We start from the raw sequence: 72,089 nt of genomic DNA, 5'->3' as shown, positions 1-72,089 counted from the left end.
TGTGGCTCAGTAGTAGAGTGTTTGCTTAGGTTCAATTCTCAGCACCACATATAAATGAATAAATACAGGTCCAATGACAACTAAAAAAAGTTTAAAATAAAAGCCCCCTGGGGCTGGGATTGTGGCTCAGCGGTAGAGTGTTCGCCTAGCATGTGCGAGGCCCTGGGTTCGATCCTCAGGACCATATAAAAATAAATAAAATAAAGGTATTGTGTCCAACTACAACTAAACAATAAATATTAAAAAAATAAAAATAAAAGCCCCTAAATTTCTAAAGCCTTTACTATTGAAATTAAAATGAAGAAATCAAGAAAGTAATACCTCGAAGTTGGTCTCTCAGCCAGTTGTGGTGGCATATGCCTATAATCCTTGCAGTTTGGGAGGCTGAGGCAAGAGGATTGCAAGTTCAATGCCTGCCTCAGCAATTTAGTGAAGCCCTAAGCAACTCAGTGAAACCATGACTCGAGAAATTTTTTTTTAATATTTATTTTTTAGTTTTTGGCGGACACAACATCTTTGTTTGTATGTGGTGCTGAGGATCGAACCCGGGCCGCACGCATGCCAGGCGAGCACACTACTGTTTAAGCCACATCCCCAGCCCTAAATAAAAATTTTAAACAAAGGACTGGGGATGTGGCTCAGTGGTTAAGTGCCGCTGGGTTCAATGCCTGGTACCAAAAAAAAAAAAAAAAAAAAAAAAAAAGACAGAAAAGTAGGTCTCTTCTAATTGAATTCTCTCCACAAAGACCCTGCTTGTATCATTATAATGACAGGATAATTATGAATGTGTGAGTCCAACCAATCGGTTGGAAAACAATGCTGGAAATCATGAGAAAATAGATGATGCATACTACAGCAGAACACACTAAAACAGCAAGTTAAAACTATTTTTATTATATTGCCATTTCATGTTTAAATAATTTTATAGTAAACAGAAGTTTTCAGATGTATTTTCTAATTAGAAAAAAAAACTTAGTATCTGATAGGAAATGGAGAGCACTGTTAGATTATTTTAAAATATAAATCCACTTTTCTTTTTTAAAGCTATGACAAACTTTACAAACACTAAAAACAGCAAGATAAGCATAGGTATTACAACTTTTGGGAAGTACCTAATATTTTGTTTCTTTGTAGTTTTGAAATAACGTGGATATTTAGTTGTGGAGCCAAAAATCTCTTTCAATCATTATTTATTTTATTCCATTCTTCTTCCTCATCCACAAATGCACGCACCCACCATGAATTTGTCAATTTTTTATATTTTTATACATATACATGTACTTCTAACCTAGTATACAATATTAATGTTGTTTTTATTCAAATTAAATACATCATTATATTATGTGCATCATCTGCCCCTTGATTTATTTTCATTCAACATCATGGTTTTGAGATCTTCCTCTATTAATATAATTTGTTGTAGCAAATTGTTCTAACATGTAAGAAGTTCCATTTAGCATTTCCTTAATGATAGGCATTTCTGGCTTCAAGAAATCATACTGAAAAGAACATCTTGTTATATTTCTAGCTGTATATCAGAATTTTTCTAAGGCATAATAATAAAAAAGGAAACTGTTGGGTTTATTTTAAGGTAAACTTCTTTATCCAAGACTTTTAAGTCATTTTCCTGAGGTTTTAGATTTTGCTTTCCAAATCAAAATGTTTAATGTTTTGTTTGATCTTTTTTCCTTTTTTGGTGATATAGGGATTGAGCCCAAGGCCTTGCACATGCTAGGACAGCACTCTACCATTGAAGTACATCCCTGGCCCTCCCTTTTAAAAAAATTCTATTTTTGAGACAGTGTTTCACTTGATCCTCCTGCTTCAGCTTCTTGAGTAGATGAGATTATAGGTATGCACCACTGTGCTCAGTCCATCTTTGATTTTTTTCGAATGTAGGTTATAATGCAAGAATTTCTATTTCTCTGTAGGGAGCATCAATTACTGTATAAAACACTTGTTTAGTTTGGTCATAATTCTTCATGATTAGATATCTAGTTTTTATATTCCATTCCACTAATCTAATGCCAATTAATGCATAATAGAGGTATTTTTTTAGTTGTCAATGGAATTTATTTATTTATATGTGGTTCTGAAAATCGAACCCAGTGCCTCACACACGCTAGGCAAGTGCTCTACCACTGTGTCACAACCCCAGCCCACATAATAGAAGTTTAATAATCCTAGTTGTATATTCAGATATTTTTGAGACAGGAGTCTATATTGCCTAGTCTAGCATTAAAAAATCTTACATTTGTAGGATTTCTGTCCAGAATGAGCAATATGATGTACTGCTTCTGGCCGAAGCAGTACATATTAAATTTCTCCTGCCTTAACCTCCTGAGCTGCTGAGATTACAGATATGTATGACTGCACTCAGCCAGCTCTATATCCAATAATAGTATTATCTGCTCAGCAATAAAAGAGAATAAAATCATGGCATTTGCAGGTAAATGGATGGTGTTGGAGAAGATAATGCTAAGTGAAGTTAGCCAATCCTTAAAAAACAAATGCTGAATGTTTTCTCTAAGGAGGCTGACTCATAGTGGGGTAGGGAGGGGGAGCATGGGAGGAATAGATGAATCTAGGTAGGGAAGAGGGTTGGGAGGGAAAGGGAGGAGGCAGGAGATTAGCAAGGATGGTGGAATGTAATGGACATCATTATCCAAAGTACATGTATGAAGACACGAATTGGGTATCAACCTACTTTATATACAAACAAAGATATGAAAAATTGTGGTATATGTATGTAATAAGAATTTTAATGCAAAAAACACCCAAAGTACATGTATGAAGACATGAATTGGTGTGAACATACTTTATATACAAAGATATGAAAAACTGTGCTCTTTATGTGTAATAAGAATTGTAATGCATTCTGCTGTGGTGCAGTTAAAAAAATCAATAAAAAATAATAATGTTATCTGAAAATATTTATTGTTTTCCAAGCCATTTATCTCTTCATTTATGGCATTGGCTTTTCTTTTCATCTATGGCATAATCCTAATTTTCTAGGATTATGCTAATGTGTAATGGTGCATTTCTGACTTTAAGATTCTACACCATGATGTTTACTGAAAAATCCTGCTGAACACAGGTTTTTCATTATATTAACATTTCTCTGTTTTCTTAAGACTTCTGCTTAAAGGCTTTTGTACCTTCCTAATGTTTTGCCCAAGAATGAATTATCTAATGTTCAGGAGTTCTAAATTCCTACTGAAGCCTTTGGTGCATTCAAGGAATTTATATTACCTTGAATAAATATGAGCTTTCTGATAACTAATATGGTATGACTCTTGGATGAATGCTTTCCCACATTCTCTACACTGATAAGGCTTTTCACCTTTATGTGTTCTGTCACGTGAAGCGAGAGTTCAGAACTGAGAGAAAGCTTTCCCACACTGATTACATCCATAGGGTTTCTCACCTGTATGGCTTCTCAATAATTATTGAGATGAGCTTTGAGAGAAGGCTTTTCTACATTCCTTATATTCATAAGGCTTATCACCTGTATGGATTCTCAAATGTACAATAAGTGAGGTGATCTGAGAGAAGAATTTTCCATATTTATTACATTTAAAGGGCTTCTCTCCAGTATGAAGGGTGTGATGTTCTATGAGGTACTGCTTCTGGGTAAAGGCTGTTCCACATTCATTACATTTAAAGGGCTTCTCTTCAATGTGAATTTTCTCATGTTTTGTGAGATTTGATTTGTTGATGAAGGTTTTCCCACATCATTTACATTTATGGCACTTTTCTCCCATATGTTTTTTCTGGTGTTTAATGAAGCTTGACTTCTGAATAAATGTTTTCTCACAGTCATTACATTCAAACAGTTTCTTTCTAGTATGAATTTCATGATAGGTAAGAAGGTTTTCCTTTTGGCTGAATTATTTTCCACATTCCTTACATTTGTAGGATCTCTGTCCAGAATAAGTAATAATGAAGTACTGCTGCTGGCTGAAGCAGAGCATATTTCAGTTTCTGGTTGAAAGCTTTTCCACATTTATTACACTCAAAAGAGTTTTTGCCCTACATGGGTTTTTTCATGGTTAATGCTATTTGATTTGTGACTAAAGGCTTTCCCACATTTCTTACATGCACAATATATCTTTCCAATATGAATTTTCTGGTGTCTTGGGAAGTTTGACACCTGAATGAAAGCTTTTTCACAATCATAAGGTTTAAATTTACTCAAGTTCCATGAAGTTTTGCTTTTGGTAAAAGAATTTTCCAAATCTGTTACATTCATTGGATTTCTCCACAGCTAGAATTTTCTTATGCTCAATTAGTTTGAATAACTGGATGAAGGTTTTTTTCAATATTCTTTAGATGTAGGGTTCCTCTGCTGTAAAACAGGTATGCGACAACTGACAAAGTTCATAGGCTTTCTCTCCACTGTGCATTCTCAGGTAGGATGAGATTTAATTCTGAATTCCTTTTTATATGAATTTCATTTAACAGGGCTATTATAAATAGGATGAGCTATAAATCTACTTATATTCATAGCACAGCTTCCTTCATAATATATTAATTCTGTAATATTTCTCTTTCCAAGTAAGTCACATTGATACAAGACTTGTCTTGTAGAAACAGTATGTGAATTTTAGAGTACATCTTTCCAATTTACTCATATTCACTACCTTTTTCTTTGGTCAGTATTTTCTTGGAGATAGATCCATCTTGACCTATAAGTCTTTCAGTTGCCTCTCTGCTTTTTAACTTCCAAAATTTCTTCTAAAACAGGGTACAAAGAATAATCATTAAAAAGTTAATATGTGAAATTTGTTTAATCAGTTTAGCATATAGTAAATATGTGAAAATTATTACTATAATCATCATCTATTAAATTTTTCCACTATTATATTATTAATAAAGTTTCATTGGCAGGGTAGAATCTTTAGCTTCAGTTCAAACAAATCTACCAAAATGAAAGAAGTCCCAAGTGCTAACACCACTCTCCCCTAATTTTGAGAAGGAAATTTACAGAGGAACTTTGCATAGAATAATAACATTTGACTATTATGTATACCTTTGAGTGCTGTAAAAAAAGATTTAATTTATTCTAATTACTTTATTCTTTCATGGTATTGGAGATTAAACCAAGGGCCTCACACATGGTAGGTAGCAGTCTACCACTGAGTTGCATTCCCATTTTTTTAAAATTTTTTTACTATTTATTTTTCAGTTTTCGGTGGACACAACATCTTTATTTTATTTTTTTTAAGAGAGAGTGAGAGAGGAGAGTGAGAGAGAGAGAGAGAGAATTTTTAATATTTATTTTTTAGTTCTCGGCGGACACAACATCTTTGTTGGTATGTGGTGCTGAGGATCGAACCCGGGCCGCACGCATGCCAGGCGAGTGCGCTACCACTTGAGCCACATCCCCAGCCCCTTTATTTTATTTTATGTGGTGCTGAGGATGGAACCCAGCGCCCCATGCATGCCAGGCGAGCGCGTTACTGCTTGAGCCACATCCCCAGCCCCCCTATCCCATTTAAAAAAAAAAAATATTTTGAGTCCGGCTGATAAGCTGGCTCACATGGTTCACTATAAAAACCCTAACTATATATGTATCTCATCATAATATCTACATGTCTTATGTTTTTATAGAGAGAGAGCTATTATATATATAGATAGATTATAATCACCTTTTTAGTACATAATTAATAAACATACTGCTACTAATCAACAGATATTTAGGGGAAACTATAATGTGAAAGGCAGATGAAAACCTCTAAAGAAATGGATATAATGTTAGGAACACACATTAAACCAAAACAAAACACTCAACAATAGCACATAGGTATTATAGCAAGGAAGCAGCAGATATGATAAAAACTGCTACTGGAAATGAAAAATAAGATACATATTTAAGAAAAAGATTTTTTGGAGACAGGGTCTAGCTATGTTGTCCAGGTTGGTTTTGAATTCCTGGGCTCAAGCCATCCCCCTACCTCAGCCTCCTAAATAGCGGGGACTACAGGGACATGCTTGTAACTGGCTTACTTTAAAGTTAAGGCCTGTCTTGGTGTGCATGCCTATATACAAGCTACTTGGGAGGCTAAGGCAGGTGGATCACAAATTAGAGAACAGCCAGGGCAATTTAGTAAAACCCTAGCTTAAAAAGAAAAGGCAGATATAGAAAAAAAAAGATAAAAAATGAGGAAACTAGCAGAGAAAATGAGGAATGTTAACATCCAGCTGAAAGGAGTTCCAGAAAAAAAGGGGAGAAAAGTGAATGGGAGAAAAATTCAGTGAACAATATGAGATTTCAAGAGAAATACAATTCATGATTCTTCAAAATAAAGGGATCCACTGAGCACCCTGTACAAAAAGGATTAAAAAGACCCACACCAAAACATACCTCTATTAAATTTTAGAAAAATAGGTCTGAAGTGATGATCCTACATGCTTCCAGGGAGAAAGAACAACAAAATATCCATCAAACTGTCATGGCAAGCTTGAAGACAATAATACAGAATTCTCTCAAAATTCTAATGGAAAACTCTATCTAACTTAAAATTCCAAATCTAGATAAACAATCATCCAAAGAGTTAGAATAAAGACATTTCAGACTTGTAAAGGTTCTCAAATTTTACCTCAAATTAACCTATCTTTTGTGATTGTTTTTTGTGATGTTAGGGGTTGAACCCAGGGCCTGATGCAAGTTAGGCAAGTGCTCTACCATTGAGTCAATTTCCGACTTTCTAAATTAACATATCCTAAGGTGCTACAGGAGGATCCCCCCCACTTCCCCCAAAAAGCTAAACAAGGGGAAAAAAGCTACAGAAACCAATGACCCAAGATAAGAAATAGTTAAAGGAAATTCCCAAGATGATCAGGTGCCAGTTATGTATTTATCATCTTTCAGTCCCTCTAGAACTTACTTTATGTGAGAACTCTGTAATGCTAGGACTGGGAGTCTACAAACATCATTTCTCAGGCTCTTTATTTATTTACTGATGAACTTAACATACTCATTTATTAACTCCATAGTGGAGAAGTCTCACAGAAGCCTTACTTTAAGAAATATTAACATCACTAGTAATGGAACACATTGATATGTGTCTCCTGAGAGGAAAAAGAACATCACTTATGTGATGTTTCTCCTAAAAATGTATAAACCCAAGTTGAAGAACATTATACAAAAGAAATATACAAGATGAAGAACATTATACAAAATGAATATACTTTGGACATTTCAGAATCATGAACAGGTGAAGCCCAGAGTGGTGGCTCAGGCCTGTAATCCCTGCTACTAGGGAGGCTGAGGCAGGAGAATGGCAAGTTCAAGACCAGCCTCAGCAACTTGGCCAGACCCTAAGCAACTTGGCAAGACTCTGTATCAAAATAAAAGCTCTAAAGGACTGGAGATGTAGTTCAGTGGTACAGAAAACACTAAGATAGTATATTTAAACCTACATAATTTAAGTAATTCAGTGACTATACAGAGAAGACTATGTGCCTGTACTTGGGGTCTTTAACACGACAAAATCAAGCATCTCATGACATTCTGAAGTCTTATGTCTTGCTTTAAAAGGTATGTTGCTTTTGCATTCTAATCCATAATAAATATGCCTATTTTAACATAAAAGTCAGTTTATGTACTTTATCAGATAACAATTATTTTTTTTCCTTTTTATTATCAATGTACAAATGCCTAACTTGAGGTAGATTTTTATCTGATGTAAAGATACAATCCCGGTGTCAGAAACAGACGACCCACATTCACACCCAGTCACACACAACCAACGTCTTAGGACTCTCAACCCTGCCCTGCTTCTCACCTGAGCGCGTGCGCTTGTACGTACGTTTGTGTACACACACAACACACACACACACACCCAAAACCTTGAATCCTGAGCAGTCGCTTCTTCAACCCTATCAGGACGGGACTGTCAAGTCTCAGTTCACCCTGACCCTCGGCAAACCGAGGCCTGGACTTACGGACGGACGAAGAGAAACCCGTCGGGCCGGCTTTCGACCCCTTCTGCATTCTGCGGGCGAGCCAGCACCTCCGGACGTCTCTTCGGGCGCTGCCAGTGAGGTTACCTAGCCCTAGAGTAGGCTCCGGGCGCAGAGGGATCCCGCGACTCTCCTTCCCGCGGCGCTGGCTGTGTCTGAGGCCGGGGACTACAAGTCCCAGAGGCCCTGAGGCTCGGAGCTGCTTCCGCCGCGAGCCGGCGTTGGTCGTCCTGAGGTCGTTGGACGGTCACCGCGCTGCGGGACGAGGAGCTCCCGTGCGCGCGCGCTCCGGCTCTGATTCACTTGGCGCCGGGGCGCCGGGGCCCCGCGGTTTTGTTTGGTGCGGAGACGCGGTAAATGAGAGCAAGCCCAGTTTCCGTCCTGAGAGGACTAGGGAGGCCTGCGGTAGGGCTCTGGACTACATTTCCCAGAGGCGCCCAAGTCGACAACAGGTACGGCAGGGCTTCAGGCTCCTCTTCGAGGCTTGGCGGAAACGTTGTCTCTGTTGTCAGCTGTTGAACGGCATTTGGAATCCAGTGAACTTGGCCAGTTTGTACGCGACCGGAACTACGGAAAGCCTAGGCTGAGGAGTCTGGCTCGGGTCCCTTCGTGTTTGGAGCGAGCTGAAGAGAGGAGAAAGAGAGGAGAGATTATGATTGTTACTGTGTCTTTCTGGTGTGTGATTGGGACTTTGTGTGGTGAAGATTCTGGGTTCCCAGAATGGGTATGTGATTGTGACTGCCTGAATGAGTTGCATTGTGCATGGGAATGTGCTGAGCTGGTGACTCTGTGGTTGGAACTGTGTAATTTTGTGTCTGTTTTCAACACCATGTGTGCAGGTGTTGGAAGGTCTGAGACTTTGGTGGGGTCCAAGTGGATGGGGTCAGTAGGTGGAGTCAGGATGCTATCCTTTAACAAGTTGGTTACCAGGAGGTGATTGTATAATGCTTATAATCTGGATCTCTAATATTCACGAACTGGAAGGAAGTGGAGAACTAGTCAAGGTGACTTAGCCCTTCTTTTGGGTAATAGAAAGTTACATCTATGTTTAAAATGAATGGTGATGGAACAAAAAATGATAATAATTAACTACAACAAACTTAAAAAGTATTATATAACATGGACTAAAAATATAGAGAATGCAAGATTGGAACTTCATCCAAAGAAGGAGCCAGAAACAAATATCTAGCAATGTGAATGTCCAAAGTACTTTTAAAAACAGGAGTGTTTTGTTTTCATGTTAAATTGCAGAGATGTGGTATTAGACTCTCGATTACTCTCCTAGACCTTGAGAGGAATTATACTAACAAAAAATCGTAGGAAATAGTCTTCAGTAAATACAGGAAAAGTAAAATTAAAAGCCTGTGGTAACCTGGGCTTACTGCCTTTCCAGACTCTTTCTATCTGTATTTTTTTTCACAGACATCATATATTATTGCATCTAATTAATTGTCATTTGAAGTTTAGTATGTTGAATCCTGCCTAACAATTCTGGTATTTGCTGTCCACCTGCTCTATTTGATCACCTTATCTTTCCTCTCGGACTGATGAGTAATTTGGTAAGTAAATGAAATACTGAGAGGAGAAAGGGGCCAAGGACTAGGCTGTGAAGCCTACTTCCAGTTAGAGGTCAGAAAAGGAGGGTGGTACATTGGGTTGACCAACAACCTTATTTGCCCAACAGTGGAGTTTTTTTGGACCCAAGACTTTTCAGTGCTAAAACCAGAATAGACTGAGGCAAACCAAGGTAGTTGGTCACCGTAAATTTTTTTTTTAAGTTCCCACGGGCACTTAACACTGAGCCACATCTCTAGCCCCTTTTAAAATATTTTTTATTTTGAGACAGGGTTTCACTAAGTTGCTTAGGTTCTTGCTTAGGCTGGCTTTGAATTTGCAGTCCTCATCCTCCCGTGTCACTGGGATTGTAGTGATGCACCACCTTGCCCAGCCCCAGATGGTATTTTAAAAGGTAACTGAGAAAGACTGGTAAAGTTGGCAAGTCAACTGTCAAATATTGTTAGCAGAATGGTAACTGACCACTAGATTTACCAAAAGAGGGTTGGGTCATATTAGAATGAATGATTTTTTTCAGTGGAGTTATAAAAGCAAAGTGGAAAAATTCTGAGAAATTTTACTTTTTGGGAATCTTCCTGTTCCCCCATCAAACAAAGCAAACAAACCAAATAGGAGAGCAACTAAGAGAACAAAATATAAATCCACAGGTAACATCTATATCAAAACTGGGGCTGGGGTTGGTGTTGTGGCTCAGTGGTGGAGTGCTTGCCTAGCATGTGTGGGGCACTGGGTTCTATCCTCAGCACCACATAAAAAGAAAAATAAAGGTATTATATCCATCTACAACTAAGAAAAAATATACATATATAAAAACTAACGGGTTGGGGATATAGCTCAGTTGGTAGAGTGCTTGCTTCGCACGCACAAGGCCCTGGGTTCAATTCCCAGCACCACCAAAAAACAAAAACAAAAAACTGAGTGACAAATTATCCCTCCATACCCTGTATGAAGGTTATGTACTAATAACAGCTTCAAGATACATGAAACAAAAATGACAGAAATGAAAGTAGAAACAGATTAACCCAATGTTAGTTGAAGACTTCAACATCCTTCTCTCAGTAATTGATAAAACTAATGGATGAAAAAATCAGCAAGTAAATGGAAGAACTAACACACACCATCATGTGACTGGATGTAACTGACTTTTACAGTACAATTTGCCTAACAATATTAGAATCCTAACTTTTTTCAAGTGTATGTGGAACATTCTTCAAGATAGATCATATCTTGGATCATAAAGCAAATCTTAAAAATGTAAAGAATTGATAATAATACATTATATGTTCTTTGGCCATAATGGGATTAAATTAGAAATCAGTAACAGAAGGATAAGATTAAAGCCTCCAAACATACAGAAGTTAAACAATACACTTCTGAGTAATGCATGAGTCAAGGAAAAAGATTTGGCAGCAAAAGACATGGACACTTCATCAGAGGATGGAAAATAAACATCAGTAGCTATTGGGGAAATGTAAATTAAAATCATGATAAAATACCATTAAAAAACTTATGAAGACATTTTTTTTTTTAAAAGAGAGTGAGAGACAGAGAGAATTTTTTTTAATATTTATTTTTTAGTTTTCGGCAGGCACAACATCTTTGTTTGTATGTGGTGCTGAGGATCGAACCCGGGCCACACGCATGCCAGGCGAGTGTGCTACCGCTTGAGCCACATCCCCAGCCCATGAAGACATATCGATTCAAGTAAAAGAGAAGGTCTCTCAAGTTAGTCAGACAGAGGAAAAGATTCAAGTAAAAGAGAAGATCTCTCAAGTTAGACAGAGGAAAAGATTCAAGTAAAAGAGAAGGTCTCTCGAGCTAGTCAGACAGAGGAAAAGATTGAAGTAAAAGAGAAGGTCTCTCGAACTAGTCAGACAGAGGAAGAAAGTTTAGAGCAGAAAAAGCCATCAGGGGAAAAGTTACAACAGGAGACTGCTACTAACACCTTTCTATCACTAGAGGGTGTAAGGGTTCAACCAACAGCGCCACCTCTACAGGAGACTGCTACTAACACCTTTCTATCACCAAAGGATGTAAATGTCCAACTAACAAGGCCACCTCCATATGCTGGGAGGCCCCCAACCCCCGCAGTTGATAGTTGGGATCCTGAGACAGGATCTCAAGTATTAACATGCCCTGTATTTGAGGTAGGAGGGCAGCGAATTTAAGTACCTATAGAATGGCTAAAATAAAATACTGCCAGTACCAAGTAATGGCAAGGATATTGAACTACTGGAACTCACACATTGCAAAATAGTACAACCACTTTAGTAGAGTTTTAAAATTTCTTTTGAATTTAAATACTCCGGGAAATAAAAAAAATTTCTCAGAACAACCTGTACATGGACACCTGTAGCAGCTCTGTTCAGGATTGTCCCAAACTAAAACAACCCAGATGTTCTTGTACAAGTGAATGAGATGGGATGTTATTCAGCAATAAAAAGGAATAAGGTATCAACACCTGAAGTGCCTTGCACACAAGGAAGTCATGTCTACAAATGGATCTGAAGAGCATTATGCTGAGGGAGATCAAATCTTTAAAGATTATATATTATATGATTCCATTTATATTACAATCTAGAAATTAAAAAAATTGTAATGATGGAGAAAATATTGTGTTTACCAGGGATTAGGAATAAGGAAAGGGAGTGACTATAAAGGGATAGCATGAAGGAGTTTTTGGGTGATGGAACTATTCTAAATAATTGTGGTTGTATCAATCTCTACATGGATCAAAATTCATACCATGGCATTGGAAAGCTTCATGTGTTATAAGGGGGAAACTTGGGATTGAACCCAGGGGCATTCTACCAGTGAGCTACATCCCTAGACTCTAAAAAAAAAAAAAAATTTGAGAACAAGGTGTCAGTAAGTTGCTCAGGGTGACCTTGACCTTGTGTTTCTTGCCTCAGCCTTTCATATGGCTATGATTATAGGCATGCCCCAATGATACTAGGCAGATTCCTGATAATTTTAAGTTAAACCAATAGAAAAAGATTATAATTGGACTTTGTACAAAATTATAAGGTTAAAGAGAATGAGAAATAAAATGACATTCCTATAACTAATGAACAGCACACAAGCAAGTCATAACTACAAACCATGTCATAATGTTTCAGAATAGCTAAAGGCCAGGCAATGTGGCAATATATTATAGCAAAATAGGAAGAAAAAGAGCAAGAGGACAACAGGTATTGTCAAATATGTTAGGATAAATATAATGATTAGAGAAAAAATTCTGAATTTGACTAAATGTGAAAAGATACATTCCAAAATAGAGAAATGATAAGATACATAAGAAGTGTGTGTGTGTGTGTGTGTGTGTGTGTATGTATGTGTGTATATATATATATATATATATATATATATATATACACATGCACATTCAACTGTTTATATATTGTAAATAAGAGTGAGAGAACTGAGGCCAAACACTCATTATTACCAAAATATACTGCTATGTATCTGTAACAGAAAATTTGTATCTTTTTTAAGCCTTAAAAATTAAACTATGGGTGATGGAAAGAAAGACTGTCCTCCTTTGGCTATATTTTGTAGATTCACGATGAGCTATATAAATATCTTATGCAATTACAAGACAAAATTAAATTTAGGAGTATCCCTAAAACCAAAAGAGAAATGCAGTGATTCAATCCAAATGTGTATCCAGTGGTTTATATATCCTTAAATTTATAAGAAATAACAGAAGGGCTGGGGATGTGGCTCAAGCGGTAGCATGCTCGCCTGGCATGCATGTGGCCTGGGTTCCATCCTCAGCACCACATACAAACAAAGATGTTGTGTCCCCCGAAAACTGAAAAATATTAAAAATTAAAAAAAAAGAAATAACAGAAAAACCCCTAACTATTTTATCATATTAGTGGCAGCAGTGCTATATTCTTATTCTGAGAATGTTGTGCATTAGTGTGGAATAAAAGAAATGAGCAATTTAGTTGGGTTCTTTTGGTTTCTGAGACTTAACTCTATTTTATCTTTCATTATATATTTTACAGATTAAAAGATATTTAAAGATATCATTTATCTCATATATAGGGCTCATCTGGATCTAAATTTAAATAAATGGAAAAATACATATTTATAATTATGCAATGGGGGAAACAGAAGGCTAACTGGTATTTGATTTTAAGTAATTACTGTTAATATTTAGATGTGATTTTTTTTTAATATTTTCATTTTATTTATTTATTTTCATGTGGTGCTGAGGCTCAAACCCAGTGCCTCATATGTATGAGACAAGTGCTCTGCCACTGAGCCACAATCCCAGCCCCTTTAGATGTGATTATTATTATACTTCTGCAAAAATTTCTTCATGCTGAAATATTTACAGATGAAATAATATACTGCCTGGAATTTGCTTCAGAATAATCTGTGGAGTTGGCTACTGTGAGTGGATGTTTACTAGGGATTAGGAATAATAAAATTTTCCTTAAATTGATAAATTGTTGAAGCTAACTAAGTGTTACAGTGGGGTTTTTCCTACTTTCTTGAGGTTTTCTATGATAAACTATTTTAAGACTAAAAAAATTACAAAGTTAGACAATGTATAAATGGCAAGGTAAGATAACTGGTATTAACATTACATAACCCTTATATTATGCTTCTAACCTATTATAATGCTTGGTGGGGAATGGGCATTTAATTTTCTAGGAAGTACACATTTGCCATGCGACCAGCACGCAAGCTTCATAAAAGAGGTTCAAAGCATAAAAATTAACTAGTGAGTTTTAAAATTAAAGAGACATATTCTCATTACCTTTAATGCCCAGCTCGGGAGATGGCTTCTCCTAGCTCCCGCCTCCAGCCACCTAATGCAGTGGCGAGGTTAACACAAGAGGCTATCAAGAGAGAACACACCAGGGAGTGAGCTTTAATGGGGAACAAAAAATTCAAGGGAAAATTCCATCCAATGAAGGTCGATGGGGGCAGCATTCCAAGGTTAGGGTCAGTGATTGGTCTTCGGGTCAGTGGCCAGGCACACCTCCACATGGACAAGCCCTCGAACCTGGGACAGGGTGGGGAAGGCTCTGACACAGTTGTCTAAGCGCCTCTCACCCAGCCAGGGAGGTAACTCAAATCACGTGCGAGAATGGCTTCCCACATACACATATAGTGATCTTAGAGTGGGCATGAGAAACAAAATAGATTGTATATCAAAAGGAAGGTTGAATAGTATTACAAATTCTCGAAAAGGCACCTCACTACAGTGGGGGGAAAGATAATTATGACTTTTTATAAATGGCAGTAAGCATTGATAGAGGTATATGGATGGATGGTTAGGTATCTATAAATTTTTTTCATGTGCTTTATTTTATTAAATAAAGCTTAGTTCAATCTATCTTTAGTTTTGATTTTTTTCTTTTATTTTTTTTTCGTCTCTAAGCGGTGAAGTAAAGAGCACACATTATCTTGTTAGTGATGTGGGAAAAATGAATCCAGCAATACATGGTCAGAACTATTATGTAATGTGAACACAAGTGATTACAATAAATCTTTTTACTATTTTACTTATTTTATTTTATGGTTTTGGGGATTGAACCCAGGTTCACTTAACCACTGAACCACACCCTCCTTTTTATTTTGCATTTTGAGACAGTACCTCACTAAGTTGCTTAGGTCCTTGATTAGTTGCTAAGGCTGGCTTTGAAATTGTGCTCCTCCTTGTTAAGCAAGATGTTAATTATTCTGTGTTCAGTGAAATAACCATTTTTCTTTTTTTGTGTGTGGTGCTGGAAATTAAACCCAGGGCCTCATGCATGCTACGCAAATCATTGTTCTTGCCCTTTAAGAGCTTTAACAGTTAAGAAAATAAAAGGTTGCATATGAATAAATAAATGATTGCATGATTTTCATTTACATATAATATGTATGTGTGTGTGTGTGTGTATATGTATGTGTATATATATATATATATATATATATATATATATATATATATATATAATTTTTTTTGGTACTAGGAATTGAACCCAGAGGTGATTCACCATTGAGTTACATTCCCAGTCCTTTTTATGTTTTATTTTAAGACAAAAGTTTTGCTTAATTGCTGAGGGTCTTGGTGAGTTGCTGAGGCTGGCCTTGAACTTGTGATCCTTGTGCCTTAGCCTCTCCATTGTGGGGATTGCAGTTGTATGCCAATATTCCTGGAGATTGTGTGATTATTTTTTGGGTGGCGGAGTGGGGTAGGGCGTTGAACTCAGGGGCACTTGACCACTGAGCCACATCCCCAGTCCTATATTGTATTTTATTTAGAGACAGGGTCTCTCTGAGTTGCCTAGCACCTCATTTTTGCTGAGGCAGGCTTCCCAAGCCACTGGAATTACAGGCATGCACCACTGAACCTGGCTTGATTGTGTGATATTTAAATCCAGAAAATTGCAATGAGAAAGAGAAAATACTTAGAGAATGAAGGGATGAACTGAGAGGGTTTGTCTAGCCCAGGCTTTCTGAGGAAATAACTTTTCATCTGAACTTATGAGATAAAACCAGCCATGCAAAGAACCTGGTGTAGAGAATTTCTAGCAAATTGAACAGTTGATAGAAAACTTTGAAAAAGGTAAAAGACTTGGCTTATTTCAGATGCTTGAAGAATATTTGGTCTATAATGAACAGTAGAGAAAGCAAGGCAAGAAAATGTTGGATAAATCTTTTTTTTTTAAAAGAGAGAGAGAATTTTTTTATTATTTGTTTTTTAGTTTTTGGTGGACATAACATCTTTATTTTTATTTTTATGTGGTGCTGAGGATCGAACCCAGTGCCCCACGCATGCCAGGTGAGCACGCTACCACTTGAGCCACATCCCCAGCCCCTGGATAAGACTTTGACTGAGATATGCTAAAAGAAAAGGTTATGGACAATCTCATAAATTATGGTAATGCATTTGGATTTTATTCTAAGTGCATAGAGTAACTAAATAGTCTGGTATTGCACATGACTCTTGCTAGTAAAACCTTAACTTAGTCCAACTGTCCCTATATATCCGGGTAGAACACCATATTGGTGACTTCTTTAGGAGACTCATTAGATACTGACATAGGACAAATTATTTGCTATTGTACTTATTTCTGCATTAATCTTTGACAATCTTGTATAACATTTATCGTTGTTGAGTCTACCCTCAGGTGGCTTCCCATCACTCCTTACAGCAGTAGGCAGGGCGAACTATTTATCCAATGTCCCCTCACTCCTTCTTCCTTATTGATATAGCCCCAATTTTAATTGGGATGTTGATGTTCCCTACTAGAGGACATTTCCTCACCTCTCTGAAGCTTCTCAAGTATATCTACATGACAGTGTGGCCAGTGAGAGGGAAACTGCCATGCTATGTGTGACTTCCAGAAAGATTCCTCAAAGTGAACTCTTTGCCCTGATCAACACCTGATCCGCTCCTGAAAGAAAGACATGAAAGCCAGAACTCCTTAGGCCATGAGGTAACCTCTGGAATAGAAGCTTCATAATAAGTGTGGTAGAATAGAAGGAATGGGGTCTCTGATGCTCACAGAGACAACAGCCCACTTTCAGGATTCTCACGTTCAGGAAGAACATGCCCTTGTATTTTAAGCTGTGCATGTCAGGAGGGTTTCTGTTGTCTGTAGCCATTTCTAACCTCTTGCATGCCCTGACCCTGTGCCTGGCCCTCTAGCAAACTCTGTATGGGGATCACTTTATATTCCTTGAGCATATTTCATAGAGTCTGGATTCTTATTAGCAAGTTTTATAAATGAGACCTCAACATGGGAAGTCTTCTGCCCAAGGCCATTCAACCAGATAGGGCAATGTTCTGACCTCTAAGTCAGTGATTCTCAGTTCTGGCTGCACATCAGAATTTCCCAGAGCTTTTGATAAATGTCCAGGCCATGCTAAAATTAGTTACTTGGAAGTGTGAAGAACAGGAAAATATATGCCTAGTCTCCGAGAAGATCCCCCAAGATACAAAGGGGAAAAAGAGGCTTTGCAGTGAAGTTGGGCAGACATCCCCTTAACCTAGAGCTCTGACCTGACACATAACTAAACCAGTCAGGATCACTCTGGGTGAACTGGGCTGGCACGAAATAATCACACAGAGAAATACCTTTGGGTTCTGTGATGGCTCCTCTGACCCAGCTCCTGCATAGGAGGCAAGACAGGCAAGAAACACGAAGAGCATGGTCTAACCCTGGTTTTATTGGGGAGAAGCCATTCAAATGAGGCAAGGGGTAGGATTACAAAGGAACAGGTGAGTGTAACTCAACCCCACTGGGTGACATCTGCTCCTGGAGCCACACCTCATTTGGTAAAGCCCAAGCTATTGCAGGGCATAATAATTGTTCAGTATCTCTTGCTCAGGACTTAAGGGCATGTATTTCCAGAGTGGCTCCTGACAGAGCTCCATATGACCACCAGTCCTGGGTGACAGGATGCTCTAAGAACATAGCTCTCTTGTACAAGTGTTCCTGTCAAATATGTAGGACCTGAGTCTACCTATGAGGAAACATTGGAAAAACAGATGAAAGTCATAGAATAGTCTTGAAATGCATCCTCATATGTATATAGAAAGAGATATTTCACACAGATGAAGAAAATATTGTCTTTTCAACACAATTTCTCAAGACAAACCACGGAGGCCACATAGAAGTGGCACAATTTTTAAGTACTGAAAGGGAAAACTTTCAATCCCAAATCCTATATCCAGCAAGAATATTCTTCCAGAATGAAGTAGACCAACACTATTTATTAGGGAAATGCAAATAAAAATCACAATGAATTACCACTTTACACCTATAAAAATGGCCTTAATCAAAATTTGCCATATGTGGTGGTGTATATCTGTAATCCCAGTGGCTCAGGATATCAAGGCAAGAGGATTGCAATTTCAAGGCCATTCTTAGCAACACAGTAAGACCCTGTCTCATAAACAAAACCAGAAAATAAGCGATGGTAAGGATGTGGAAATTTGAAACTTTGTGCATTGTGACTAAGGATCTAAGAAGCTGCTGTGGGAAATAGTATGGAGGTTACTAAATAAATCAAATGTGATCACCATATGATGCAGCTCCAGATAATATTATAAGACATCATTTCACAAATCTTCAAATCATTTAACAGAGGACATCTTAAAACTTAAAACTAGCTGGGCACTGTGCCACATGCCTGTTATCCAAGCAACAGGGAGGCTGAGGCAGGCAGGAGGATCTCAAGTTCAAAGCCAGCCTCAGCAACCTAGCAAAACCCTGTCTCAAAACAGAAAATTTTAAAAACAGTCTGGGGATCTAACTCAGTGGTTAAGGGCCCCTGGATTTAATCCCTGGTACAAAAACAACAAAAAGCAAAAAACAACAAAATAAAACCAAACAAAAAGACCATAAAAACTTAAAACTATGGACATATGAGCTGGGATCATAGCTCAGTGGTAGGGCACGTGCCTAGCATGTATGAGGCACTGGGTTTTATTCTTTGCACTGCATATAAATAAATAAATGTCTATCGACAATTAAAAAACATTTTAAAAAACTATGCATAAAAATGGAGGCATGTTCAATGATTGCTATAGAAATGCTTTTACAACTTGTTTATATAACCTATCCTGGGTGTTCTCTTAGAGAAGAAAACATCCTTGGTCATCTGTGAGCTCACAGTCCATTAGTACACCACACTTTCTAGTTCTTCACATTAAAGATCTATAAAATATGAGTATATGTGTACTATGTATAAAAATAAAATGGAGGGGCTGGGGCTTTAGCTCATTAGTAGATTACTTGCCTAGCACATGTGAGGCACTGGGTTTGATCCTCAGCACTGTAATATGAAATAAAGCCATTCTTGTCCATCTACAACTACAAAAAAAATAATTAAAATAAAATAAAATGGACAAGGGTAAGGATAGAAGGGTAGATGCACATGATCAATGCACCATGTATAAATGTATGGAAACATAACTGTAAACCCCATTAATTACAGTTAATGTTATCATAAAAATAAAATGGACATATGATACAATGTTCTACTGTAAAGAGAACATGGTTATTTCATGATATAATCAGTGAGTGAGGAGGCAGGGTGGTACATACAAGGATGCCATGAATACTTTTATATTTCTGTGGCAGCTTGAAATGTTTGGGAAAGCAGAAACAAGGGTGAGCAGACTATCCAAGAGAATGAAACTCAATATTCCCAAGACCCTTGGTGGACTGAGGGTAGAATATTCATTAGACCATCCTCTCCATTTGCTACTCACCTAGGAAACCAAGGCGGGCTTGCATCACTGCTTGAGAGCACAATTCTTTTGTTAGTTACCATTGTTACCATATAACAGTATTTATTAACCTACAAACAGACTTACTTCAGATGAGATAATCCCTAGGTCCTCATGGGTCAGAACAGAAGTTCTATAACCTTACCTACCTGTTCCAGTTATTTCACTCTCATGTTTATCCTGAATGTACTCTAAACTAACCAAACAAAAAGCAAAGAAACTAAGCATAAATATTATTATTCAAGGCTAAATTTCATGAAGTTCTGTTCAGACAAGGCATGGTATATTTTACTATTATGCCCTTTTCAAGTTTAAAAAAAATTTTTAAAATCATATCCTTTCCTTCATCACTCAATTCTTTTTTTGCTCTGAAAGTATCTGCAAGTTCAGGACAGACAAGTATGATTACATATACTATCAACTGGCAATTGCTGTCCCTTTCTACAGTCCAGAGGGCTACTTAATGTTTTCAGCATCAGATGCTTGAACCATGAACTGTTTTCCTGGTTAATATGTTCACAATGAGCAAAAAGGCTTTTAAAATTTTCTGAATTTTATTAGACTTTATATAGTAAATGCTAGATATAAGAAATTCTTCCCCGGGGCTGGGGATGTGGCTCAAGCGGTAGCGCGCTCGCCTCGCATGCGTGCGGCCCGGGTTCGATCCTCAGCACCACATACAAAGATGTTGTGTCTGCCGAGAACTAAAAAATAAATATTAAAAATTCTCTCTCTCTCTCACTCTCTCCTCTCTCTTAAAAAAAAAAAAAAAGAAATTCTTCCCAATAAGGATCTAACATGGTTCAAATTGCTGTTAAGCTTAATGTGCTCATGGATAAGATGCTATAAATATTAACTGTCTTAGCATATTTCTGATTCTCAAATATAAATACCTTTCCAGGAGCTGGGGTTGTGGCTCAGTGGTACAGAGCTTGCCTAGCATGTGCAAGGCCCTGGGTTCGATCCTCAACACCCCTATAAAAATAAATAAACAAAATAAAGGTATTTATTTTTTAATATTTATTTTTTGGTTAGACACAACAAAATAAAGGTATTGTGTCTAACCAAAAAATAAATATTAAAAAATAAAGGTTATTTTATATGAAAAATATTTTTCCTAATTCTCTCTACTGTAATTACTAAACTCTCAAATTTTACTCATATGTTTCTCTTCCCAACATCCTTTTCTCTTGTGTGAATTCTTAAGCTAAGGCTAAAGTGTCCCTAAAATCATGACACATATAGTATTCACTTGTAACTTTGTTTTGTTTTGTGTAAAGGTTGAACAACAGATAAAGGCCTTTCTACAATTACTGCATTCACATAGATAAAACAGCCTCTCACAAGTATTAAATCATAAGGTTTCCTTTTAGCAAGAATTCCCTAGTTTGAATGACTGCTAAAGACCTTTCTACATTGACTATTGAGAATGGTCTGAAATGTTTAGCAATATCTCCCTTAACTGAAAAGACTTAAGATATTCTCCTGGACAGAAAAATTCCAGTCTTAGGTACAAAATCAACAGAAATACATGAATATACACCAAAGACATAAACAAGAATATTTATGGCAGTATTTTATTATAACAGAAAATTATAAAAATACAAATATCCGTCAACAGGATAAATAACAGTATATTATTAAAATGATATAGTATACAAAATAAAAAAGAACATACTACTACCACATGGGATATTATACAGATCTTTAAAATGTTCAGGGAAACAAAGAAGGACATGAATTCATGATATCTAAGTAAAACATATATAAATAAAGTTTAAAAGCATGCATAAACTAGTTTAATGAGGTTATAAGCCAGGAAAATGGTAATCATTTTTTTTTGTAGAAGTGGTAATACTTGGGGAAGTAAAAACTACTTTTTATTACATAGACTGCAAAAATAATTAGAATTCATATTTTTAAAAAATTTGTGATCAGTGCTGATACCATTTTGTAATTTGCTTCTACATGTACTATATTTTTAAATAACTGAAAATTAGTGTCAGAGCTACAACCTAATAACAATGATCATACCCATTTCATATGCTAGTAAACAGTAGTTTTGTGGTGTGGAACTTTAAAAACTTTGTGATTAAAATTACATCAACATGTTTAAGCATGCTTTTGTTTTTAAAACTAAAGGTTTACATTAACTTGGAAAGACTTCACAAAGAAACCACTTTATTTATTGCATTTCCATATTTTCTCCCTTATGTGTTCTCTGATGGACAATGAGGCTCCTCCTATAACTGAAGGACTTACCACACTCATTACAAACATAGGGTTTCTCGCCTGTGTGAGTTCTTTGATGTACAATAAGATTCGTCTTCTGGCGGAAGTACTTTCCACATTCATTACATTTATATGGTTTTTCTCCCGTGTGAGTTCTTTGATGATGAATGAGATAAGACTTCCTGCTAAAGGCTTTCCCGCACTGAGGACATTCATAGGATTTCTGCCCTGTGTGTATTTTTTGATGTACAGTCAGAGTTGCTTTCTGGCGAAAGGATTTCCCACATTCATTACAGATATAGGGTTTCTCTCCTGTATGAATTCTCTGGTGTAGATTGAGATTTGTCTTCTGACTGAATGATTTCCCACATTCATTACATTCATATGGTTTTTCTCCTGTGTGAGTTCTATGATGATCAATGAGGTATGATTTCATTCTAAAGGCTTTCCCACAGTGAGGACATTCATAAGATTTCTCCCCTGTATGTGTTCTTTGATGTGCTACTAGAGTTGTCTTCTGGCGGAAAGACTTTCCACATTCATTACAAATATAGGGTTTCTCCTCATTGTGAGTTTTCTCATGAAGAGCAAGGGTTGTCTTCTGAGAGAAGGATTTCCCACATTCATTACAAATATAAGGTTTCTCTCCTGTGTGAGTTCTCTGATGTACAGTAAGGTTTGCCTTCTGGTGAAAGGACTTTCCACATTCTTTACAAATATAAGGTTTCTCCCCCGTATGAATTCTCTGATGTAGAGAGAGTGTTACCTTCTGGCGGAAAGACTTTCCACAGTCATTACACTTATATGGTTTCTCTCCTGTGTGAGTTCTCTGATGACGAATGAGGTGTGACTTCAATCTGAAGGCGTTTCTACATTGTGGACATTCATATGACTTCTCCCCTGTATGTGTTCTCTGATGATCAGTGAGTGCTGTCTTTAGGCGGAAGGACTTACCACACTCATTACAAACAAAGGGTTTCTCTCCTGTGTGAGTTCTCTGATGATCAATAAGATAGGACTTCCTTCTGAATGCATTCCCACACTGATGGCATTGATAGGGTTTTTCCTCTGTGTGAATTCCCTGATGCAGAATCAATACTGACTTCCTGCAGAAGGATTTCCCACATTCAGTGCATGTATGTTTTTTTTCAATATTGTTTGCTCTTCTCTTTTTATTATATACAGGTAGGGTTTCCCCTCTATATACTCTATTATGTGTGACCAAGCCTCCCTTTTTAAGGAATGATTTCTCACACTCACTGTATCCAAATGACTGTGCTGGAGTTACCATCTTCTGATACTGCATAAGCACATCATTATGACGGAAGGTCCTGTCACTTTCATTATGGGATTTTACTTCAGGAGGAGCTGTTTCTTGCTTATTATTAAGGAGTGACCTCCCAAATCCATTGTACTCATTAATTCTCTTTCTTGCAGGACTTAGGTTACTGGTGATTAATCCTGAAATATTTTCCAAAATCTTCCCATGAGTGTCATAGTCAGGAGGTAGATTTTTTGAATCAACAGGTTTTTTGATTAGATTAAATGTCTTTTCATTTATACTGTTCTCCTTGACAAGTCTTTTGTGGTTAATGCACATAACTGATCTAGAATACTTATCTTGGTGTTCCTTGAATTTGATTAAAATGTCTTCAGCTTTCCAGTTTTCTTCTAAAAAAAATTAATAACAACTTGTGAATCTTCACACAGTTACTAGGGAAAGAGTCTACTGGGGTCTAATGTATTAGGAAATGAGATAGTAGGAAAAAACCAGGACAAATTACTCTCTGCCTGGGGATAGGAAGAAAAGAAAAGAAACATAGAATCTAAATAAAAACTCTGCTTCAGTGTGGGAAATAATGGGAAAAAATGAGCAATGAACACTATTATTACCTTTTACATCCTACAGAACTTCATGGACAAAGTAAAACAGAATGGTGGAAAGAGAGATTGAAAGAAAAATAGATTCACAGACAATTAAGTAAATCTACAAAGGCATTATACTTTAAGCAAGATGGATAAAAAAGTATTGGTAGAAATGTTTGTTCAGGGAAAATATTAAGAGAAGGATTATTTTTGCAAGACACAGATCACCTATACTTTAATACAGGCAATTAATGAAATAACTCTTGAACACCTAACATGTAATATAATCCAGTAAAGAATATTACAAAAGAAGATCATTTATTTGGGAGAAAAGAATTTTTAAGTGTAAACCATATACAATCAGACTTTAAATTATATGATAATATTCAAGAATTGTGTATGTGTATTTTTTTATTTTTGGTACCGGTAATTGAACTCAGGGACACTCAACCGCTGAGCCACATCCCCAGTCCTATTTTGTATTTTATTGACAAATAGGGTCTCACTGAGTTGCTAGTGCCTCGCTAAGTTGCTGAGGCTGGCTTTGAACTTGCAATCCTCCCGTCTCAGCCTCTCAAGATGCTGGGATTACAGGCGTGCCCCACTGTGCCTGGCTGTGCATGTGTACTTTAGTAAGTAGGTAGCAGAGGAATTCAGATAAGAGGAAGGCAGGTATGATGTGAAGTAATGAAGGAATAGTCAGTCTATGGAAAAGGAACAACATTTGGAAGGGAGAATATACAACACAATAAAAAGTACCTATGTGATGACAAATCCTTCATTTATGGAAAAATCTCAGGGCCCAGATTAAATGGAAATTGATTTTGTGTGTGTGTGTTGCTAGGGTTTGAACCCAGGGCACTCAATCCCTGAGCTGCAATCCCAAGCTCTTTTTATTTTTGTTTTGAAACAGGGTCTCCCTAAGTTGCTAAGGGCCTTGCTAAGTTTGCAGAGGCTGGCTTTGAATTTGCAATCATCCTGCCTCAGCCTCCTGAGCTCCTGGGATTATAGGCTGGAAACTGATTTTTAACCTTGGGCTTTATAAAGATTAGCAAGAATTCTGCAAGAAAGAAAAGCTGAAAAAAACTATATGAAAGCTTACTGAGGTAGTTTAAGAAAGATGAGAATTTTCTATTTTAACAAGTAATTGTATATCTTGTTAAGAGAGTAACAATATAAATTGAATGAATGAGACAAATATTATAACAAAGGCAACATACTTAATAATGAAGAGATGAAACATGGGTTTTCATTTTGCACATCAGTGAGAAATAAGAGTATAACAGAATGTTAATATATTTCACAGGCTGATAAATAATTGTGAACAGATCCAGAAGAAATGATGACAGAGATAGAAGACTTGCGCTGATATCATGGCAGGAATAAAGTAACTAAGAAATGATGGGAAAGAATTTAAGAGCTGAGATGTTTAATTTCTAACATGCTGTAACAAAACAGGTGAGAAGACACTACAATACTTTGGAGGGAGAAACATGCTGAGAAGCAGATGTCAGTGCCAGGTACAGAAAATGAACAGCTGAAGTTCTGAGAAAGGAAGGGGTTGTCATGATTTAAAGACAGAGCCCTTAAAGATAAATTTGAGAATGAAGACTAAGAGTACAGTATTCTTTTAAACATGTGTGACTCTTACATGTCAGGCACTGTTAGGGAGGACAGACACACTGGTGAAGAAAAGAGACCAAGTTGTAAAATAATCACTCAAGAAATTGGGATAAGAATGAGTTAGTGTTGTTTACCTAAACCAAGGGTTGACTTTAGGAATGATGATCAGTCATATAAAATGAACCACAACAGTTTAATGGAGAACAACTGTAACTAAGGAAAGCTGGAGCTGAGGCAAGTGAGTTTTAAAATTAACAGATCTGTAGTGAGAATGGGAACTAAGGCTTAGTGCAGGAAAGAAACCTGAGGTATTATGAAGGGGGGGGGGACGGTAAAGTAACTAAGACAACTTGAAAGAATTTTCTTAACAGATAGATTTATTTATTTATTTAGGTACTGGGATTTGAACCCAAGGATGCTAAATCAGTGAGGCACATCCACAGCCCTTTTTATTTTGAGGCAGGGTCTTGCTAAGTTGCTCAGGGCCTCACTATGTTACTAAGGCTGGCCTTGAACTTGCAATCCTCTTGCCTCAGCTTCCCAAACTCAGTGGGATTACAGTTATGCACCACCACACCCATCTCAAAGAACAGATTTAAGATTGCCCGAAAGAAATCTATCAAAATGGCAAGGACTGAAAATACTAGAAAGACAGATATAAACAAAAAAGTGCAAGAAGAAAAAAAGTTTACAGTATACTTTAAGTAGTGGCAAATATCTTTTGTAATACCAAGCAAACTAGGAAAAACCTATTTCGAAAGAGTCTGTTTTTTTGTTTTTGGTGGTTGTTGTTGGTTGTGTTTTTGAGATGAGTCTCACTATGTTGCCTGGGCTAAGCCTCAAACTCCTGGGTTCAAGTGATTCTCCTGCCTCAGGTTCCCATGCAGCTGGGACCACAGGTATGCAGTGCTGAGCTCAGCTCAGAAATCAGTTTTAAGTTTTGTAGGCATAAAGGTCATTTTGAAAGTTAGGAGTATCTTTTTATAACTTCCTAAGACATTCCAAAAGTACTCCCAACACCTTATTCCTTTAAAATTTACTTTCCACTTTTCATCTGCTTACCTAAGCAGGCATGACCTGCAAATGACATCCAGGGCTCTTCTCCTCGTTCTAATTTGAGGATCACATCAGGTTTGGTGATGTCACATCCTAATAAAGGAAAAGAAGACTTACATTGGTTAAGCTTCAGTAATTTTGAAAAATAAAGGTATATGTTCAGTATTTCAAAATTAAGATTCTCATTTGTGTAACAGTAAACTGAGAACCTTGCAACAGGTAAGGGAAGACACAATCATCCTTTCAGTGAACCAAAAAGAATTTATTACCTCTTTTCCCTGAAATTCAAGATTACACGCTTTATGTATTTTGAGATGAAATGTATGCTACAAACAGCTTCAAACAGAGTTTTTCTTACCCACAGAGATGAGATGGCAATAGTTTTCCAACATCACATCCATGTATAGAGTCTTCTGAGCAGAATCTAGGTGTTGCCACTCCTCCTGACTGAAATTCACAGTCACATCTTTGAATGACACTGATTCCTATAATGGTTTGAAATTGTGATCACAACAGATTAATTAAATACTGAAGCCTCCTTGGTCATTGTTTTTGTGGTATTCATATGAAAACTTGTAAAGAAAGACTATAATTTTTCTTGTTTTGTGATTTACATTGTAAGGAAACAGAACCCACTGAACTTATAAATGCATTGTAAAAACAATTACTGTTAAGCCAGTTTATATCCAAAACCTGTACTGGTTTATTGGGAGACCAAAACAAACAAACCATTGTTGCTGCTCAAGAGAAATTATAGCATCAAACAAAGAAAATTTTGTGACTAGGGACTGAAACAGAGCAAACTATAAATGCACATATTTATATGTATTTATAAATATGTTGAAATGAACCCTACTAATAACAAAAGTATTTTTTAAAAAAATAATGTATGTGTAAACACGAACCTGCAAGGTATTACAGATACAGCATAGAATTATATGTAATATGCAACGTATCACAAAAGTAGAACTACTTTTTCAGGTTTTATCAAGGAAAAATTTTCCCCCTTAACGATGAATGTTTTATGCAGGAAGAAAATGGTTCTAAGAAACTTTCATATTCAACAATAAAAAAAAGTAAACTGCTCAGGAAAACACTCTCAGATAGCAGTTATACAATCTGGACACAAATGTAATAAGCAACTAAAGGTAATAAGCAACTAAAGCAAAGTACAGGAAAACCACAAAAGCAGGCAGAAATTGGACAGCATATCCTTGAAGCAACAACAATGATAGGAGCTGTTAATTTTTTGACCTTTTCCTTGAAAATGCCCAAGACCCTGTAGCTCTCCAGGCAGAAAAGCACCACTTAGTTCCTCCATGATGACAGGACAGAATACAGGGCTGGCCAATGAGCTAGAAATTTAATTCTGCAAGAGGGAGAGCTCTAGAAGGATGAGACTCAATAACTGAGTATAAACTCTTCTAAATCCCTTGGCTAATAGTTAAATTCTGTATATGTTGGAGATATCAGAGTGCTTAGCAAAAATCAGAGAGAAAAAAACAGAAAAGAATCTTGAAAATCAGAAGTGTACCTAGTATATTTTAAGACTTCTGCTTTTTTGACTTGCATTATTCCACAACTTGAATAGATCACAGATCAAGCAGAAGAAAACTGGAGTTTTGTTGGATTGAGGTATCAGAGCTTAGGATTAACAAAGCAAAAAGAAGGATAGGGATGAAACCCTAGAAGCTAAGAGCACTGCAGAAAGTAAGTCCCATAATGTAAGTATACCTCACTAACTCCTTGAATGAGAGCTAAAGCATATGAACCCAAAAGAGATCCTCAAAACCAGGGTAAAAAGCAGAAGTAGAAGCTTAAAAACTAGGAGGACTGGCTGAGGTTGTGGCTCAGTGGTAGAACACTTGCCTTGCCTGCGTAAGGCACTGGGTTCAGTCCTCAGCACCACATTAAAAAAATAAATAAAACAAAAGATTGTGTCCATCTACAACTAAAAACAAACAAACAAACAAACAAACAAAAAAAAAACCCAGGAGGATATATCAGTCATTTCACATTGAGGGGAGGATATAGTTTGACTCCAAGCAAGTTAATTGCCTACTAGAAAACAAAGAAATAAACCAATAGTTTTCAGAAGAACCAATAGATATAATAGGATTCAGATTACTGTATTATTCTGATGTTCAATTTTCTAGCAACAATTACTAGCCATGCAAATTTAAAAAAAAGGAGTTGGAAAACATGGCCTATATTGAGCAAAATGATAATTATAGAAATAATTTCCTGGACTTCAAAACGGCTGTTATAAATGTGTTCAATGAGAAAATGAGAGGAATCCAAAATATGAACTATAAAAAGAGCAACAAATGAAAAGTCTAGAGCTGTTGAAAATAGCTTTGTAAATAAATCAACAGAAATAAGCAATCCAAATTAAAAAAAAAAAAAGATATGGAATAACAGAATTGCAAAGATCTGGAGGTCAATTTCAAAGTAATCCAACACAAATGGAATTGGAGTCTCAGGGGAGAGAAAAAGAAAAAGCATTAAAAAATTATTGGGGAAACACAAGACATACAAATGTAGTAAAAATCTTTAATTTATATATTTAAAATGCTTAATGAAACAAAAGAATAAACAGCAATGAAAATCATACTTCCAGATCCTATTACTAAAAGCAAAGCTAAAATTAATCCAAAATTCAATGTTCAGCAAATCTATTAAAAATGAAGGCAATATAAAGATATTTTCAGAGAAAACCTGAGAGAATTCATCACTTGCAGGTCTGCAACATCAAAATTACTAATAAAGGAATTTCTTTAGTGTGGGAGACCAACCTTGCATGTGACTGGCTCACACTCCCCAGCTGGGTGCTGAGGCCCTCAGTCACAGAAATGTGGCAGAGCTTTCCCCACCCTTCTTGGGTTCGAGGGTCAGTGTCTCTCGTGCATGGGTGTGTCTTGCTACAGCCCATGGTGAAGCTATGCTCACCTGTTCCTTTGTAATATAACCCTTGTCCTGTTTAGGATAGAATCTTCCATGGAAGTGCCTTGTGTGTGTCCCCTCCTCTTACTGTGCCCATGGGTGTGGCCTATCCAGGTGTCAGTCAACCTGCTGACAGTGGACATCATGAAGACAGACTCAGCCCCCTGAAACCTGACCCCTTGCCTCATTTGAATAGCTTCTCCTCAATAAAAGGGGTCAGCGCTGTACTCTCTCTCTTCCTGCGGACACTTAAGGTCAGAGGAGCAGTGAGGAGCCGTCACAGCAACCCCAAAGTAAAAGGTATTTGTGTCTCTTGTGTGGTTATTTTGCGCAGCCCAGTCAGCCCAGTTCAACTGGAGTAAACCCTGAGCCTTTTAGTCGTGAGAACAGAAACCCGGCACTTTAGTTGAAGGTAAAAGCACTGGTTAATTATGATGAGAAATGTTGTATATAAAAGACTACCTTTTTCCACTATTTTAGCATACAAACAGCCACAGAAAATATTGTGTTTTCTTTCTTTCCTTTCTGTCCCCTCCCCTCCCCTCCCTTCCTTTTCTTCCTTCCTATTTTTACTTTGAGACTGGGTTTTGCTAAGTTGCTGAGGCTGGCCTTGAACTTGTAATCGTCCTGCTTCAGTCTTCAGAGTAGTTTACAGGCAAGTGCCACCACACTCAACTTTGATAATGTTATATTTCAGTAAAACTTACTTATGGATGCTGAAATTTGAATTTTATGGTATTTTTGTATGTTGGAAATATTTTTCTTTTGAATTTTTCCAAACATAAAAACTATTCTTAAGGTCTGGGCATGCAGCTCAGTGATAGAATATTTGTCAATCATGTGTAAGGCCTTGGTTTAATACCCAGCAGAGCCAAAAACAAAAAACAAAAAAACAAGCAAAAAGCAAACAAACAAAAAAGAATAAAAAAAAAAAATCTCAGGCAGCTGTTTCATTTGTGGGATGTAGACCCTTTTAGACTAAACATTTGATTATCATGTATTACAAACATAAATATCACATACATGGCATATAAACCAAAAATGTGAGTCAGTAAATAAAACTGAAATGTTGCAAGATTGATGTATTTTATCTTAAATAACTTAATATTAATTTAAGTAAACCTTGATAAGTTAAAGATTGCATATTGCAATGTTAAAGTAACCATAAAAAAATGCAGCTATAACTGAAGTGCCAATAAATGACTTAAAATTAATTACAACAATGGATTTGATACAAAATACAACAGGATGTAGGAATAGATCACCAAAAGCCAATTAGAAGGAACTATATGCATATTACTAAGTGAAAGAAGCCAATCCGAAAAGGTTACTTAACATATGATTCCAATGCCAAGACTTTCCAGAAAAGGCAAATTTTTGGAGTGGTTGCCAGGGGTCAGAAAGGAGAAAGGATAAATATTTCTTTATTTTTTATTTTTTCTGCAGTACTGGGGATTGAACCCAGGGCTCCTACATACCAGGTACACCCCAACCCAAGATGAATATTTTATTTTAGAAAATTAACATATATATGAATTAAATATTACAGTGAACTTCCTAAATCCTCAAAAGGCATTTGACAATATTGTATACTAACTCTACAATACAACAGTAAAAAAACTACCAGAAGAAAAATGAAAGAACCACTGTGACAGATTTTTCAAATACCAAAAGAATAAAAGACTATAACTGAAAAACTTTATGCCAGTAAAGTTTATAACTTATATAAAATGGACAAATTTCTAGAGAGACACAAAACCACAAAAGCTCAGTGAATTAAAAAAAAAGTGATAACCTCTATAGCCTTAATTCTATTACAGAACTAAACTACTAGTTTAACATATTCTCATAAGGAAATAGAAATCTCCAGATTCAGATGGCTTCACTGGTGAATTCTAACATTTGAGAAAGATATAATACCAATTCTATACATATTATTTTAGAAAATAAGAAAATACTTCCCAACCCATTTTATGAGGCAGGATTAACCTGGTATTAAACAGAAAAACTATAGACCAAATCCTGAATGAACCACAGATAAAACAACCCCCCCCAAAAAAAGCTACTTTAACAATGAATTAGCAAATTCATCAAGCAATATATGCAAAAGTATTATATTATAATCAAGTGTAGTTTATCCTCGCACAACTAAGTTTACATCTCAAAATCAATGAATAGCCAGGCATGGTGGCACATGCTTATAATCCCAGCTATTTGGGAAGCTGAGGCAGGAGGTTCACAAGCTTGAGCCCAGTCTTAGCAATTTAGTGAGACCCTGCCTAAAAAGAAAAAATATAAAGGGCTGGGGATATAGCTCAACGGGGATGTGGTTCAGCAGTAGTGTGCCCCCAGGTTCATTGCCGGCAAAAAAACAAAACAAAAAAAAAAAAATCATTGAATGTTATAGAAATATAGTTATAGAAAAAAAAAACAACAGATGTAGGAAACTTAGACAAAATTCAGCAACATTCATGATTAAAAAAAAAAAAAACATCAGCTAACTTCTTCAATCAAATTGTAAAAGAAAATGAAAAACTAATAAGGGAGAAGCTCATATAGCTTGCCTATCATGCAGAAGGCCCCGGGATTCAATTCCCAGAACTACAAAAAGAAACAAACACAAAAATAAAAACAAATGTGTATGCACGTGCCCCCCCCCCACCAACTGAAAAAAAATAAAAAACCCTATAGAATTACTATCACTACTTAAAGTAGTGCCTGAATAAAGACTGAATACTTTTCACCTATGTCAGACACAAGGCAAAAATGTCTGTTCTTGGGCTGGGGTTGTAGCCCAGTGGTAGAGTGCTTGCCCAGTACTTGCGAGGTACTTGGGTTGATCCTCAGCACCACATTAAAAAAATAAAATGAATAAAACAAAGGCATTGTGTTCATCTATGACTAAAAATATTTTTTAAAAAGTTTGTTCTTCCAACTTCTATTCAACATTGCACTGAAAGTTCTAGACAATATAATAAGGCAAGAAAGAAATTTAAAAATTACTAGAATAAGTGGATTTAGAATGGTTGCAGGTCAATATATCCACCCCACAAATTAACAGCAATAATAAAATACTAGCAATAATAAAATAGAAAGTTGAAATAAAAACAAATATCATTGATACTAACATTTAAAAAAGAAATATCTAAGGAGTAATATAAAAAATTTGCAAGACTGATACACTGAAAACAACAAATAATTACTGAGATAATTTTTTTCCCTTTCTTTCCTTCCTTCCTTTTTTGTGCCAGGGATGGAATACAGGGCCTTTTGCAATCATGTTAGGCATCTGTTCTACCACTGAGCCATATTCCCTGCTACTCAAGAGAATTTAAAGATGATCTAAATAGAAAGAGATGTATATCATATAAATGAATTAGAAAACTGTATTATCATTAATGATTATTTGTTCTTGAATTTAAACTATTGAACATTTTAATATTTTCCTCTCTCTAAATGTGTTAAGCATAAAATGGGAAGTTATTGGTACGAGTTTGCCTATTTATTGCCTGTTCTGGAAATAGTGTTGACAGTTATACAACAGTGCTAATATACTGAAAGGGACCAAATTACCCACTTAAAAATAATTAAAATGTAAATTTTATGTTTTATATATTTTAAAACACTAAGAAGTTAAATGAAAAAGCACAATAAATAAAAAGATGTGCAAGCAAGCACTGTGGGGGGCACTTGGGGAACTGAAAAAGCAACAAAGATGTTAAATGGGAAATGAGAGACACCCAAATAAAAAAAATGGTATCATTGGGGAAGGAGGGAACTGTGGTATAAGGAACAGGATTTGCCATGAAATGGTTTTGCAGTAGGAGACATTTAAATCATATCAGCTATATTAGCAGGTGGGTAGAGGCTGGGGCCATAAGCAGTTTGGAAAAACATAAATGACAGGATGGGCAGGGAGGATAATAAGATAACTCAAACATGTGCATGAAGTATCTGTGGAACATGCAGGTATTGTGTAGCTGGATGATGGATATAAAGGTTGGATTCTCAGGACAGAAGTGTAAAACTTATTTAAGCTTCATTAAAATAATATGGTTCATTATGAATTGGGAACAATAAACGAAAGAGAAATAAATTAACATATAATCTGGAGAATATCAGTATTTAAGAAAGGTCAAGACATAAAGGCAAATTCTCTGAATGAAACAGGAAAGATTAGTGTCTTCGAAACCAAAAGCAGAATAGTTTAAGAGTCATACACCTAGTTCAGTTGATGGTTTATGCATTTACATTTATTTCATTCTATATTCAAATACAAAATTAGAAGAAATTTTAAAATAGGAATAAATCTATAACATCAGTATTCTAGAAATGGTGTTATTATAAGGCCATAGGTTTTTCCTTCTGTATTAAAGGATTTACAAGATAAACAAGATTCTCAGTTCTTTGTACAAGTTGCCAATCATCTCTATCCTCAAAGCCTCAGGACATGACTTCTTGCCACTTACTGATACCACTCAGTCAATTTTAAATCCATCTTTACTCAGATCTGTGAATGTGACAAAGGTTTTATTTTCTTTTTAAAATCTATATAAGGGGCTGGGGCTTTAGCTCAGTGGTAGAGTGCTTTCTTCACACAAGTAAGGCACTGGGTTCGATCCTCATCACCACATAAAAATAAATACATAAAGATATTGTGTTCATCTACAACTAAAAAAAATTAAAATCTATATTCTCATTAATTCAAGCAAATGCACTTCTGTCCCTGTATATCTTCTGGGAGAAGACTGAGAAAGGAGGAAATGGGGACCAGTTTTCTAAGAGAGAAGACTGGTGGGACAATTTAGGACAAGAAATATCTTTTGAAATAACAATAACAAAAGTTTCAGAAAGGAACCATCACCTCACCTGAGCCATGATTTTGAGATCTGCAAGAGAAGACCAGTCTTTCCTTTGCACTCCTCTTTAGAAAACAGACAATTTCTAAAACAGCAAAGCTAAGACAGGGGAGAAAAAAAAAGCCACATGAGACTACACATGCCTAACAGTTCTCTATACTTACAAATCAATTAAAACTGTTTCCATTTTTGGGCCCTTGTCCACTCTGCACATCCAACATAAATATAAGGAAGAGAATGGTAACTTAGAAATCTTTCTGCCTCAGTCTCAGAGGACATTCCAAAGATGGTGAGTGAAACAAAATTCTGAGTCCTTCATTCTAAAATAGGATTTTCTAAAGCTGCTGACGGTAAGGTTTGATACCATTAATTTAACTTGTACCTCAAGAGTCTGGAGAAGCTGAGAGGAATGTGTCTTTAAGAGATTAAATTATGGGCTGGGGATATGGCTCAAGTAGTAGTGTGCTCGCCTGGCATGCGTGAGGCACTGGGTTCGATCTTCAGCACCACTTAAAAATAAAATATATTGTGTCCACCTAAAGCTAAAAAATAAAAAAAAGAGATTAAATTATTTTTAGAATACTTTTCTAGGGGGAAAAAAAGTGGGTGCTTCCCCTTCATAACAAACAAGGGTCTCCCACATTCTGATGCCATTAGAAACCAAAGTGGTGAGAGAATTCTTGGCAAAATGTGCATGTTTCCAGGATTTGTAAGGGCAAATAACTGAGATGGACAAAATTCTCAACTTAGCACTAGATGCGAATTATACGGATGGAGGCTGCCTGGGTTGTCCTGCATCCTTTGCAAGAGGACTAACTAGACAAACAGGATCCACCAGAGCAGGTGGGCCATTGCATGTCCAAAGGAAGCACCAAAGGAGCAGCTGGAGAAGAGGCTGTGCCCATGAGAGACAACTGTATCTGGAGGTTTTCAGAAGCAGGTTCTCTCAAAAGGTAAAAGATGACTTACGCTAAATTATAGTAGTATCAGTCATGTTGGCTTCATCTTGTCTCTGACTTTTTTCTTTCCCAGGTCCCAATCCATTGGAGCTGGAGTCTATTCACCTACAGGGAATAAAGCAGAGACAAAATAGAGGTTCGGGAATTAGAGAATAAAACCTGATCTTGAACCCTTTCACGCTGCACACCACTTCCATCCAGTGGAAGAAAAGTTTTTGCTTTTGAAACAAGTTTGAAGTTTGATTTTTAGTTCATTTAGCTAAGTGACTACTGTGAAATTGATCTTGTGTGTAGATGTTTGACAGATTTTATTTTTTATTAAGAATATCTAAAGTAATTCTTGAACCTTCCAGGAATTCATAGGAAAGGAAAACAAAATTCAGCCAAATAGAAATTTTGAAAGTGACAGTTATGGGAGAAAAGTTTTTCCTTCTGTTTTGTTTTTTTTAAAGAGTGTGTTTCCAATGATAGAACACCATTCGTCACCTGTCAATAGGGGGTTTCCTAATATACTATCCTATCTGAAACTTATTTTATCTCCTCTCCATTTTTAAAAATCTCTACTTATTTTACTTGTCTAATTGCCAGTGTTAAAAAAAAAAAAAAAAAGCAAAACAGCCAGTATTCGGAGAATCTAAACAATGCATAGCTAGTCAGTACCCGGTTTCTCAAGCACTCCATCTTAGTCACACAATAAGCCACATTCATAGTCACCGTGGGTTCTGTACACAAAATACTTCAGAAATTAGACGTATTACCCACTGCACACTCATCATCTCCTAGGCCTCCCCCTGTCATGTGCGGTCTCGGAGCCATAACATACTTCTATACAAAGTAACAAAATTTCTCTCACAATCCCTTCACTGTCTCCTCTGCAAAGTAACAGTTTGAAACACAATCGACTCGCACCTAATTTAAAACTTAGACACGCAGAGACCCTATCACTTTCATAAATAATCGGTTGCATATCACGCATTGTAACACACCCTCCTCGTCCCTTGCCCACAAGAATAGGCACCAAAAACCCACAAACTGAATGCCAGTTGTGTGCCAAGATGCGTTCCACGCGTTGGGACTTCCTAGTGGAGAGGGGAGGAATTAAAAAAAAAAAAAAAAAGGCAGACAGAAATCTGCCCCCACAGAGCTCACACCAGCCTCGGGCAACCGGTTCCCCTCCTGTCTTCTCTGGGCCTGGACTCTCGCATTCCTCCTCGGTCTCCTCAGTACAGGTCCCTTTTCCCTCCTTCCTCTCCCCACCGGAGCTCCCACCTCCCTTCTCGGCCCGCCAAACGGTCCCCAACATCACCCGCCCCCTCGGCACCCAGAGGACCCAAGAGCCTCACCTTCGGCCACCGGCCAAGAGTCTGCGCCTGCGTATTGCTGGGCGCTGTTTCCCAGCGGTCTCGGCAGCGCGTTCCTCTGGGCCTCAGACTAAGCGCGCCTTCTCGACATCCGGGCTTTTCCAGTCTTGAACTACATTTCCCATAGACCTTCGGGGCCGCTTTCAAACTTTAATCGCAGGCTCCTCTTCGGAGTCTAATAGTTGCCTGGCACAGAGTGGTGACCTGGTCTAGGTGAAGGAGACTCTCGGGTTGAGGAAGCCAGGAGCTCCCTGGGCGCGAAGAGATATGTGCCTGGAGTTCATGCCTGTGTACCAGGGTGTGTGTGCGTTTCCGAAAGGAGGGTGGTGGAATGAGGGGTTGACAGGTGCGTGATTGTGCTCCTGTCTATCTGCTCAGACGAGGGACCTTTTGGGTGACTGTTTTTAGCTGTAATGTGGGGTGTGTGACACTGGGATTTAAGACCATCCATCATATGACAGAGCTGCTGTGACCTACTGTGATAGTGACTGACAACTTCTTTTCTGCAGTTCTAGGTTTAATTTTTGGACAAAGGAATTTGTTGAAGGAACATGTCTGAGTTGATGTTTGTGCCAGTGAAAAATAAGAGTCAGATATGTGAGTGGTAGAATACAGGTTGCAAACACAAATCTCTTTTTGGAATGAAACTTTTAAGGTTGGAAGTGTATCTTAGGCAGAGTTTTATCAAGACATGATGAAGAGAGCCTAGGAATAGGATTCCTTCCTCTGAGGATCTCCCTTGTTCTACTGAAGACAAGTTTCATGTTTTAGAACCACACCATTCCAGGAGCTCTCTCCCCAGGAAACTGGTGTAAATTTAGAGAATGTTTCCAGTTCAGGATACCAGTGGCATTGGCCTTTCCTTTGGATACTAAGAGGTGTTTGCAGTACTCCAACATCTCTCTTTCATCTGCATGTGTGTAGAAGACAATGGGAGTTTGTGTAATGGTGAAGAATCTCTTCAAATATAGCTAGTCTGGGCGCTCCTTACCCTTCCTTTTGCTTTCCCCTCTTTCCTTGAGGTTCTCTAAGAGCTCCAAAGAAAGAGAAACATTACCAAAGATATCTGGTAGAAGTGACACTATGAGACTTCAGAAACAATGCCTCAGGAGGTCTTGCAGCTTTTGCCCTTGTCTTCTTCCTGCCCTGAGTCCCATTACTGTGAGGCCAAGAACAGCTTGAAAATAAATGATCATTTGCAAAGTGAGGTCCATTTGACAGCAACAACTGCCCAATATCCCAGGGAGACCATCTTGGACCATCCAACTTCCTCCAAGCCAATGACTGCTATCACATGAGTAAGATCAGCAGAACCACTAAGGCATGCCACGCCCAAACTGCCAACCCCCAGAATAATGAGATCATTGTTTTAAACCACAATCTTCAGATGTGGTTACATAGCAATAGATAATGGAAACAGGTGTTTAACTTTCCAGACTTTTTTCTCTTACTTACATTGATAGAATTGTATTATTCAACCTGTTTTGTAAAGTGATTTCTCTTCTGATGTTATATCTTGAAAATATTCCATATCCTTAACTATTTTCCAGAATTTCACATTTTAGTATTTTATGACATGGAGATCTGGTAATTTATTTAACCAATAGCTTTCCTGAGAAACGTCTTGCTGACTCTCAAGTCTTGCCCATCTTTACATTCCCTTCCAGGTCCTTATGGGCAATGGGCACCTGTCATTTCAGGAGGATGCAGACTCAGGAAAGTGGTATAGACTTCTCCTAGGTGAAATATGAGTCACTTCATTTGTAGGAATTTGTTCAAGGTGTGATTACAGGACCTATATATTTCACTTTAGCTGGGTCTCCTTGATTGCAGTGCTCTTTTCCCCTTTCTAATTCAAATTCTGTATTACTTTCTTCACTGTGACTCGTTAAGGAAACTTAAGAGTGCATAGCTAATTTTCTGATGGATTAATTTAAGATTCCTAGAACTGGAATTTCTAAAGTGTTATTTCTAAGGTGTCATCATTGCCATCTATTAGAATATTTTCTCAACTTCCTTTCTGCCTGATGATTAAGGGAATGGTATCAGTTTTTGCATAGCCATATCAGGCCTAAATTCTATTTGTTCTCCTTATTAGTACTAACAATAAGGTTTATCTAAGGCTTATTATTACTTCATTAATTATCTATTTTCAAGCCATCTATTTTCCTTATCTATTTTCCTTGTTGGAGCAAGACTGGTGGAGAGGTGGTTAATAGGATAAATGAAAGCAACTCATAAAAGGAATCCACTGCGAATAAAGTGTTAGGTTTCTAGATTTAGGATCATTAAGATAGTATTTGATTTGTTACTCCAAAATGTCTCTGAAGAAAGTTTGGGCCTTTGAAGCAGAATTCAAACTGCTTCAATACTATACTCCATGTTTCATACACATATCTCCTTTTATTGCTTTTTCTGCTTTCAAGGAGCAGCAACATTTCTCATTGTAAAATGAGAAAATTTAGAGAGTGCAGAAAAGCTTAAAATAAGGTTCACCTGGAAACAGTTTCTTTGAAGATTTTGTGTGTGTGTGTGTGAAATTACTTACCTGTTTCTCTGTGATGAGCACCTGGAGGTAGGCATATAGGATTTTTTTTTTTTTGTCACAACAGTGTACTTTAAGAATTTGCAACTTTCCCATTTTCTGTTTGTTTTTGTGGTGCTGGGGATTGAATCCATGGTCTTATGTATGCCAGGCAAACACTTACCAACTAAGCTATAGCCCCAGCCCAACTTTCCCATTTTTAATAAGAGTTTTGTATAACAGAGAACACAAATCTTAAAATCATAGCTTGATGATTTTTTTTAAAGAACTTGACCTTTATTTTATTTGTTATTTATTTTTATGTGATGCTGAGAATCAAACCAGTGCCTCACAGGTGCCAGGCAAGTGCTCTATCACTGAGTTACAACCCCAACCCCTGCTTGATGTTTCTTTTCTTTTTTTTTTTTTTTAAATAAACCTATTCAATCAATATTAGATAAAGACATAGAAATAAAGGGTCCTTCCTGACTCTTAACAATCAATACACCTCAAAGTTAACTATTTCTTTGACCTCCATCAAAATAGTTTAGTTTTGTCTGGTTTTGAACTCCATATGAATAGGGCACTTAGGTTGTTTCCACTTTGGGGCTTTTATGAGTAAAATCATAGTCATTCTAGTGGATATGAAGTGCTACCCTGTAGATTTATTTTGCCTTTCCTTTATAACTAATGAGGCCCTAAACATCAATTTGAATGGATTGGAAAAATTGCAGTTTGAGTCCAAAGGCCGTCTGTTGACACAATTTTTCTTGCCCAGGAGAGGTTAGTCTTTGTTTTATTAAGGACTTCAATTGACTGAATGAGGCCTACCTACAATATGGAAGGTAATCTGCATTATACAATGTCCATCAATTTAAATGTTAATTTCATCCAAAAAAAATGCCACTACAGAAACATCTAGAATGATGTTTGACCAATATCTGAGCAATGTGGCTCAGCCAAGTCGATATACAACATTAACCACCACAAATCCTTTTTTATGAACTTGGCACCCATAATTATCTTCCAAAACCATACTTAATCCCTGAATACAGAAAGTAATGAAGTCATAAGCAATGTCACATTTCTGCTTAATGTAATAAAATTATCCTGTATACAACCAAGAATTTACTAACCACTTTCCAGAAGAGAATGTAAAGTCTGGGTGTTATTTACCTTTCATTTTGATATCCAAGAACTTATAAATGTAAAGTTTTTTTTTTAAGAGAGAGAGAGACAGAGACAGAGAGAATTTTTTTTATTATTTATTTTTTAGTTTTCGGCGGACACAACATCTTTGTTTGTATGTGGTGCTGAGGATGGAACCCGGGCCGCACGCATGCCAGGCAAGCGCGGTACCGCTTGAGCCACATCTCCAGCCCCTAAAGTTAATATTTAAATATTATGATACAAAGTCAATAATACATCTTATGTTACATGGTAAAGTGATGAGAAGAAAAATAAAGCTTTGTTGTACACACACATATTCATAACAAAATAAGAAAGAAATAATCATGACAATTACAGTTCCTGTTTTCATAACTGGTTACCCGGTTGCAGCAGGCCTTTATAACTACCATCACTACCCATTATTTCCTTTCCCCTCAGCTAGTCATGATTCTTTATGTGGCACAGTGACCTCAACCTTCATTCTTGGTATATATGGGAGCTCTGATAGCTTTTCAATGTAAGGAACTCAAATCCATATTCATAATGTCTATTTCAGTAAGAAAACGATGCTGCTTCTCTATAATGAGAGTAGTCCATGTATTTGTATTTGTCACTAGGGAATGGTGCCATCTTAGGGATTCAATTTTGATCTCTGCTGCTTCAGACTAAGCACTCAGAAGCAGTGGCTGTAGCCAGGTGGGCCTTGCTGATACTGATTAGCCTAGCATAACTTTTATCATTGCCATCATGGTCAATTTGTTCATGAGACAAGTGGATGGTGGAAGGGGGTGGCTGGGGAAGAGGCTGGCTGGTATCTACACTATAGGTCATCCTCTTGATTATTAAATCCTTTTCTGCTGAGTTCACAATTTGTGTTCATTCACATAAGACACAAATATCTTTGTATTTTTCACCCACTCAGAGATCTATACCTCTCCCTCAGACTACCTTGTCACATTTTCCAATCATGTTCCTTCCAAGTCCCTGACCACCTAGCCAAAGCACTGGGCACAGTGCCTGAATCTGGATGTAATCTTATATCTGGCCATTTCTTTTTCAAAGAAAAACCACCATCCAGGTACACTGTTTAAAGTACTGGCCACAGGAAGGATTTTCCTTTACCACTATCCTTCAGGGATGTCCCAGAAAGGGATTATAATGCTGTAACTCTCTACTTTGAGAAGGTACCTGCCTGTAGAGCAAAACCAGCCAAAAATGGGCCAAAGTCTTCTCTTCCCCTGTTAACTGATTATAAAAAATCATGAGGCCATGGGTATAAGCTAGGAAAGAGAAAGTAATGTTGCAGGAGTGGGGACCATGGGTATTCTGGCAAATTCTTCATGTAACTTCCTTCTGTCTTCAATTCCTACTCAGCTCTGATCACATATATACCACTTCTGTTTAATGGTAGAATGCTGCTGTGCAGGCCTAACTATAGGGGTGAGTCAGAAAACACCCAGTTCATAATGAGCAATGCAGATTGCATAATAACTTGGTCCATGGTTAATTAATGTTCAGCAGTAGGCCAAAGCTATTTCTCAAAAGGAAAGTAGTTACCTAGAGGATGAAAGGGCTTTGCTCCAAAATCCTAAGGATCTGTGCTATGATTGCTCTATGAGTACCTATTAAAGACTCCAAATAGCATTCCTATCTGCCACTGATGGATCACACAGCCCAGGTGGCAGAGCAGCTTGCACAGCAGATTGGATCTGTTGCAAAGCTTTCACTTGTTCTGGGCCCTATTCAAAACTTGCAGCTTTTCTGTTATATGCACTTGTATGAATGCTTTGCTTGTCATAACTTTGAATAGATAACAGTGTATCTATTCCAAAGGAGGTACTTATATACCCAATACACAAATACAGAATCAGGAATAGAAAGGTTATAAAACTGCCTAAGTTCCTAAAACCAGAGAATTGACAGGTTGTTTGATGTGATCTCTTTCATATCAATCCTTGATATTGGCAGTTTTGTATGGTTATGGATCGTGTACTTAAAAATGTCAAATATTTCAACTGTAGAACTAAAATGTTTCATATTTCAACTAAATTTATAACTTTCTAAAAAATCAGCTTATGATGGTTGCGGGAGACCAACCTTGCACGTGACTGGGTCACACTCCCCATCTGGGTGCTGAGGCACTCAGTCACAGAAATGCGGCAGAGCTTTCCCCACCCTTCTTGGGTTTGAGGGTCGGTATCTCGTGCATGGGTGTGTCTTGCTACAGCCCCATGGGTGAAGCTATGTTCACCTGTTCCTTTGTAATATAACCCCTTGCCCTGTTTAGGATAGAATCTTCCATGGAAGTGTTTTGTGTGTGTCCCCTTCTCTTACTGTGCCCTTGGATTTGGCCTACCCAGGTGTCAGTCAACCTGCTGACAGTGGACATCAAGAAGATAGACTCAGCCCCTGAAACCTGACCCCTTGCCTCATTTGAATACCTTCTCCTCAATAAAAGGGGTCAGCGCGTGCACTTGCTCGATCTCTTCCTGCAGACCCTTAAGGTCAGAGGAGCCGTCACAGCGACCCCAAAGAAAAAGGTATTTGTGTCTCGTGTGGTTATTTTGTGCAGCCCAGTTAGCCCAATTCAACTGGAGTGACCCCTGAGCCTTTTAGTCTGGAGAACAGAAACCCAGCAGATGGGGACTTCATTTTTTTAAAACTAATTATTGTATTTAACTCACTGCACCACACTTTGACAGTATGTCTTCTACATTTCAATATTCTAATTTTTACCATTTACGGAAATTCTATTTTTACCTTACGGAAATGGGCAATATAAAGAATGTTTGATTTTAATACTGGAAACACATGAACAGTACATAAATGTATAAAATCCACTTCCCCAAAAGACAGTTTAATCTCTTAAGAAATAAAATAAAAGAATGTACAGATGTACTAATTAAATCCAAAGAAGCCTACTTGGCATTATACCTCATTTTTGTTTGTAGAAGGGCCAGATGCAATAACATATCTTCACCTTAGAACTGATATCTCAACATGCCCCATATTACAGGACCCCTAGAAATATCATTAAAACAGAAATCCCCTGAATTCTTTGTCAGTGCATATCACTTGCACTGTTTTGCAAGTGTCTTACCAACAAAGTCTATAGTAGTTGCTACTTCTTGTTCACCAGGCCCAATGAGCATAATGTCATCAATATAATGGATGTACACAGCAAGCACCAGAGGATACGTTAACGTCCTCTACATCTGGTACAACAGCTGCAATTGGAGTTACTGATTACGCTTATGATAAACTACTGTTACTCTGAATGATCCATCTGCTTTCCAAACAAACAAGCCAAACAAGCAAGTTGAATTAGGGGATATGATGGAAGTCACTACCCTTACATCTTGAAATGATGATGCTAATTTCTGCAATCCCTCCAGGATTGAGAGGATGATATTGCTTTTACTTTACTATTCTTCTAGGTAAAGATAGTTTCACATATCTTTCACTTGGCCTTTGCCCTATACTCCTGAGAATCAATGTGGGGATTCTGCCAGTTACCAAGTATATCTATTCTAATTATGCATTCTGGCACTGGGGAAATAACCACAAAATGGGTTTGGAGGCCCACTGTGCCCAATGAGACAGACCAGATCTTTTTTTTTTTTTTGAGAGAGAGAGAGGGAGGGGGAATTTTAATATTTATTTTTTAGTTTTCGGCAGACACAACATCTTTGTTTGTATGTGATGCTGAGGATGGAACCCGGGCTGCACGCATGCCAGTTGAGCGCGCTACCACTTGAGCCACATCCCCAGCCCCTCTTTTTTTTTATATTTATTTTTTAGTTTTAGTTGGACACAATACTTTTATTTTTATGTGGTGCTGAGGATCAAATCCAGGTCCTCACACGTTCTAGGCGAGCACTCTACCGCTGAGCCACAACCCCAGCCCAACAGACCAGATCTTAAACTTTATTTATCACCTAACTTCCATGAGCCCCTACTCTGGCTGGTAGACCACAGTAATGTTTTGGGTCTCCTGGAATTAGTGCCAATTCAGAGCCAGTGTCCAGTAATCCCTAAAAGATCTTATCATTAAAGGATACTGACTTTCAGGTATGTGTGTGTGGTTCTGGAGATGAACTAGGACTTATCACTTACCAGTTAGCTACATTCCCTGCCCTTACTTTCTGTTTTATAATTCAAATTAGGCTTTTGTTCACTTGGCCCAGAATTTTTGCACTTACAAATGGAGTAAGACTTTAGTAGATGTTCCATATACTTAATTTCCACCAAAGAGTAACAACCATACTCCCAGTTACTCTGTAACTGAGATTTAACTCGAAATCTTTCATGGTCTGTTTGCATTCTTCACCACAATAAATTTTTGTTCCATATTTTTAAAATGTTTTAAATTTAAATTATATTTCAAATTTCCCTCCAAAATCCAATGCTTCAGGAAGCTTTACTCCCCCCCCCCCCCGCCCTGTGGTTATGGGGATTGAAAACAGGACCTTGTACCTGCTAGGCAAGTGCTCTACTACTGAGTTACATCCCTAGCACCCTATTATCTTTTAGCAGTAAAGAAAGTGAGGCCCATAGTATGTACCAACCCATCCTCAATCTCAAAAAACTCATTGCAATCTCTTAAAAGCTGTTACATCCAGAGAGGGTCTACTAACTCATAGAAGAAACATTCAAACACATCCAGTAACACCAACATTCACATGATGGCCCACTCAATCATAATCATTTAAAACACATTAATCTCAAGGCCATAACAGTATAATCACCTGCCCTATCACTGTTATACAATTTATCTAAATAATTGGGTACATTCACAAACCACTTCACATACCTCCTATTTCACTCAAGTATCCTCTCCCTGTGACAGTCTCAAGTGCAAATCATCTCACAATTCATAACAAAGAATCAGAGAGAAAAGCACAATCACTTTTTTCTCAAACATATGTAACATTTCCTCACTAAGTCTGTTGTGAGGTTTCAGAAAGGTTGTCTTTCCCATGGATTTGCCCTTCCTGCCTTTCTCAGTTCCTAACACAAAATGCACCTCACACTGCTCCCACTCTCAAATCTAAAGCTCAGGACAAGATCTCCCTGCCTCAGAGATGGGTGATTTATCCATCTCAGTTCCTCCTGGTTCCAACCTGTTCCCTCTTTCCCCAGGGTCCGAATTCCTCTTACACTCGCAGCAGCTAAACCCATCCATTAGTTATACGTGGACCAGTTACAAAGTCACTATGTTAGTGGCACACTCCGCACAGAAATGATTTTAAATGGCCTTTCACATTCAAGCCACGTCGCACAGTAACGACTCATAACCACGGTACGAGTGGCGAGCACGCCGCATGGACCCACGCAGGCAGACAGCATGGCCACTCTCAAATCATCTCGAAACCGTTCCATATTACAAATCCCGGGCACAACACCCCGAGTCAGGGTCACGTCCACCCTCTGCGTCTAACCTCCCGGCACGCGCACGTGCGGACCCACAACAAAACACATCCCCGCCTCCGTAACCTCACAAAAGGGACCGTGTCCCTCAGCACCAGCTAACAATTCCTTTAAGCCACTGCACAAGTCTACTTTGAGTGGGTATAGTTAGCCACGGTGCCAGTTCCTAAACCCGTCCTCAGAGGACTCCGAAAGTCCAGAATCTAGACACCAACCGCCGGCGTTGGCGACACGCCAGCCCTGAGTGAAACTGCGCATGCGCAGCCCCAAGTCTGAGCGCCCCGGATCTCTGCCTCGAACTCAGTTTCCCAGAAGACTCCACTGCCCAAACGTATCTTCCGGTAGGAGCTTGGTGGAGTGGTCTGGTAGTGAGGACCTTTGGGGACTGGTCAGGGAGTCAGGTGTGGGCGTGAAGCCTTTCCTAGAATCTGAATCCCAACTTGGGTGGGAGCGCACCCTGAGGATGCCGGAGGTGAGGAATTCTGGCTCCTTGGCATCCTGGAAGAGAAGTGTCTGTAGGTTTAGGAACCTGAGTGCAGGAACAGCCCTAGCAGGGGTGGGTTGAGCACTTAGGGAGTCTAGGGTTTGTCGTTGGCCTCTGTGTGTGGCTATTTTCTCTGACAACATTGAGGGCGTGATTGTACTTTTGTGAGAGTATGATTGTGTGTGACCATTTGTGTAAGTGGAGTTTGTATGACTGTGACCATGATTGTGGGTGCTGTTTGTGTCCCTTTACTTACATGTAATAAAAGTACGTTTATATAAACTGTTAGACATGGTCTCAGGGATACATTCAAGTAGTCAACGCACACAGCACAAAGCCTAAATCACGTTGTCCACCCCACATTTATTTATCATATAGCTTCAGAAAAAGTAACATGTGTAATATGCTTATGTGCTTTTAAAAATTATTATTCAAAGATTATGCCACAACCCCATTGTTTTGAAATTCTTTATTACAAAATACTTGGAGGGCACTGGAGGGCGAAGCTCAGTGGTAGACTGCTTGCCTAGCAGATCTTTTTGTATCAAAAGACAAACTTAAGATTTTCCAGGGTGCTTCCCTGTGTGTTTTTTCTTTCATTCTTATAGTGCATCAAACTAAAGACTCAAGGATTACTTTGCTCTGGAAAGTTTTGTTCTGTTTATTTCTTGTTTTCCATCTGTGTTTTAGTCTCTTTTAAAAATGCTTGTTATTGGGTCTTTGGGGTCTATTTCCTTGATATTTTCTCTTTATAAAAATGTCTTGCCTTTTATTTTTTCCTCTTAATTTAGTGAGAATGTGCTAGTTCAGTGCTCAATTTTGAGCAACTGGGTGAAGACCATTTCATTTTAGTGTTAGTTTGACCTAACTAAATCCCTCTGCTAAAGAGACCAGGTTGTTTTTCTTGAGTCCAGTCTACTGTGGTTGTGTCCCCCTCATAGTTTTTAGTGAAGATGGGATTTGGCCAAATTTCTTCTAATCATTTTATGGATGTGTTTATGGTGTAAGAATACTTGAAGGGGGAATAAAATTATCATTTTGGGTGCTCAAAGGCTTAATCTCCTGTCTTTTCTATCCTGTCATCCAGCAACACATTCTTTGGACTGAATTTCTTCTACAGTGGAACCAAGAAGAGGATTAATTAATACATTCAATTCTAAAATAAGCCATGGCCGATGTAAGTTTATGATTTCAAGTTTCTAATTGAAGTAATTTTTTTCTTATAAGACACATGAATATTTGCATTCTTTGTCCTAATATTATTACTGTACTCAGAATTATACAGTAACTTACTAGTGAATAAGTTATGGTACCAGAAGTTCATGCCCTTCCTTTTTTGCTCCTTTCCTCTCCAACCAGTTTTCATATACTCATTGAATAAATCATTTCTTGTTTCTCATATGTTCAGTCTTCTACCAGGAATAAGGTGAGAATAGAAAATAGTATTCTTTTGAGGAAATTGGTGAGAATTGAGTGATTAATTGAGCATAGAATTGTAAACTTAGTAAGAAGTAGAAGAAGAAATATGAGCTGGGTATGTGAAATGGGAAGATGATCAGAGAGAAGATCACTTGATATTTTTGAGATATTGTTATTGATAACAATAGGGTCTAGAGTAGTAATGACGAGTGATTGAAGTAGAGTAGGAGGCAAGATCATGGAAGTAGAAGAATTTAGGGGTTGAGGAGGCCATCATGTTAGAAAGATTCTGTATGTGGATATTTGAAATTACTGACAATTAAGATTAATAGTATTGGTAGTAATGACAGTAAACCAAAAGCTAAAATTCCTGAGTGGGGGGGGGTGCCAGGTGTGGTGGCACAAGCCTGTAGTCCTGCTGCTTGGAAGACTGAGGTGAGAGAATTGTTTGAGCCCATCAGTTTAAGACCATCCTGGGCATCATAAGAAAATCATGTTGGGGGCTGGGGATGTGGCTCAAGCGGTAGCGCGCTCACCTGGCATGTGTGCGGCCCGGGTTTGATTCTCATGTGTGCGGCCCGGGTTCGATCCTCAGCACCACATACAAACAAAGATGTTGTCCACCGAAAACTAAAAAAAAAATAAATATTAAAAAATTCCCTCTCTCTCTCTCTCTCTCTCTCTAAAAAAAAAAAAAAAAGAAGATCATGTCTCAAAAGCAAGAAAAAATTAATTAAAAATAAAATTCCTGAGGAGCAAAAGCCTGAATGTCAACAAATCACTGTAACAGAATAAGATAATATAATCTGAAGAATTGATGACATTAGATTTTAGAGGAGGAGTGATGGTTGTCTGACACCAGCAATGAATAACAAGGAAGATAATGGTATAAAGTTTGTGGGAGGAGGAAAAAAAAAGCCACAACTTGAGATGTCCTCAGGGGAAGTAGAGTCCACAGGGAAAGAACAGATAATAGGTCACTCTACTGGGAAATCTATGCTTTTTCAAATTTGGGGTCTCCCAGTTAGATATTGTGGGAACTTGTTTTCTGTGACCTCTGGATGGAAAGACTTTTTGTTTGTGAGGTTTTAGGATTAGATGGAGACATGATTGATGTTTGCATAGAAAGAATAAAGATCTTGCCAAAAGATAGGTGAATACTTAATTACAAACTCCAGTTTTAGATGAACAGGATATGTTAGACTCAGATTATATCCGTGAATGTGGAACATTCTATATCAATATTCTCTAACTTAGAGACAGAATATAGAGGACAGGGAGAGGTGGTAGTTGATAACAGTTAAGAGGTGATAGTTGATGACAGTTACTACTACACCATTGTAACTGGTATAGTTACAAATGAATATGTATAGCTGTTGTGGTGGTGCACCACTGTAATTCCAGCATCTCAAAAGCTGAGCCAGGAGGATCACAAGTTCAAGGCCAGCCAGGGGAATTTAGTGAGCTGTCTCAAAATAAAAGGGGTGGGGATGTATCTCAAGGGTAAAGCAGCCCTGGGTTCTATCCCCTGGAAATATAAACTTGTATATGTACCTTAAAAAAGACTTTATAGAGCTGAACATGATGGTGATAATCCCAGTGACTCAGAAGGCTGAGGCAGGAGTATCACAACAATTTAGCAAGCCCTAGCAATTTAGGGAGACTCTGTCTCAAAATAAAAAATAAGGGAGAGGGAGAGGGAGAGGGAGAGAGAGAGAGAGAATTTTAATATTTATTTTTTAGTTATCGGCAGACACAACATCTTTGTTTTGTATGTGGTGCTGAGGATCGAACCCGGGCCGCACGCATGCCAGGCGAGCGCGCTACCACTTGAGCCACATCCCCAGCCCCTCCTACCCACCTTTTTAAATTTTATTTTGAGACAGGTTATATTGCCTGGGCTATCCTCAGACTTGCAGTTTTCCTGCCTAATGTTTATTATTATTTTTTAAAAGATTCATATAAATTGCTTTGGTAGATGATGGAATAACATTTTTAATGTGTCATGAAGAGTAGGGGATCAAGAATATACGAAAAAATGTTTTAGTAGAATACTTAGGAAAGAATTAGGATTGTTTAGAAGTTGGGAGAGTTAAACAAAATATGACTACCTTGAAGAGGTAGAGATGGCAGAGGTTGATTGGGATGGGAAAGTGGTCAGCAAAGAATTTTTGGGTTTCTGTGTGCCAACATGCAATATTTATGGTTCTGGAGGCCAAGAGCATATCATTATACAGGTCAAAGGTCTTTAATGATGTCTACAACTCATTACATTGCTTAGGAACTGTGAAAGCATACATTTGCATTGTTGTAAGCCATCCAGTTTGAAGTATTTTATTGTGGAAGCCATTAAATACCAACAGAAGGAAATCATAGAAAAAGGATACATATTTTTCTATGTGTTTTAATTTAAAGATGTCATTTCTTTACAAAGGAAATCTTATTGCCTGACTAGACTTTCCCTTTGGCTTGGGGTATAGAGATTGATTTATTGATTTTATTTTTATTTTTATTTTGCAGTGCTGAGTATAAGCTCAGGGCCTTGGTAAGTACTCTACCACTAAGCTGTTATCTCCAGCCCTGGTATATTGTGATTTTTCAAAAAAAAATTTTTTTTAAATGGAGGCTCATAGGAGGTTACAAAGAAATGTACAGAAAGTCCTACAGTCTCCCCTAGTATAAATACCTTACACAATTATAGTACAATATCATACCAAAAATTTGACATTGCTACAATCCATAGAAATTATTCAGATTTCTTGATTTATACACACCCTCGTTTATGTGTGTATATAAATAACTATATGTAGTTTTATCACATGTAGCCTTGCATCTCCACCACAATAGTCAACATATTCAACAGACCAGTCACCACAAGACTCCCTGTGTTATCTCTTTATACCTGCACTCATTTCTTTTTCCTTTTCTCTAACCCTTGGTAGCCACTGTGCTCTTATCCATCTTTATAATTACATTGTTTCATGAATTCAAATTAAAACCAAAAATGAGATATCATTACTCACCTATGAGAATGGTTAAAATGTAAAATGAAAAATATAATATCAATTGCTGGCTAGGATTCAGAGAAAATGGATAGCTTATGCATGATGATGTAAAAATGAATGTAAAATGGTATGTATGACCATTGTGGAAAATAGTTGGGCATTTCTTTTCAAAACTGAAAATACGTTTACCATACCACCCACAATTTAATTCTTGAACATTTAATGTAGACAAATTAAGGCTTATTTTCATATACTAATATATACATGAATATAAGAAATAAAAACAATCGCTTCTTGGCCTTTTGGCTAAGATCAAGTGTAATATAAGAAATACAGACATATGTGTGAGTGTACGTGTGTGTGCACGTGTGTGCACATATGTGTATGTATATGAAATAGGAAAAAAAGCCAATTGAATTTCCTTAATGGTAAATGGTATTGAATGTCTTTTCATGTATTTGTTGTCTGTATATCCTATTAAGTAAATTGTCTCTTGCTCATTTTTTAATTTGATTGATTTTTACTGTTAAGTTTCAATGTTCCTTGTGTATTCTTTCTTTTTTTGAGCCAGAGTCTTTCTTTTTTTTTTTTTAAGAGGGAGGGAGAGAGAGAGAGAATTTTTTTTTTAAAGAGAGAGAGAGGAGAGAGAGAGAGAGAGAGAGAGAGAGAGAGAGAATTTTTAATATTTATTTTTTTAGTTCTTGGCGGACACAACATCTTTGTTGGTATGTGGTGCTGAGGATCGAACCCGGGCTGCACGCATGCGAGGCGAGTGCGCTACCGCTTGAGCCACATCCCCAGCCCATGATATAAACTATAGTTTTTTTGTTTTTGTTTTTAATGCTCTTTATGAGATGAAGGAAGTTTACCTCCTCTCCTATTGCCCCAAGAGTTTTTATCATGAATGGGTTTTGATGCAATCAAGTTATTTTTCTTCTTTGTCATATTTATTTGATGTATTACATCAATTGATATAATCATACTATATTACATAGTATAATATATAATATATGTAGTATATTATATGATAAAACTATTTTTTATTGTTGTTGGATTGGATTCATAAAATTAGTTGAGGATTTTTTATTTATGTTCATGAAAGATATTGGCCTGTAGTTTCTTTTTTTGTTCTGACTTAGCCCAGTTTTGGTATCAGAGTAATTACTGACCTTGTTAGGTGAGTTGGGAAGTATTCCCTTTTCTTTTATTTTCTAGAAGAAATTGTTTAAAACATATGAATGGCAAAATAAATTTTCCAGTGAAATCATCTGGACCTGGAGATTTCTTTGGGGGACTTTGTGTGTGTGCATGTGTGTATGTGTGTGTATATGTGTGTATTTTACTGGGAATGTAATCCAGGGGCACTCTACCACTGAGCTGTACCCCTAGCCCTTTTTTATATTCAGGCTCTGGCTGAGTTGCCTGGCTGTCCTCAAACTTGTGATCCTCCTGACTCAGGCTCCCAAGTTATTGGGATTACAGGTGTGTGCCCCAGTGCCAAGCTATTTCAGGGGCATTTTTTTTAGTTGTAGTTGGACACAATACCTTTATTTTTATGTGGTCCTGAGGATTGAACCCAGGGCCTTGCACATGCTAGGCAAGCACTCTTCCGCTGAGCCACAACCCCAGCACCTTTCAGGGGTATTTTGAATTACAAATTCAATTTCTTTAATAGTTGTTAGACTATTCAGATGATCTTTTTCATCTTGGCTGAGTTTTTTTTTTTAAAGAGAGAGTGAGAGAGGAGAGAGAGAGAGAGAGAGAGAGAGAGAGAGAGAGAGAGAGAGAATTTTTAATATTTATTTCTTAGTTCTCGGCGGACACAACATCTTTGTTGGTATGTGGTGCTGAGGATCGAACCCGGGCCGCACGCATGCCAGACGAGCGAGCTACCGCTTGAGCCACATTCCCAGCCCCTTGGCTGAGTTTTGATAGTTAATTGTTTCAAGGAATTAGTTCATTTCTTCTAAGTCATTGAAGTTATAAGTGTAAAGTTGTGTGTGTGGGGGTGTACATATATATATCCTGCCACATGCCACTTAATGAGGGGAATACATTGAGAAATGATAGTTAAGCAACTTCATTGTTGTATGAAACTCATAGAACTCATGTTTACAGAAACTAAGATAGCTCCACCATAAGTGGGCAATATAATTTTATGGAACTACCATCATATAGGCACTCTATCATTGACTGAAGCATATTTAGATCATGTGTGGCTTTAAATAAAGGATGTACTTATGATCCTTTAAATTTCTTTGCTATTTCCTCTTTGACCTGCAGATCATTTTTAAATTAATTAACTTTTAAATTGGCAAATAAAAATTGTACACATTTATGGTGTACAACATGTTTTCATATATGAATACATTGGGAAATGATTAAATCAAGCTAATGTATGATGAGGGCCTTAAGCAATACCACAACATGGCAGAGAAGCAGAAGAGCAAGTAGGTGTGTGCCAAAGGAAGATGACTTCCCCCCATGAGATCTCTCCCAAGAACAACATTAATCCCTTCATAGGGGCAGAGCCCCCATGACACAAACACCTCTTAAAAGTCCCACCCCTTGGGACTGGGGATGTGGCTCAAGTGGTAGCGCGCTTGCCTGGCATGCGTGCGGCCCGGGTTCGATCCTTAGCACCACATACAAACAAAGATGTTGTGTCTGCCGAAAACTAAAAAATAAATATTAAAAAAAAGTCCCACCCATCTCAGCTCTTACCCTGGGGGGGCCAGATTTCAATGTGCATTTTGGAAGGGACAAACCATAGCAATGTGGTTTACAGGAAGCAAAGAGATTGACTACTTATATCTCGTGCGGAAGAGTCATGTGGAATGAAGACTGGCACTTGAGCACTGATTTTGGGATGGTGATTTTCATGGAGACCTAGGCTAAAAATATTTCAGTAGAGTTGAAATATTTATTGAAGTGTGTGGAGAGCCATTCTGACACGTGATTGGGTGACTCCCGTTAAGGGCCTGAGGCGCTCTGCCTGTGTCGGAGCTTTCCCGACCCTTTCCTGATGAGAGAGCCCATCTGTGTGGGGGTGTGCATGACCACTGACCCCGGAGACCCAATCACTGACCCTGACCTTGGAGTGCAGCCCCCCCTCAACCTTCATTGGATGGAATTCTCCCCTGAATTTCTTGTTCCCCTAATAAAAGGCTACTCCCAGGCGTGTTTGCTCTCTCTCTCTCCTGCTAGCCCAGAGTAATCCTCGCTGCCCTGCTGGGCGGCTGGAGGCGGGAACCAGGGAGGTGAGCCGTCTCGGACCTAGCAATGTAAAATAAGGTACTGGTTTGTGTGTTTTATTTCGATCTCTTCTAACTAACTTAATGCCTAGAACCTCATTAATGAAACCACTGCGCAGGCCGCGTGGTAGAGAAGTGAGTTACAAATGACTAACATATAGGCAGGGAAAGGAAGTTCTATTCCGTAAGTGGTACTGAGTCAGTGGGTATCTGTCTAGAAAAATAGTAATATTGATTCCTACCTCAAACCATCAAAAATCAAATCTGCATGTATTGTAGATGTAAATATGAAAGGTAAAAGAGTAAAACTTCTAGAAGAGAATATGTATATAGTTTTTGACTTTTGGATTGAATTAGTTTAAAATTAAAAATTTTGACTCATTAAAACATAATGAAACAGAGTGAAAGTGCTAGCTTAGAATGGGAGAAGATATTTACAATATATATGTTGGTCATATTCAGAACATATAAAGAATTCTTACAAATCAGTAATAAAAACAGAAACCACCCACAGTGCCATTAATTGATGAATTGATAAATGTGGCATATCCACTCAAGGTAATATTATTCAGCTATAAAAAGGAATGAATGCTACAACATAATTGAACCTTTAAAACATGCACAGTGAAACAGCAAGATCTAAAAGGTCATATATTATATGATTTCATTTCTATGAAATGTCCAGAATAGGAAAATCCATAGACACTTAAAAATATTTGTGGTTGCCAGGATGGCGGGAAGAGGGAATGGGATGTGACTGTGTATATAAGATTCCTTTTTGGAGTGATAAAATATTCTTGTATTTAGATGGTGATGATATTGTACAATACTGAGATTTGACTAAGTTATTGAATTGTATATATATTGTCTGTGTGTGAATGGAACTGGGGATTGAACCCAGGGGTGCTCTACCTCAGAGCTACTTCCCTAGACCAATTTTGTTTGTTTTCTGAGATGAGGTCTTAGTAAATTTCTGAGGCAGGCCTTGAACTTGAAATCTTCTTGCCTCAGCCTCCCAAGTCACTGGAATTACAGGTGTGTACCACCACCATACCTTATTGAAAGACTAAAATGGTAAATTTTATGTTTTATGAATTTTACATAAAATATCAATAATAATGGACAAATTTTATTAAAGAAAATGCCCATCCAGCCAATAAGCATATGAAAAAGTGCCTCATTTGCAGTTGTGGAAGTTGTAAATTAATTACAATTTAATATCATAACATAATTGCCATGACAGCCACTGATAAAAAGATTGACAATAACAAGTGTTATTGAAGATGGATGGAACTGGACCTCTCTTAGCATCTGAAGGAATCTTTAATTAGAAAACGGTTGGATAGTATCAACTAAAGCTAAAAAAATGTATATACTATCTCTTTCTGCATATACTGTTAAAATCCATTTTTTAAAATTTGTTTTGTTTTTTTGGGGAAGGGGATCTTTAATTAACCCAGGGGTGCTTTACTACTAAGCTGCATCCCCGGACGTTTTGGGTATCACTAAGTTGCTGAGGCTGACCTTGAACTTATGATCCTCCTGCCTCAGCCTCCCCAGTTGCTAGGATTATAGATGTGTGCCACTGATCTTGGCCTATCTTAGTTTTGAATGGATCTCTTACCTGTGTTACCCATTTTATAATACTGTGCTTTAGTCACTTAGAAAATATTGCTTCAATTAACTATTCAGATATTCCTACACTCTCAGAACCTGCTGACAATCTGTAGTTCCTGTTACAGCAGAGATGCTAAAGAAAGACACACGCACACACACACATCCAGTAGAAATGAGCCCCTGTTTATTTTTTCCCTATTTCTTTTATACAGCAAAAAAGAACACATCCTCTCGGCAGCTTAATCTTTTCAAGAATGGATAAACATTCTCAGAATAACTTTGTTCATGGTCACAGTGCTCCATACTTCTTCTTATCTGACTTGTAGTTAGTTATTTCTTGGCAAGCACACACACACACACACACATATAGATATAGATATCTATAGATATATAGATATATATAGACATAGATTTTAAACTTGGCAAAAAATTCTTTTATCCTCTTAAGACAGCAACAAGGACAGTTCAAAGAGTTCATAGTTTCTCACAGAACCCCTTTGTTTTGCTAAGCACAGCAAAACTTAACACTTTGTGTGTGTGAGCATATACTACACTGACACATTTTCTCTCAACCAAAAATATGTTATTTTATAATAACCAGTAATGTTTGTTAATATGATCGGTGATCTCATCAGAAAAGTCTTTTTTAAGTATTGGGAAAATGTTAGACTCATAATAGCTGAAACAAACTTTCCAAAAGTCTAGGCCACTTAGCCACTGATCCACATCCCCAGCCCTATTTTGTATTTTATTTAGGGATAAGGTCTCACTGAGTTGCTAAGCACTTCATCATTGCTGAGGCTGGCTTTGAACTCTTGATCCTCCTGACTCAGCCTCCCGACTTCTGGGATTACAGGCATGGGCCACCATGCCTGGCTTCTTGTTGTTGTTGTTTTTGTTTTTGTTTTTGTAGATAGACACAATGACTATTTTTATTTATTTATTTTATGTGGTGCTGAAGATCAAACCCAGTGGCTCACACATGCTAAGCAAGCGCTCTACCACTGAGCTACAACTCCAGTCCCCCCGCCAAAATCTAGTTTTTAACTTGAAAGGTAGAATTGTATCATTGACAAATAGTTTTTCTTGAAGTGACAGATTTTTTTTTAGTTTTCTAAAATGATTATGGTGTCTAAATTACCATAGCCTGTTTGTTGTTCTCTCAAGTAAAAATTGAATTCCATGAGAAATAAAGTAAATAGTTCAATTTGCAACTGAAATAATTTAGTTCATGCTCAAAATGTCAATCTACTTTGGTATACAGCAGCACCATGTTTCATTATATAAAATAAACCAAACATGTACTGAAGGCCTGAGATATAACAAAACTAATCATATTTTCTGATCATCATGAGCATTCTTAAATGAATCTGTCATTTCCCCCAACAGATAATGGCAATGAAGAAGAGTGATAATGTACACTTTGGTGCCACTGCTTTGATTCAAGCTAAGGCACCAGCAGTTCTACTCATTATTACTTTTTGTATAGATATTAATAGGAATTTCCAGGATAAATCATGAGATTTAAAAAAAAGTCATTTAAATCCCCACTATTCAGGAGGCTGAGGCAGAATTTTTTGAACCCAGGAGTTAAAGGCCAGTCTGGGCAACATAATGAGATTACCATCTAAAAAAAGTTTTTTTGCTTTGAATATTTTAGTACTACAACGATGTTTATTATCAAGCATTTATTATAAAGAATATTCTTTTAATGATTAATTTGTACTCACGCTAGTCAGATACAAACAAAACACTAAGTCCAGCTACATGGATGAATTTATTTGTAAGACAAAAGTACAATTCAGTCTTCCTGTTTGCAACCTAGTATTTCTGTTTACAGGTTAGTCTATAATTTGAATTTATTAATTTGAAATTTGTACTTTTGTGATTTGTTTTACTGACATCTCATCCAGCAGGTATCACATATACAAATGTCAAAAGACAAAATTACAGCAAATTGGTTATAGATCTAATTGGTTTATTTTTAAAGTATTTTTTAGTTATAGATGGACACAACACCTCTATCTATCTATCTATCTATCTATCTATCTATTATATTGTGCTGAGGATTGAACCCAGTGCCTCACACATGCTAGGCAAGTGCTCTACCACTGAGCCATAACTCCAGCCCCTCTATAAAAAGAATAAAAGCTCCCATCAGACAGCAGCAGAATTGTAGATTTTGTAAGATGGGAACAAGGAAACAGAACAGTAGAAAAGAAAAAAACCTGAGTAACATTAAGTTACTTTTTTTGTAAGATTAACCCTTAAAACTTTAACATCAGGTATTTCCTTATTTTATAAGCTAAAACTGGCTTGTTTAAGAATTTGGTTATTCTCTTTCTCCTGACTTCTCAGGTCAGATTAAAAAAATGTATTTTGACTTGGTGACATGAACATTTATCTTGAGTAACTGCATTTTAGTTGGTCTGTTGAACTTATTGCAGGAACTCAGTCCCAACTAACAGCAGCCTACAAATTTTCTTTAAACACAAGTCTCTGAAAACTATTGTGTGCAATTTCTACTGTTTTTCTATAAGATGATTTCAGTGGAGTTTTTATTTCTAGTTTCAATAGTTATAGCAAAACAACTGTCTTTTAAAGAGCTCACTATGGCTATTTTAAAAATATTAAATATTAAAAATATTAAATTTCTTTTTCTTTACACTAATTGGTCTCTTATTCTTCCTGTTTTATTTCCATGTGGCTACATGGAAACTGGATTTCAAAATAATTTCTTGGATAGTAATAAAGATACAGAAATAAAAGCATGTCTGAATAAATATGGTTTTTAAGAGCACAGAAGTGCTGAAAACAAAATGAATTAGTCTTTGAAAGTGTATGTTTAGACAGCATGGCACTAGTTGACCACTGCAGGATGGTAGCGCAGTGGCTAGACAAGTAGGAACTAAGCAAGCCGCAGTCCCCATTGTGGGCCCACAGGAGCTGCAGCTGAACGACGTGAAGTGGATCAACTTGGAGGAGCTATACTGTGGCAGCAAGGCAGACATGCCTGATGAGGTCAATATCAATCAGTTGTTAGAATTGGAGAGTGAACAGGAAAGAAGTCAGAATATCCAGGGACTCCTGAAGCAAAAAAAAATGCAAGAATCCTATACAGGATTTTGTTCAAGAGCTGCTGGCCAAGCTGTGGGGCCTCCACAAGCAGCCTGGCCTCTGCCATCCCAGACCCTCAGATGAGCCCCTCAGGACAGGTCCAGACTATATCCCATGACTCTTTCTCACCTGACTCCTGTGCTCTCTCCAATATTGCCCAGTTTGCCCAACTTGTATTTAATGTTTCTGTAACAATAACTCCATGTTCCTGTTTTTCCTCTCTGTGGTTACCTGGGCTTCCCTGTGGCCCCTACCCACAACCTCCCTCTCTCCTGTTGGGGTCTTGTGTCCCAGTACAGCTCCTGGCAACAGATGGAGGATTGCTCCTGTCCAGAGAACCTGAGAACAGCCATGGCAACAGAGGGGTACCTCAGGACTCATCCTGTGCTCACCAACCCCCTCGCCTGGGCCCAGTCCCAGCCAGCAGGGTCCCTGTAGGCTGGAGATGCCCAGGGATGCTGGGGGTAATGACAGCCTAGATTTCCGGGCCAGGGGAGATACACATGACCCACTGTGGCCCATATCACCTCAACACAGGTGGTCAAAGAGCAAACGAGTCATTCATCCATGTCAAAAATAAAGGACATATTTATTGGCTAAATTTACTACTTTAGAAACAAATAGAATATACAAATACATAATTATTCCATTAGATTTCCAAATATGACAATATCGTGCTGGGGTCCAGCCCTCGCAGGGTCCAGGGAATCCTGAAGGATGAGTGGCGTCAGCGAAAAGATGAGACAGGAGTCGTTTCATTGGAGCAGTCTCCAGAGAGAGAGCTCTAATGCAGCTTTCTCTGGATCATCTATTATTACAATTTTTCTCATCATTATAGATTCAGAATACATCATTGATTATACAGTTTCAAAACTTTGCCAAGACATAATGTTTCCTTAACCATAATTAGGGGTATAGAAAAGTATAACATCAATTTACATTTTTCCAGAATGTGACTTTTTAGTTATCAGTCATTAATAAAATGCGTCATTAGTTCACATTTTTTCAGATTTTCCCAAGATGTACTATTTTCTTATTATCTAATGCCAAACTACGTAACCAGACTCCAAGTCTCTTAACCTATCATTAACATTTAAGTTTTAAAGTACACCTGCACTTTTATTTCTAATCTAAAATTCCCATCTAAAAAGGTCCCTTTAAATCTTATACTTAAAATATCCTAAAGTTTATAAACCATTCTTAAAACAGTTTTATCAGAAACCTATACAGCTAAAAACTCAAGAATTCTAAACCAAGAATCTAAATAGGATAATACTTATAACATTATTCTAAAAATATGTCTTATAAAGCTACTTTAATACATTCCTAAATTTATTCTCATAAAACTGGTTCAGCTGCTTTCTCGAAGAGTATCTTTGTTTCTCAGTCAAGGTACACTAGTTCTTATATCTTTATAATCTTTCTCAATAAAAAGTAAATTCTAAACATCAGTCCACTTTCTGCCAATATTAAATATGCTCATCATAAATCCCTATATGAAGTAAAAGAGGGTTTATAGAAATGAAAAGGATGTATCCATATATGTCTTAACTTTCCTAAATGTATAACATAACTTTCCTTAATCAAGAATGAAACTACATATGGTGGGTTTTGTACAATGAGCATAATGATTAGGTTTTCTAAAAGGCCGGAAATATGGGCTTGGGTTCTAGTTGATATAATCAATGTGGTGCCTAAAATTCTCATGACCTTTCAGAAAATGATTGTCTATTATCAGTTTTGTCCTCAGTGTGCTGATATGGAAGAGCAGCTTTCTACTTTGTCCTTGATATGCTGAGGGGTAGCAGAACAGCTTTTAAGGCATGAACTACCTGTTATGTTCTAGCCATCTGAAATTTAATTTGGTTTGGCATTTAACATACTCATGCCTCCTGTGAGGAACATGAGCATGAAAATGAAAAGTCCCAATTACATAAAAAAGGGTCTCATGGTTTTGGTTTCCCACCAACCAGCGCGGCTTTGCCAGCATTCGTCCTCACTGTGACCTTGTCAAGGCAGTGGGAGAGTAGCTTTGCCAGTGAGAGGGGGAATCGCCTTCACCAATATCCCATATCCAGAAGTCTCAGAAACTTTCCAGTACTAGTCAAAGAATGAAAGAAATAGGCAACTAAAAACTGGGCATTGTGGCATGCATCTGTAGTCCCAGCTACTTGAAGGCTGAGGCAGGAGGTTCTCTTGTACCTAGGAGTTTGAAGCCAGCCTGGACAACTTAGAAAGATTGTCTCTTGAGAGAGAGGGAGGGAGGGAGGGAGTGGGAGGGAGAGAGAAGGAAGGAAAGAAAGGCAAAATATGTTCTGTTATTAGTATGATGATAGCTTTGACTCTAAGACCCTAAGAGTCTCAGATTCACTCATGGGTTGCTAGAGCATGCTTTACTGTTGCTATACAGTAATGAAAATTAATAAGTCACTGCTGTGTGTAACATTATGGATGAACCCTACAAACACAGGATTTGATAAAAGAAGATGAGGGAAAAATTATAAACTGTATGATTCTTTTTACTGGAAATTCAGAAACAGACAAAAATCAGTGTTAGTATAAGAATACAGGAAATTATTTACCTTGAGTGAATAACAAGCCAACTTTGAGAGGCCCTAAGCAACTCAGTGAGACCCTGTCTCTTATAAAATACAAAAAGGGGCTAGGGATGTGCCTCAGTGATTAAGCACCCCTGGGTTCAATCCCTGGTACCAAAAAAACCGTATTGAAATTCTGTAACAAGGGGCTGGGGCTGGGGCTTAGTGGCAGAGTGCCGCATCGCACATGTGAGGCACTGGGTTCAATCCTCAACACCACATATAAATAAACAAAATAAAGATATAAGAAAAAAATATCAATGTTAAAACAAAAAAAAAAAAGGAAGAAAAAGAAAAAGAAGTTATGAAACAAGGGCTGGGCTGTACCTCAGTGGTAGCCTAGCCATGTTAGGCAATGGTTCTGATCCTCTGCACAACGTAAAAACAAATAAATAAAATAAATCATTGTATCCATTTACAACTAAAATTATTTAAAATAAATAAATAAATACATCTTTAAAAAAATTCTGTGAGGGCTGGGGATGTGGCTCAAGCTGTAGCGCGCTCGCCTGGCATGCGTGCGGCCCGGGTTCGATCTTCAGCACCACATACCAACAAAGATGTTGTGTCCGCCGAGAAGTAAAAAAATAAAAATATTAAAAATTCTCTCTCTCTCTCTCTCTCTCCTCTCTCACTCTCTCTTTAAAAAAAAATTCTGTGACATTCTTAACTATCCTTTGAAAATGGGACATTCCAAAATTACTTGTGTCTAACAGATAGAATGCAGCTACTTTGTGACTTCAAAGGCTAAGTCATAAAGGTAGTCAGCTTGTGCCTGGCATATGTTCACACTCTCCCTCCTGTGTCTCTCCACATGTTTTTGGAGACTTGAGCTGCCATGTAAGAGGGTCTCAACAGACTTAGCTCTTCTAATCCCCAGCTTCTCATACTTTTCAAGCTAAGAACCAGACATGTGAGTGAGGAAGCTGTTGAAATGATTTGGCCTGACCACTATCTGACTACCACTGAAGAAACTCCAAGTAAGGAATGGCTGACTGAGCTCAAATCTGAAAGATAAGTTATTGGTACTGGTTTAATCCACTAAATTATAGTGGATTGTGTGTGTGTGTGTGTAAAATAAAATTGTGTGTATATGTATAAAATATCTGTTATTAAATACTCCTGTGTGTGTGTGTGTGTGTGTGTGTGTGTGTGTATGTATAAAATATCTACCAAATACTCCAGTAGATGTAGGGGTGAGGAAAATTATGGGACGTGTTAAGGAGTTATTGCAAATTTAATGGTTTTAAATTATTACAGTTCTTAACAGTTTATTATCTTTGACTTGTTTTGCATTTCCCCCTCTCAATCCTACTTCTTTAAATATATACTCAGCAGGGGCTGGGATTGTGGCTCAATGGTAGAGCACTTGCCTAGCACACATGAGGCACTGGATTTGATCCCGGTCACCACATTAAAAAAAATAAAGTCAAGTCATTGTGTCCATCTGCACCTAATACACACACACACACACACTCAGCAGTTGGCTATTGAATACTTATTACTTATATCTTGATTTTCTATCCTTAAACAAGTGCATGAAGAGGGAACCTACAGAATGAAAGAAAAATTTTGCCACCTGCACCTCACATAGAGCATTAATTTCCAGGATCTATAAAGAACACAAAAACTTAATCCCCCCAAAATAAAAATCAAACAAATAATCCAATCAAAAAAATTGGCAAAGCAGCTGAACAGTTACTTCAAGAAGAATTAAAACGGTCAACAAATATATGAAAAATTTTTCATCTCTAGCAATTAGAGAAATGCAAATTAACTGAGATTCCATCTCACTCCAGTCAGAATGGCAATTATCAAGAATGTAAGTAACAATGTTGGCAAGGATGTGGAGAAAAAGGTATGCTCATACATTGCTAGTGGGACTATAAATTACTGTGAACACTCTGGAAAGCAGTGTGAAGATTCCTCAGAAAACTTGGAATGGAACCACCGTTTAACCCAGTTATCCTACTCCTCAGTTTATAAGCAAGGACTTAAAAACAGCATACCACAGTAATGCAGCCACATCAATGTTTATAGCACCTCAATCCAAAATAGCTAAGCTATAGAACCAACCTGTGTGCCCTTCAACAGATGAATGGATAAAGAAAATGTGATATATATACACAATGGAATATTATTCATTCATTAAAAAAAGAATGCTATATGACTTTCATCAATATATGGATGGAACTAGAGATTATCATACTAAGTGACATAAGTGAATCCCCAAATACCAAAGGTCGAATGATCTCTCTGAGATGCAGATGCTAACACACAACAATGGGGCAGGGCACAGGGAGAATAGTTCAATGGATTAGACAAAGGAGAATAAAGGGAAGGGAGGAGAGATTGGAATAGGAAAGATAATAGAATAAATCAGACATAACTTTCCTATGTTCACATTTGAATACATCATGTACAACCACAAGAATAAGATCCTAATAGGAATAAGTTATACTCCATGTATGTATAAAATGTCAAAATACTTTCTACTGTCATGTATATTTAAAAAGAACAAATTTAAAAATTGAAGAGGAAGAATTAGCAATTAGGGCTTGGGTCATCTGGATCTGAGGAGAAGTTCTCAAAAGTTACTATATAATAAATCTGGATTTCTTTAGGGAGAACCCAGTTACATGGCACACCAAGATGCAAAAGAGTTTGAGAAATGCAGGTTTATAATGAGGAGATTTGTTCTCAACTATGTAAACATGAGTTCATTGATATTTTCAAAAAGGGAAGAACAGAAATTTGGGAACAACTTGCAGTTGCCACATAGCCTTTGGGTTGGTGGGGAATATTAAACATACTCTTGTGGATTCTCATTCAGTTAATCTCATACTATGATCAACATTCTTAGATTTTGATTTGGTTGGTCTAGAATGTTTCCTAAATATAACATAATTGCATTCAGTGATTGATTCCAAAGCAGATCAAAATTTTAGGACTATTGCTGGGTACAGTGATACATGCCATAATCCCAGTGACTCTGCAGGCAGGAGGATTGGGAGTTTAAAGCCAGCCTCAGCAACTTAGGCCCTAAGAATTTAGCAAGACTCTGTCTCAAAAAATAAAAGGGCTGGGATTATAGCTTAGTGGTTGAGCACCCCGATTCAATCCCTAGTACCAAAAAGCATTTTTTCAGCACTATTGAATTTATTACTCCCTTAATTAACTTAGTATATTTCTATTGTATACAAAACTAGGAATTAAAATATATTTCTTTTCTTTCAGACTTGGCATTGAAAGCTGACCCCAAGAAGTTATCTCCAAAAAGGGACATTTATGAAATAGAATCATCCCCATGGACTATCGTGGAAAATTTTATTCCTGAGGGATCCATTTTCAGAGATATTTTGAGCAAAAGGAGTGTTATTTCAGGCAATTTATGATGAATCATGAAAACGTGCCCATTTTTATTCAACATACTTTACTTACTCAAAATGGAAAGAAAATCTCTGAATGTGAAAAATGTAGAAAAACTTCAATTATCATTTATTCTTTTGTCAACACAAAAATCATTCTAAAGAACTTTCTGAATGTAAGGAGTACACAGAAATTATTAATACCCCGTTCCTTATTAAACAACAGATAATTCAATATGGTAACCAATGCAATGGATGTAAGGAATGCTGGAAGACCTTTATTCATTGTTCACAACTTAAAAAACATTTGAGAATTAATGGTGAAAAACGCTATGAATGTAGAGAATGTGGAAAGGCTTTTAATTATGGCTCAGAACTAATGTTACATCAGAGAATTCACATTGGTGAGAAACCCTATGAATGTTAGGAATGTAGGAAGGCCTTTAGACAGAGATCACAACTGACTCAACATCAGAGACTTCATACTGGTGAAAAACCCTATGAATGTGAGCAATGTGAGAAAGCTTTTATTTGTGGCTTTCAACTTACTGAACATCTGCGATTCCATACTGGTGAGAATCCTTATGAATATAAAGAATGTGGAAAGACTTTTAGGCATCTCTCACACCTTACCATACATCAGAGAATTCTTATGGGTGAGAAATCCTACGAATGCAGGGAATGTGGGAAAGCCTTTAGCTATTACTCAAGCTACTCTCACCATCAGAAGATTAATTCTGGTCAGAAGCCTTATGAATGTAGTGAATGTGGAAAGGCCTTTCATAATTGGCTTAAAACTTAACCTACATCAGAGAATTCATACTGGTGAGAAACCCTATGAGTGTAAGGAATGTGGGAAGACTTTTAGACAGTGTTCACACCTCAAAAGACATCAACAAATTCATACTCATGAGAAACCCCATGAATGTATGATATGTGGTAAAACCTTTAGACTTCATTCACACCTTATTCAACATCAGAGAATTCACACTGGTGAAAAACCCTATGAATGTAAGGAATGTGGGAAGACCTTTAGCTATCACTCCAGCTTCTCGCATCATCAGAGAATGCATTCTGGAAAGAAACCTTATGAATGTGTCAAGGTCTTTAATCATGGCTTACAACTCAATCTACATCAGACACTTCATACTGGTGAGATACCAGTAAAGTTTCCTCTCCTCCCTCCACATCCAAGTTTCACTTCATAAAATTATTTTTGGAGAAAATACACCTTTTCCTCTCTAATTTCCATATAAGAGAAAATGTATGACCCTTGGCCATCTGAAATTTGCATATTCCCTAAACTAATGTTCTTAAGTTCCATCCATTTTCCTGCAAATAATGTAATTAAAGTTTTCTTCATGGCTGAACATAACTCCCTTATGATATATACCATATTTTCTTTATCCAGTAAGCCATCGAAGGATTCCTAAGCTGGATCCATTGTTTGGATATTGTACATTATGCTGCTATAAATATGGGTATGCATGTATCCTATAGTATGATAACTTTAATTCTTTAGGATAAATACAAGAAGTTCTATTCCTAGTATTTTGAGGAGCTTCCACATTGATTTCCATAGTGGTTGTATTATCATCCCACAAGAGCTTCCTTTTTCTCCATATATCCTCTCCAGCATTTTTTTTTGGTACTGGGGACCAAACCCAGAGGTGTTTTACCAGTGAGCCACATGCCCAAGCTTTTTTATTTTTTATTTGGAGACATGGTCTTTCTAAGTTGCTTAGGACAGCCTGGAACTTGTGATCCTCCTGCCTCAACTTCCTGAATTGCTGGGATTACAAGTGTGTGTCACTGCACCTGGCCATTGTTTGTATTCTTGTTGGCTGCCATTCTGACTGGAGTGAGGTGAAATCACAGCGTAGTTTTGATTTTCATTTCCCTGATTGCTAACAGTTTTGAATCATTTTTCATATATTTGTTGGCCATTCTTATTTCTCCTTTTGAGAAGTTCTGTTCATTTATTAATTGGATTATTTGTTGGTGTTAAGTATTTTTGTGTTCTTTATATATTCTGGATATCCTCTGTCAGAAAAGTAACTAGCAAAGATTTTCTCCCATTTTGTAGGCTCTCTCCACATTCTTTTTTTTAAAAAAAAATTTTTTTTTTAGGGCTGGGGATGTGGCTCAAGCAGTAGCGTGCTCGCCTGGCATGCGTGTGACCCGGGTTCGACACTCAGCACCACATACAAACAAGGATGTTGTGTCCGCCAAAAACTGAAAAATAAATATTAAAAAATTCTCTCTCTCTCTCTCTCTCTCTCTTTAAAAAAATTTAGTTGTTAGTAGACCTTTTTGTTATTTATTTGTGGTGCTGAGAATCAAACCCAATGCTTTATGCATACAAAGCAAGCAATGTACCATTGAGCTACATCCCCAGCCCATCTTCACACTCTTATTTCCTTAGCTGGACAGAACCTCTTTAAATTGATGCCATTCCATTTATTAATTGGTATTTCCTGAGCTTCACGGTCTTTATTGAGAAAGTCATTGTCTGTGCCTGTGTTGGAATGTTGCTCCTATATTTTCTTCCAGGAGTTGCATAGTTTCTGGTCTAATTCGTAGATCTTTGATCCATTTTGCGTTGATTTGTGCAAAATGCAATTTATTCTTCTACATATGGATAACCAGTTTCCTAAGCACTATTTGTATAAAAGGCTGTCTTTTCTCCAGTGTGTTATTGACACTTTTGCCAAGAATCAGATGATTGTATCTATGTGGGTTTGTCTCTGTATCTTCTATATACCACTGGTATATATGCCTTTTTCAAATTTTAATATATATATATAATCAGTAGAATATATATATATATATATATATATATATATATATATATATATTACACTAGAATGCATTTTGACACATCACACATAAATGGAGTATGACTTCTTATTCTTCTGGTATTATATGATATAGAGTTGCACCAGTCATGTAATCATATATGCACATGGTGTAATAATGTCCAATTCATTCTACTATCATTCTTACCCCCATACCCCCTCCCCTCCCTTCACTCCCCTCTGTCTAATCCAAAGTACCTTTATTCTCCCCTAGCCCCCCTTATTGTGAATTAGCATCTAAGTGTCTGTTTTTATGCCAGTATCATGCACTTTTTGTTACTATAGCTTTGTAGTATAATTGGAAGTCAGGTATTGTGATGCCCCCAGCATTGCTTATTTGGCTTAGAGTTACTTTGGCTATTCTGGGTCTTTCACTTTTCCAAATGAATTTTAGGACTGTTTTTTCTTAGTTCTAATGAAGAATGTCTTTTGGTATTTTGATGGGGTTTGCTTTTGATCTGTATATTGCTTTTGGTGGTATGGCCATTTAAATGACATTAATCCTGCCTCCATGAAAATGGGAGGTCTTTCCATCTTGTGTCTTCAATGTTCTTAGTTTTTCTTCAATGTTCTGTTTTTTTCTTCAGTGTTCTGTAGTTTTCATTATAGAGGTCTTTAAATTCCTTGGTTATATTTATTCCTGGATTTTTTTGAAGCTTCTGTGAATGGGGTTGTTATTCTGTTATCTTTCTCAGAAGATTTATTATTGGTATTTGGAAAGTTATTGATTTTTGTATGCTTATGTTGTAGCCTTCTAGTTTGTTAAATTTGTTTATTAGCTGTAGCAGTCTTTTATAAAAAATATTTTTTTCTAGTTGTAGGGGGATGCACAATCTTTATTATTTTTTTATGTGTGCTGAGGATCAAACCAGTGTCTCACACATGCTAGGCAAGTGCTCTGCCACTGAGCTACAGCCCCAGCCCCTCTAGCATTTTTTTTTTGCTGGACCTTTGGAGTATAGGATCATATCTTTTATCATATCACTTCAAAGTGATAATTTGACTTCTTCCTTTCCCATTTTTATCCCATTTATTATTATATTAGTAGGCAACCTTCTCTTGCCTAATTTCTCAGGCTGGAATTCTTAATACTCTGTTAAGTAGGACTGGCAATAGACATCATTGACTTGTTCTAGATTTTAAAGGAAATGCTTTCAATATTCCACATTCAATATGATGTTTGTTCTGGGTTTTTCATATATACCCCTTATGATGTTGAGGTGAGTTCCTTCTATCCCTAGTTTCTTCACTGTTTTTATCATGAATGGGTTTTAAAGTTTGTTGAAGGCATTCTCTACAACCATTAAGATGATTAAGTCATTTTTACCTTAATTCTGTTTAAATTATGAATTGCATTTATTGATTTTCAGGTGTTAAACCATCCTTGCATCCTATAACCAACTTGGACATGATGTGAAATTTTCTTAAAACGTTGTTTAATACAATTTACTAACATTTTTTGAAGGATTTTTGCATTTAAGTTCATCAGTATTACAAGTCTGTATTTTCTTTCCTTCATATGTCCTTATCTGGTTTTAGAATGAGTGTGATATTGGCTTCATAGTAATCAATTTGGACGTTTTCATCTTCTATTTCATGGAATAATTTGAGGAGCATTGGTATTAGTTATTATTTAATGATCTGGTAGAATTCAGCTGGGAATCCATTTGGTCCTGTACTTTTCTTTCTTGGAATTTTTTTTATTACTGCTTATCTGCTTTATATCTAATTGCTAGTTGTTTGTACTCTTGATTACATTTCAGCAGGTTATATGTATGTATAAATATATCCATTTCTTCTAGGTTTTCCAATTTATTGAAGTATAAGAGTATAAGTTTTCAAAATAGTCCCTAATGATCCTCTGGATTTCAATGATGTCTGTTATGATTTCTCCTTTTTCATCTCTGATTTTATTAATTTGGGTCTTCTCTCTTTTTCTTTGGTTATTTTGGCTTAGGGTTTGTCAATTTTATTTGCTTTATCTTCGTAAAGAACCAACCCCTTTTTTATTAATTCTTTTTTTTGTCAGTTTTGGTGATTTCAACTCTGGTCTTAATTATTTCCTTCCACTGGTTTTGGATTGGTTTGTCTTTTTTTAATATTTATTTTTTAGGTGTAGATGGATACAACACAATGCTTTTATTTTTATGTAGTGCTGGGTCCCACCCATGCTAGGCGAGCACTCTACTGCTGAGTCACAATCCCAGCCCCTGGTTTGTGTTTTTCAAAGACCTTGAGATGCATCATAAAGCTGCTTATTTATGATCTTTCTTATTTTCTTTCATAGGCACTCATAGCTATGAACTTTCCTCTTACTTGCCTTTGTGGTGTCCCAGAGGCTCTGGTATGCTGTATCACTATTCTCATTTGATTCTAAGACATTTTAATTTCTCTCCTGTTTTATTCTGTTGCCCATCATCATTCAAAATGGTATTGTTTGTGGCTGGGATTGTGGCTCAGAAGTACTCGCCTAGCATGCATGAGGCATTGGATTTGATCCTCAGCACCACATAAAAATAAATAAAAAATAAAGGCATTATGACCACCTACAAAAAGGGGGGAGGATTGTTCAATATCCATGCATTTAGTTTCTGTAGGTTAGTTTGTGTTATTTTCAAATTTCATTCCATTATGAGCTGATAATATGAAATCAACCTTTTGTATTTGCTAAGTGAAAGAACGAACAAGGCTCGTCATCAGAGAAAATGCCCGTTTATTGAGGAACAGCTCTGCATATTTATAGAGCCAGGGGTGGTTTGACAGTTATGACAGTTTAATGGTTGAAAAGTTTGACAGTTGGCATGGGGTGCTTTCTGATTAGTGGGTAAGGATCATGTGAGTCAGCAGGGCTAGTCTGATTGGTGGGTAAGGATCATGTGAGCCAGCAGGGCTCACCATTGGACGGCTCTTCTCAGGGGATGGGGAGTTAGTCTTTGGGGGAGGGGACTCACAACACTAAGAGTTGCTTTATGGCCTAAAACATGGTCTGTTTTGGAGAAGTTTCCATGAATCACTGAGAAACAAGCTTATTCAGTTGTTGTTGGATGAAATATTCTAAAAATGTCTGGTAAGCCCATTTGATTTGCAATATTTTTCAGGTCAAAAGAATCTTTACTGAGTATGTTTTGATGACATATGTATTGGTGGGAGAGGTGTGTTGAAATCACTCAGTATTAATGTAGCAGGGCATATCTGAGGTTTTAATTGAAGTAATTTCTCTTTTATCTAATTAGATGCATCAACATTTAGGGCATAAATATTTACTGTCATTCTGTCTTCTTGTTGGATTGTTCCTTTTAGCAGTAGAAGTGACTTTCCTTGTCTCTTCTGATTTTAATTGAAGTCTGCTTTGTTGGATATGAGAGTAGCTACACCTGCTTGTTTTGGGAGTCCTTTCACATGATATACCAATTTCCATCCTTTGACCTTTAGCTTATGGCTATCTTTGCCTATAATGTGAGTCTCTTGCAAACAGCATATAGTCTTTTTCTTTGTTTTTTAATCCATTCTGCTAGGAATGGATTAAATGTCTTTTAATTAAATGTCTTTTAATTAGAGAGTTGAGACCAATAACATTCAGTGTTATTATAAAGATGTTTATTAATTCCTGCCATTGTTATTTATTTCTAATGTTTAATTTGATTCTGTATCCCACTTGCTTAGCTATTCTGCAAATGAGATTTGTTCATTTGTGAGCTCTGGGGTTTATTTTATATTTTTTCTGTGTGGAGTATTTTCTGTAGTACCAACTTAAGTCATGAAAATTCCATGCTTGTTCTTTATGTTAGGCATTTTAATTATAATGTGTCATGGAGAGGTTCTTTTTTGATCTTTTCTGTTTGTGGTTATGAATGCCTCTTATATCAAATATACATCTCATTCTCAAGGTCTGGAAATTATTATTTCCCTTAAGAGGTTATTGATTCCAAAAGTTTGTATTTTGCAATCCTTTTCAATTCCAGTGATTTTTAAATTTTGTCTTTTAATGTGTTCCCAGAGTTCTCATAAACTCTGGTCATGGTTACTTATTTTCTTTAATATTGTCTGAATGTTCAAGGCTTGTCACTCTGTTTTCCAGCTCAGATTCTGTATTCAGCATGGTTTACTCTATTAGATTGTCACCTGATCGTTTTATTTATTGTGTCGTTCATTTCCAATATTTCTTTGGTTCTATTTGAATATCTCTATTTCCTTATAGAATTTCTCTTTCATATTCTGTACTGACTTTCTTAATTCATTCAGTTATTTTTCTGTATTCTCTTAGATTCATTGATCATTTTAGTAATTTTTTTTGATTTATTTATCTTTTATCCATTTCAATATCTTTGTAGTCAGTTGCTGACTAAATTATTGACTTTAGGAGGTATCATGTTGCTTTTTAAAAAATATTTTTTTGTTCTCCTGTGTTGGATTTTATGCATCTGTTTGGATGAATTTCTCTTTTATTATCATGTGTGGGTCTTTTTAACACACAACTTTTTCTTGACAAATTGCCCTAGAGTGATCTAGATTGAAACCCCCTCTTAGATATGGTATCCAGTCTCTGTGTTAATTC

The 72,089-nt window shown here is 37.1% G+C and overlaps 1 protein-coding gene and 1 long non-coding RNA gene across 3 annotated transcripts; one reads left to right on the top strand and one right to left on the bottom strand.

Moving 5' to 3' along the window:
- Positions 1–21,386: 21,386 nt before the first annotated feature.
- On the bottom strand, positions 21,387–39,699 carry ZNF567 (zinc finger protein 567). Of its 2 annotated transcripts, none has more exons than XM_081273262.1 (6): positions 36,674–39,699; positions 35,341–35,435; positions 34,382–34,470; positions 26,928–27,054; positions 26,576–26,662; positions 21,387–23,695 (listed from the first exon to the last, which is right to left on the bottom strand). In XM_081273262.1, exons 3-6 carry the CDS (start codon positions 34,388–34,390, stop codon positions 21,978–21,980), a joined length of 1,941 nt encoding a protein of 646 aa, XP_081129388.1. In that variant the 5' UTR covers positions 34,391–34,470; positions 35,341–35,435; positions 36,674–39,699; the 3' UTR covers positions 21,387–21,977. The 2 variants fall into 2 exon arrangements, with proteins under 2 accessions (XP_081129388.1, XP_081129387.1); XM_081273261.1 differs by lacking the exon at positions 36,674–39,699 and adding an exon at positions 36,480–36,667.
- On the top strand, positions 28,145–36,455 carry LOC308637139. The gene is made up of 4 exons (XR_014019560.1): positions 28,145–28,293; positions 29,554–29,812; positions 35,122–35,324; positions 35,404–36,455. It is a non-coding gene; the product is annotated as an uncharacterized lncRNA (long non-coding RNA).
- Positions 39,700–72,089: the final 32,390 nt, after the last annotated feature.

Source organism: Spermophilus citellus (assembly GCF_964194105.1).
Source record: "Spermophilus citellus genome assembly, chromosome: 18".
NCBI classification, from domain to species: domain Eukaryota; kingdom Metazoa; phylum Chordata; class Mammalia; order Rodentia; family Sciuridae; genus Spermophilus; species Spermophilus citellus.
This window is presented reverse-complemented; position numbering and strand designations above follow the sequence as displayed.

What these genes read in the sequence shown, in the direction of transcription:
- ZNF567 (XM_081273262.1), bottom strand. An exon ending in TTGCCATCTCATCTCTGTGG is followed by an intron (nt 26,663 to 26,927) that starts GTAAGAAAAACT and finishes TTCCTTTATTAG; the next exon opens with GATGTGACATCACCAAACCT. An exon ending in TGCAGGTCATGCCTGCTTAG is followed by an intron (nt 23,696 to 26,575) that starts GTAAGCAGATGA and finishes AATTTTTTTTAG; the next exon opens with AAGAAAACTGGAAAGCTGAA.